Below are 72,089 nucleotides of genomic sequence, written 5' to 3' on the forward strand. Positions count from 1 at the left end.
TTATTCCAAACTTTTGGCCACCAGTGTGTTTGTGTATGTGTGTGTGTGTATATATATATAATATTACACATTGCATTTTCTCAGACTTTGAACCCTGCTGTAAAATGTACATGTAATATTTACTCTTTTTGCATACCAGTAGCCTATTCTTATTTATTTAAGCTAAAATGCAGTGCAGACCTGCTGGTTAATTTGCTGTTGATATTGTTAATCCCTATTGTTGGGTTCGAGTCCACTTTAGTCAAGTCCGAGTCGTTAAACAATCGAGTCTTGAGTCCAAAATGGTCCGAGTCGGACTTAAGACCCGAGTCCGAACTCGAGTACCCTAATTCTAGTAATTATTATTGTTAATTTGCTAGATTTTTTTTTTCTTTCTTTTAAAGAATTTCTCAATTTTTATTTAAAATGTTTTAAATTCACAAAACATATGTCCTGGATGACTAAGCATCTCCATAGCAATACATCCTGTAAGTGAGTAATGACATTTAAATCAGTCACCCACACCCTTAAATCAGTGCATTATGTAATCATTTCTACAGGATATGTGTGTGTTTTTTTTTTTTTTATTCTGTATCCACGGGGTGTCGCCACTGAGCAGTCATGGGTCTGAAAGTGTTTGGAAACTCCCTTTTAATTCTCACCTGAAACATCTCTTCAGGATTAGGCAGCGAAGAGGAACAACTGAGTCCCAGAGTAGTGCACAGTCTGTAAAGGCTGTTCTGGCTGGTCTCTGAATGTTCAGAATCCTGATCTATGTGGAGAAAGAGTTTTCCAAAAAAACTGGAATGTTGCGGAAATGCCTCACCTGAACTTTCCAGACGAGATTCAAACGGACTGTCCGATGTAAACGGATTTTACCGCGCCGAACAAGGAAACCGAGGGATCCAAAAGTTAAAGAGGTAACACCACTTACGGCATCTTTTTTTACTACTATACTTTTTATTTTTGAAAAATGGTGCAATGCATCTAAAAAAAAAAAAAAAAAAAAAAAAAAAAAAAAATCTATCTATCTATCTATCTTACATATATGGAAGTAAAGGGACGCGTTCTGGGGATATGTGCGTAGTTTTGGAGAGATTGGTGTCCTTTTCGCACAGGCGCAGAATAGACGCTTCACCTTGAGCGGGTTTGAACATTAACCTGAAACAAATAGGAGACCTGCAAGGTTTGGAGGAGGGGGAGTGAGGGGTTTGGAGACAGAACGACTCTTCCAGTGCTAATGTTCTTGATAATGGGTAACCTGTGGGAAAATGAGTGAGAGAGAAAGAAAGGGAGATTGTAAGTATTGTTGATTTATGGGTGTGTCGCTGTACCCGTCAGGCTGCCATGCATGGGCTTGTTTCTGTAGAGATTCCAGATCAGTTGCGCAAGTGTGCGCAGAATCAGGAGGTGTGTGTGTTCTTGAAGTAAAATAAGCCCTCTGCCCTATACTATAGGAAATAAAGTGATTGACTGATTTAAACGGGCGTTCATTTAGTTCCATTCATTAATTGGCATTTACATGGTCTAAATCCATAACACTGTTTTGATCCTCGTATGGTTTTTTTGCACAAATCTGAACAGCCACGTGGTCAAACGTGGTTGGCATGGTGATGAGTTGTTTATAAAAGGTGTGTGTCTCTAGATGTAAAAAAAAACCAATTAGAGTAAAAAAAAATTAAAAAAAAAAAAACATTTAATCGTTTACTCACCCTCATGTTCTTCCTAACCTCTATTACTTTCATGTAATGTTAGCCTCTCAGTCACAAATTCATTTTCATTGTATGGAAAAAGAGAGCAGCTGCAGCATTCTTTAAAATTTCTCTTTTTGTGTTCCACTGAAGAAAGAAATGTATACTGTTTTGGAACAATATGAGAGTAAATGACAGAATTGTATTTTTGGCTGAGCTAAACCAAGGTCCCACATTTGTATTTTTTCTTTTTTCTCCTGTCATTCACCTGTTGTACCTATAATACATACCAGTTCCCACATTTCACACTGTTCCCAGAATTGCTCAGAAATACTTGTAGGACACTTTGTTTTCACTCCATGTGAGTTTAAGGATTCATGTTGATTAGGAAGGTTTCCCATGCTGCAAAATGTTGTTTATTCTGTGGAAATTAAAACTGGTTTTATTTGGCAGTCAGTGTGAGGCAAAGTTACTGACAATGAGCTGGTTTTGCTCCAGGGCACCAGGGTTTTTAAAGTTATCCTCAGTAACCATGGTATACAAACCACTTGTTTATCAGCTGGCACCTCAGATCAATAACCACTGTGCTACCACCACCCAGCTGATTGATCAGTGTTTGATCAACAACTGGAAGTGTTTATTATGTTGGCGTGTGTTTTGTGGAAGATTAGATTAGCCCAGGGTTTAAGTAATTTTAATCTTTAATCTAAAACACATGATTAAATTATGTCTGGTACGGTCACAAAAACCTCACCATCCTGAACAACACTGTGGCAGCAATGGAATCATTCAGAAGAGGTTGTACTTCCTTCGCCAGCTGAGGAAGTAAAACCTGCCATAGGAGCTGTTGACACAGTTCTACTCGGCCGTCATTGAGTCTGTCCTGTGTACATCTATAACTGTCTGGTTTGGTTCAGACACCAAATCAGACAGAATGAAACTACAACAGACAGTCTGGACTGCTGAGAGGATTATTGGTGTCCCCCTGCCCACCCTCCAAGACCTGTACATCTCCAGAGCAGCCTGATCTCAAATAAAATTTGGCAAGTGTGTGCCGATTTATCTTTAGCCGAAATCGGTATACGCTGACAGAATTTGAAAACACTGCCTCCAGAATCTAAAGCGGTAAGTGTTTCAGAGCATATAAACAAGCGCGACATCCATTTATATCCAGGAGAGGTCGCCAGAAGCCAGTTGTAAAAATAATTGTTTTCAGCTGAACAGGGTGTAAAACTATGAAGAGAAATGCTTATTTTATTTAATCTACCCACCAACCTAAACCCAAATCTAACCCTAACCATTAGTAGAGACAAAATGCAATGTTAGGGATAAAAATACAACATTCTTGTCATGCTCGTGATTGTTTATACAATCGTGATTACTTCCTTGTTTGAATGGGGATTGAATTGTGGTCTCCCATGCAACTGACGCAACGTGCTACCAGTTTTGCCATGAGGGAAAGTAATTGTTGTTGAGACGTTCCAAATATGTCCCAAACACACCCTGCACTCCCTCTTTGAACTGTTGCCCTCTGGTAGGCGCTACAGAGCACTGAGCGCCAGGACATCCAGGCACAAGAACAGTTTTTACCCTCAGACCATTTTTTGACATGAATAATTAAACTGCCTTCAGGACTCCCCCATAGTGCAATAATGTAAATACATATCTCATGTACATATGTAAATTCACTCATATTTAATTCAGTAACTGTACATACCCCTACCGTGCACATACATTACCACTTGCACATGTACATACACCATTCTATGTTATATGTCCTATTATTTGTGTGTCTATTTATACTCTTACCTTGTTTTATATTCTTTGTCTCACTTTAATGATCTGTGTGCACTTGTTTCTCCTATCACCAAAAAAAATTCCTTGTGTACGTGAGAACGTTTGGCAATAAAGCTCATTCTGATTCTGATCCTGAGAACAGGCTGATCTGCCGTTATATCATTATATCTGCCATTGACAGTTATATAGTCAGTCCTGTGAACTGTAAGACTAATTGATAGTGTGACAGTTCCGGTGTGGATGGAGATAGTGTCATGAGACAGACAATGAAAGTGAGACATTCCAGAATTGTATGGTGAAGAAAGAGTGACACTGATCTGGAATATATGGAGATCAAACTTTGAGACAGTCCTGGATTGTAAACAGAAAATAGAGTTATATTTGGATTGTACGTAGGTAAGACATATCTGGATTATATGGAGATGATTTAGTGAGAACTCTGGATTGCATGCATGTGATAGTGTTAAACAGTTATGGAGATTACAATAAGAGACTGGATTGGATGGATAATATAGAGTGAGAAATTTCTGGATTGTTTCAAGGTGATAAAGTGAGACAGTTCTGGATCATACGAAGATGATGGAGTGAGTTGTAGATCGTGTGAAGTTTAAAAAGAGAGACCGTTATGGATCGTATGGAGGTGAAAAAGTGAGACAGAACTGGAGTATATGGACATTATAAAGTGTGACTTAAGGACTGAAATTGGCATGATAGAGTGAGACAGTTCTGGATCATCTGAAGATCAACGAATGAGACAGATCTGGATCATAATGGTATGATAGAGTAAAAATGTTATGGATCATTTGGAGATGATAGAGTGAAACAGTTCTGGACTGTATGGAGAGTATAGAGTAAGACAGTTATGGATACTTTGGAGGTAATGAAGTGAGCCAGAACTGGAGTATATGGAGATTATGTATTGGGTTGTATTATTGTTTACTACAATATGAGAGTAAATGACAGAATTGTATTTTTGGGTGAGCTAAACCAAGGTCCCACATTTGTATTTTTTCTTTTTTCTCCTGTCATTCACCTGTTGTACCTATAATACATACCGGTTCCCACATTTCACACTGTTCCCAGAATTGCTCAGAAATACTTTTAGGACTGGGTTGTGTGTTGGGTTGTATTGGGCATGATAGTGTGAGACAGATATGGAGTATGTGGAGATGATAGAGTGAGACTTGGGTTGTATTGGGCATGATAGAGCGAGACAGGTGTGAATCATTGAAGATGATTACGTGAGGCAGTTATAGATTCTATAAGCATGTAAGACAGTTCTGGAGTGTAGGGGATTCCAGGTTAATGAATAAGGTTCTAATGTAGGTGCTGGTGCTGTTCACTGTGAAATTCGTTGTGTTTGGCCCTGAGCAGCTTCATAAAAACCAAAACTTTAGTGATCTGAGGGAAGAACAGCCAAGGAAGGATGGAAAAAACAGAATGGAAGAAGAGGTGGAGCTGGGGGAGGAACCCAAAGATTTATACAATTATCAGTCTTTAGGAATGCCACTCCAGCTCTCAATAGGCTGCTGCAAAGCCCTGAAACACACACACGCAGGCATGGATTACATGAAAACGTCAGAGGCTATACTTTTCAAGGATGAAATAAGACTGCAATCTAATACGATAGTCAGCACACCTCTGAAGTTTGGAGATGAAATAATGATTATATTTCATCCTTATAAAATATTCAAATCTCTGTAGTAGATTTATTTCACATCACACGGATATCTAGTAAAACAATATACCTCAGGTGGTCTTCTCAGATTCGTATGTTTTTTTGTCTGTCAGTGTGTTGTGTGTTATTGTGCTAATGTACTGTAATAGTAGCTGTGAGGGAAGGCAGACTCTACCATACAGACACAGCTAATGTGCAGTTAGCATGTCAGCTATCAGCACATTTCCCCTCTGTCTCTCAAAAAGCTGATCCATAGCTTTGGGAGCAACTTAAATGACCCTCAGCAGTTCCCCTCAACACTTACAGAGGAATTTATAGGTATTCCTAAACCCGAAATTCCTTAGGTTTTGGCTTTGAAAGAGTGGAGTTAGTTCATCCAAAAATGAAAACCCTCTCATCATGTCGTTCCAAACCTGAGTGACTTCCTTTCTGGAGTTGTTTAAAAGAATCTTGGCGTTGCTCTCTTTTTCCATACACTTAAAGTGAATGGTGACTGAGGCTGTTTGTTCCTAACATTCTGCATAACATCTCCTTTTATGTTCCACAGAAGAAATAAATTCATAAATTCATAAATTAATTCACAACATGAGGGTGAGTAAATGATGAAAGAATTTTAATTTTTCTGTAAAATGCCCCTTTAAGTTCTCACAACTGTCTGCGTTTTAGAGACAAACATGGTCCTGTCTCACACAGCTGTGATGTTGCACATAATTGCCCATGTTATAGCTTTTGTGTAACTAACTCAAGATGTATCGCTCATTGTGAAATGTCTGATCTCTTAGACTGAAAAGCCCTTCTGCAGTGTGAGAGAATGTGAATTCCAGTCTGTGCCATCCACCTGGTGAGCACCATACCACTAGTATAATCAAACAAACTGCAGTCTAGCGATATGGCCACCATTGCTCAATTTTGTATGCGTGTGAGTGACCATAACCATAGTTTTCCTGGTTAACATCCCTCAGGCTCTTTTCCTCCCAGATTTACCTCCATTTCCTTTTACCCACATGAACACACACCTTCTGCTTGTTATCATCTCTGCTGTTGTGCGTGCTGGTGTGCTAAGCCAGGTTCTCTTGTGCTCACTTTACACAGTTAAAACAATAGTCCAAAAATGAAAATTGTATAATAACTTACTCACCCTCCAAACACATATGACGTTCCAAACCCATATGAACTTTGATAGACAGAAGGAAATAATTTAATGTATGCCCCATTGACTGAATTCAGTGCAATGGCAGCAAATAGTGACTCTTTTATTTTATGCTTAATAAAGCATTCAAAAGTTTCATCAAAGTAGTACATGTGACTCATGCATCCTTTAACAAATCTTCTGAAGGCATACAATCTATTTGTTGTAGTTATCCACTCTATTGATAAAGTATGTAAACGGCACTGAAATCAAATATGGTGACCAAACGTCATGTTGCCATATCGCAAATTTGCAGGTCAGAGTTTACTAAACTTAAACTTTGGTATGCAGCGAAAGACAAAACTTTGTCGCATGTGCGTGCGTTTCTGCTTTGCTGTGTGTACAAGTATGAATGGAAGGGATTACGTTTTAGTCACTGAGCGTCGCTAAGTTTGGAATGGAATACTAGCATGGAGCTTACTGCATACAGCGCAGTATACACTGAATGCTGCCTACTATTTTTTACTAACACTTTACAATAAGATTGTATTTGTTAACATTTGTAAATGCATTAGGTATCATGAACTAACAGTGTTAATTTATGTTTAAAAATACAATCATTCATGTTAGTTCATAATGCATTAACTAATGTTAACATATAAAACTTTTAATTTAAAAATGCATAATTTGTTAAAATTATCATTAACTAAGATTAATAAGTCCTTAAAAAGTATTGCTCTTTTTTTTTAATCATCTCATTGTACATTCTTAATCCAATTTTGTGTATAAAAAGCCTTAAAGGAATAGTTTACCCAAAAATGAAAAATCTCTCATCATTTACTCACCTTCATGCCATCCCAGATGTGTATGACTTTCTTTCTTCAATAGAACACATTTGAAGAAAAATATCTTGGCTCGGTAGGTCATTAAAATGCAAGTGGATGGTGATCTGACCTTTTGAATTTCCAAAAATCAGACAGTCAGGATAAACGTCATCCATACAACTCGACTTGTTCAATTAATGTCTTCTATCGCTTTTGGTTGGTAAAAGATCAATATTTAAGTACTTTTTAACTATAAATCATCGCTTCATGTCAGCAGCAGTATGCACATTCACGAGAGGGCGGAGTTCACGCGGTCTCCCACGTGACCTATTTGCGTTGCGGACGTAATCTCACATTTTTCTCTCGGTTGAGACATCCGGGATGAGCATACAAACGCACCATTGTGAGTAAACTAACAGATACAAATACAGATCTGAAACAAACTAAGAATTTGTACAGCGTTCCTCCTACTCAGTTGTAAACAGCGATGCTCTTCCGGGTGTGTCGCACATGCGTCTGTTCTTGCGTGAACATGCCAACGTGATTACGTCACGCGCGTACTGCTGCTGACCGGAAGCGATGATTTATAGTTAAAAAGTACTTAAATATTGATCTTTTTCACACCAAAAGTGATCGTTTAGCTTTAAAAGACATTAACCAGCGGAGTCGTATAGATGATGTTTATGCTGACTGTCTGTTCTTTTTGGAGCTTCAAAGGTCAGATCACCTTCCACTTGCATGTTAAGGACCTGCTAAGCTAAGATATTTTTTTGTTTTTCTTCAAATGTGTTGTGCTGAAGAAAGAAAGTCATACACACCTGGGATGGCTTGAGGGTGAGTAAATGATGAGAATTTTCATTTTTGGGTGAACTAACTCTTTAAATCTTGGCAGTTTGATCCAATAATAAACCAATATAAATTTAAAATGGGCAGCATATATTACTTCCGGTTCATTCATCACACTGGAAATGGAAAGTTAATTCAGGCACATTGCTTTGTGGGATATAGTATTCCTTGCAGTGTGCTCTGTTGCAAACAACACATTATAGCAAATGTAGTATGCCATCTGGGCATTCCATGCATAGAAAATGTGCATATTATGCACACATATACAGCACATTCTATATACTTAAGAAATAGTTGTATGAAAGTATGCGATTCTAAACACAGCCAGTGTGTGTTTCTCACCATAATTGGTGTTGGACAGTTGTTTTGTGTGTGTTTCATTATTTCTGTGTGGTTGTGCATGTGCTCATACACTTTTTGAATGGTTTCTGTGGAAACACTAATTGTTGCTATGTTTTTTTTTTTTTTGTGTTTTTTTTTTTTTTTTTTTGGGAGTACAACATTTGAATCCACCCTAAAACTGTTAATGCATGACACAAACACACCGACACACCTTTACACCTGTAGGAACAGCAGAACAGGCAGTGAGAGATTTGTGTGTGTGAGAGAATTACACCAGAGGTAAAACATCCAAAAAAACTCTGATCTGTGATGTCATGCAAATCCATTCCTAACATCTATTATTGCAGTTCTTAATATTATGTAACTAAATGCAAATGAATCATTTGCAACTTGCAGCGAACAGCAGTGCTGTCTGTACATGACAGTCTCTGTGTTTCTAACTTTAATCCTGGATTAGACTAATGTAATTATTGTGAGGAGTCTATGAATTTTGTTTTGCCAGCTCTGCATGTTGGTTCTACTCTGTTTGTTTCTGTGCATTTCCATGGTGAAGAAGTGAGTCAGTGTGCTGCGGTCTGATTGGTCCAGTGACCGGCTGAAGTACTAAATAGAGCTCTGACAAGTGCTGCAATGTGACAACCAGTGAGTCAATTCCCAATGTCGTGAATCAGTATATCGTGAACACGAATTCCAGCTCCTTGGTTTTCACGGTGCATTCTGGGAATTTTTAGGGAGCGAACGTTTCGGTGCACTGGAACGATTTTGCGATTGGGATAGCCCTAAAAATGGCTGGATTACTGAACTAGGGAGCTGATTGAGACACACCCAATGTATATAATCACAACATCAGCTGCAGTTTTCTTATTTTTAACGTTGTGCAAGTGTGAGAAAGAGCACGTGTATACAGTAGCGGTCTGATGCTTATTGTTTTTAATATTGCTTTAACACACCCTTTCTCAAACACTCATTTCTCTCTCTCTCTCTCTCTCTCTCTCTCTGTGTCTGTCTGTCTGTCTATCTGTGCATCGCTATATAGCTATTGGTCTTTTTATCATTACCTCAAATGAACCCAGCTGTTTATAATGTTAAACAGAATCATTTTCAAGTTGATGTTTAGTTTAGTCCTTTATTTTCATGTGAAGTTCGTCCTTTGTGAATGTGTGTGTCTCTGTTAATCGAGTGAAATGACCTCCCTGGGTAAATACATCTGCTGGGTGTGTTTATTCTTGATATTATGCCTGTGTTTAAATGTTTTACACATTATGAATGTGTGTTTGTGTGCGTTCTGTTAGGGTGTGTCTCTCTCTCTCTCTCTCTCTCTCTCTCTCTCTCTCTCTCTCTCTCTCTCTGTCTGTCTCTCTCTCTCTCTCTCTCTCTCTCTCTCTCTCTCTCTCTCTCTGTGTGTGTGTGTGTGTGTGTGTGTGTGTGTGTGTAAGGGTGGAGCTGATGACTAGGTGTTCAGGAATGAGAGGTGCCTGTAGCTCATTGAGAGTGTTTGAGATGCACACCATCAGGATCAGACCCTGATCTGTGTGGACCACCAATTCGTGATAGGGATTCAATGAGAAGGGAATTTCAATTTTGTTCACCAATGAAGAATAAACAATAGTCTTCATAACGACTGTTTTCCAAAAAGCTTTAGATTTTTATTTACAATGTATGCTATTTAATTTGTATTAACATTTCTTCTGTCTCATACCAATAATATAGGGGCTCCAAAAAGTATTTAGGCACTTAAGCCAATCTTAAAAAATGAATGTCATTGCATTTACTAACAAAAGATCACTTGATATCGGCAGACAAAGTGTGATTAGTCCTGCTGAAAAGACCAATTTAAAGGAAGATTCTGAGTTCAAGTTGCAAAGTTAAAGGTTTAGTTCATCTAAAAATGAAAATTCTTTCATTTACTCACCTTCATGCCATCTCAGATGTGTGACTTTTTTTTTCTTCTGCTGAGCACAAATGAAGATTTTTAGAAGAATATCTCAACTCTGTAGGTCCTTTCAGTGACAATATATATAGTGTCATCTAGCGCTCTGCGCATGCGTCGAGCCTTGGGAAATGTAATTGAGCTTGAAATCTTGAAAGAGACTGCAATGACAAGATGTACAGTGAAAAAGAAGTTACATTTTGGTCTGTTCTCACTGCTTAACTTGTATTGAAGCATACTGGTCTATGCCCGTTTATTTTACTTTAGTGCTTGTCTAGCTAGTGGACCAGCATAACCATGTTGCTCATGTGCAAAACACAAGTAGATGGTGAAGCTGAATGACCAGTCTTCTTGGCTAATGCTGGTTAACCAAGGCAATCTTGCTAGTTAAGCTAATCAAAAACTCTTGTTGAACACCAGCATGCTAACATCCCATGTTGTGGACCAGCATTTATAACACAACATATGCTGACGACCTGCTATGTTGGGTGGGGAAAAACCCTAACCTATAATACATGTGAGACAACTGACACAGTGATCAGGTGATCCATCAGAACTACAGTTGTGCTCAAAAGTTTGCATACCCTTGGAGAATTGGTAATATATGTACCATTTTTAAAGAAAACATGAGTGAGCAGGCAAAAAACATTTATTTTATTTCTTATGGGATTCATATTCAACTCTAGGTTATAACAGAATGGCACAATCATAAAACAAAACATGGCAACAAAGAAAAAAAATGAAATGACCCCTGTTCAAAAGTCTGCATACCCTTAGTTCTTAATACTGTGTATTGCCCCCTTTAGCATCAATGACAACATGCAGTCTTTTGTAATAGTTGTCTATGAGGCCCCAAATTCTTGCAGGTGGTAAAGCAGCCCATTCGTCTTGTTAAAATGCCTCCAGGTCATGCAAAGTCTTTGGTCATCTTGCATGAACTGCACGTTTGAGATCTCCCCAGAGTGGCTCGATGATATTAAGGTAAGGAGACTGTGATGGCCACTCCAGAACTTTCACCTTTTTCTGCTGTAACCACTGGAGAGTCAACTTGGCCTTGTGCTTAGTGTCATTGTCGTGCTGGAAAGTCCAAGAGCATCCCATGCGCAGGTTTCGTGCAGAAGAATGCAAATTGTCTGCCAGTATTTTCTGATATCATGCTGCATTCATCTTGCCATAAATTTTCACAAGATTTCCCGTGCCTTTAGAGCTCACACACCCCCAAAACATCGGTGAGCCACCACCATGCTTCACAGTGGGGGTGGTATTCTTTTCACTATAGGCCTTGTTGACCCCTCTCCAAACATAGTGCTTATGGTTGTGACCATAAAGCTCTATTTTGGTCTCGTCACTCCAAATTACAGTGTGCCAGAAACTGAGGCATGTCAAGGTGTTGTCGGGCATATTGTAACCGGGCTTTTTTGTGGCATTGGTGCAGTAAAGGCTTCTTTCTGGCAACTCGACCATGCAGCTCATTTTTGTTCAAGTATCGTCGTATTGTGCTCCTTGAAACAACCACACCATCTTTTTCCAGAGCAGCCTGTATTTCTCCTGAGGTTACCTGTGGGTTTTTCTTTGTATCCCGAACAATTCTTCTGGCAGTTGTGGCTGAAATCTTTCTTGGTCTACCTGACCTTGGCTTGGTATCAAAAGATCCCTGAATTTTCCATTTCTTAATAAGTGATTGAACAGTACTGCCTGGCATTTTCAAGGCTTTGGATATCTTTATATATCCTTTTCCATCTTTATAAAGTTCCATTACCTTGTTACACAGGTCTTTTGACAGTTCTTTTTTGCTCCCCATGGCTCAGTATCTAGCCTGCTCAGTGCATCCACGTGAGAGCTAACAAACTCATTGACTATTTATACACAGACACTAATTGCAATTTAAAAAGCCACAGGTGTGGGAAATTAACCTTTAATTGCCATTTAAACCTGTGTGTGTCACATTGTGTGTCTGTAACAAGGCCAAACATTCAAGGGTATGTAAACTTTTGATCAGGGCCATTTGGGTGATTTCTGTTATCATTATGATTTATAAAGGAGCCAAACAACTATGTGATAATAAATGGCTTCATATGATCACTATCCTTAAATAAAAGACACATGATCAGTCATATTTTCAAAATCAATGCCAAAATGTCACAATTTCTGCCAGGGTATGCAAACTTTTGAGCACAATTGTATATCCTATTGAGATCTAAGGTCCAATTTCCAGCGATGCCAACTGAGGTCTGGATAAATGTTTTATGGTTGAATGGTATGTAGATGAGCTGATCCATATTCTTTTCTGTAACATCTGATTTGCCATAGTGATGCAGCACCTGTCAGTCTCATAATTCTGAGTGAAATAGAATCATGGCACACCAACTACAAAGACTGCCTACTACAAGAATGGCCACTTAAAATAACCATGAGATGCTGTGACTCTCAATGCAATTTATACACCTAAGAAACATGACAAGAACCTAGAACTTGCTTGTCTGTGAACACTGATAATAAAAATGACATTTTTGGCAGAATGTTCCATTTCCAGTCTCTCTCCCTCAACTTTCCTGTCTCTCTACTGTCCTAAAATACAGGCAAAAAATTAAAAAATAAATTGACCATAATAGCCCATGAATGAAAAAAAGATACTCAGAAATTACTTCTGTTTTTGTGGCAGGTGCGTGATGTCATCTGGTCGTGGATCTGTGGGGGACCTGATTCCTCCAGATGTGCTGCAGGTGTTCAATGAGCGGCAGGGGGGAAGGGGCAAGCACGGAAGGCGACGGGCTGGATCCTTCAGCCGTGCGTTCAAGTGGTTAAAGAGGCAGCGCAGGAAAACCCGCCGACACACGACAGATATACGTGGAGACCTGCTTGCACCTGGATCACCTATAGAGTTACCAAAATCAACACTTAACACAGGTAATACTTTAAGAAACACCAGAAGGAGGGGGCCTGGGTAGCTCAGCGAGTATTGACGCTGACTATAACCCCTGGAGTCGTGAGTTCGAATCCAGGGTGTGCTGAGTGACTCCAGCAACCAAATTGGCCCGTTTGCTAGAGAGGGTAGAGTCACATGGGGTTAACCACCTCGTGGTCACGATTAGTGGTTCTCGCTCTCAGTGGGGCACGTGGTAAGTTGTGCGTGGAGAGTAGCATGAGCCTCCACATGAGGAGTCTCCGCGGTGTCATGCACAACGAGTCATGTCATAAGATGCGCAGATTGACAGTCTCAGAAGCGGAGGCAACTGAGACTTGTCCTCCGCCACCCGGATTAAGGTGAGTAACTGCGCCACCATGAGGACCTACTAAGTAGTGGGAATTGGGCATTCCAAATTGGGAGAAAAGGGGATAAAAAAACAAAACAAAATAAAGAAACACCAGAAGGGGTCAATCAAAGAGAACATGTCAATAACATGTGGTGGAAATACAGTAAAATAAAATAAAATATATATGACTAAAAATAGATAACATTCTTCTGATGATGTGGATTTGTTTACTGGTGGGCCTTTTTCTTTTCAAGGAAGGCTTTTATGTTTTGCATTGAACAGAACATACTGTAAACTGGTTCTGTATGCATACAATTGATAAGAAGAATGTCCTGTAAAATAAAGAAAGGGGAAGTGCAGCTTGGTTAATGAAAGGGATCTTGCATCCTGTATGTGTTGGGAATTAATGTAGAGGAGTGAGCATTAACATCAGTTTGAATAAGCCCAGCTACAGCCAGTGCTTGTAAAATGTGAATATATGCATAATGGTGAATGGTGGCTCAGTGGTTAAGGCCCTGGGTTACTGATCAGAAGGTCAGGGGTTCAAGCCCCAGCACTGCCAAGATGCCACTGTTGGACCCTTGAGCAAGGCCCTTGACCCTATCTGCTCCAGGGGCGCTGTATCATGGCTGACCCTGCACTCTGACCCCAGCTTAGCTGGGATATGTGAAAAAAAAAGAATTTCATGTGCAAATGTATAACGTGATAAATAAATACAATTATAAATTATAAACTACCGTTTTAATGCTTGCTCACTGTTAGGACATACTTTGCTGAATGAAAATACTTGCATTTGAATTTGTAACACTTGCAGATAAGAATATTACTGTAAAATACAGAGAGATTTGTCCCCATGTATATTAGATGTCTTTAACTACAATGTACTAACATTAAAATACATACAATACAATGTACTTATTGTGTAACTAAAAACTTTTGTACAAAATTCTCACAAGATTCACATTGTTGGTACTGAGGTTGAGGTAGGTTTAGGGTTTAGGGTAAAGGTTGGGGTAGGGTTAGGTTTAGGGGTAAGGTAAACAGTGTAACTACAGACATAATTAAATGCAGGTAAGTACAACGCAACAACGCATATGCACATAATAAGTACATTGTATCAAATGCTTAAGTACACAGTAGTTAAAAACACCTGATATGAAGTGGGTCCAAGAGATTCATGTGCAGTGACAGAATGTGACTTGGGTTTTCATGTTGTGAATTGCATGGCAATTTAATTGAAAAAGAACTGACAGGGGAAGTCACGTGACACCATGCGAGGATCGGACGTGTGAACGGCGAGCTCTGCGCACTTTGCTAGTTTTAATACCTTTTTTATGACATAAACCAGTGAGATTCGATTCACTCCGTTCCATAACTGTTCAAGGAGGACAATATGTAAAAGAATTCAAAATCCTTGGCCTCTGGAGACATTAAATGACACTTGCGTGCTCGAAGCAGGCCCCGAGCCTGGGAGTCGATTTAGTCGGAGAAATGTGGGAAATGCGACAAGATGCTGAACGTGTCGGCAATGCTGATGAAGGTCGTTGCTGACTTGGAGGATCTTGCTGTGATAAGTTGATCGCTCACTGTCATGGAGGTGAAATTTACTGATGTGGTTACAAAAGTGGGGGATGTCGAGAAACTGAACGATTATCTGGAGTCATCGGAGAGGGAATTATCTGCTAATCCGCTAGCGACCAAGGTGGATTTGGAGCATGTCTGGGAGAAGTTGGAGGACATGGAAAACCGTAGCCGGCTGAATAACGTCCATATCGTGGGAGTCCCGGATGGAGTGGAGGGACAGGATATGGTGGAATTCCTGGATGGGCTCTTTCCGAGTCTGCTCGGTATAGCAGTCTATAAGCTGGAAATCAAGCGAGCTCACAGGGTTTCGGCTCGCGATCCGCTGAGGGAGACAGGCCCCAATCAATTTTGGCCAAATTTCTGAGATCATCCGATAAAGATCTTGTGTTATGCGAGGCGAGGAGTAAAGGAAGGCTTTCTTGGAAGAACCACAACATTTTCTTGTTCCCAGATTTTGCGAACTCGACGAGAGAAATGTAATCGATTCAAGGAATGCAAGAAACTTTTACATCAACGGAAGGTCGCTTTTGCACAGATACAGTGCATCCGGAAATGATTCACAGCGCTTCACTTTTTCCACATTTTGTTGTTACAGCCTTATTCCAAAATGGATTAAATTCATTATTTTCCTCAAAATTCAACAAACAATACCCCATAATGACAACGTGAAAGAAGTTTGTTTGAAATCTTTGCAAATTTATTAACAACAAAAAAACGGAAAAAAAAATCACATGTACATAAGTATTCACAGCCTTTGCCATGACACTCAAAATTGAGCTCATTTGCATCCTGTTTCCACTGATCATCCTTGAGATGTTTCTACAACTTGATTGGAGTCCACCTGTGGTAAATTCAGTTGATTGGACATGATTTGGAAAGGCACACACCTGTCTATATAAGGTCCCACAGTTAACAGTGCATGTCAGAGCACAAACCAAGCCATAAAGTCCAAGGAATTGTCTGTAGACCTCCGAGACAGGATTGTATTGAGGCACAGATCTGGGGAAGGGTACAGAAAAATTTCTGCAGCATTGAAGGTCACAATAAGCACAGTAGCCTCCATCATCTGTAAATGGAAGAAGTTTGGAACCACCAGGACTCTTCCTAGAGCTGGCCGCCTGGCCAAACTGAGTGATCGAGGGAGAAGGGCTTTAGTCAGGGAGTTGACCAAGAACCCGATGGTCACTCTGACAGAGCTCCAGCATTTCTCTGTGGAGAGAGGAGAACCTTCCAGAAGAACAACCATTTCTGCAGCACTCCACCAATCAGGCCTGTATGGTAGAGTGGCCAGACGGAAGCCACTCCTCAGTAAAAGGCACATGACAGCCCGCCTGGAGTTTGCCAAAAGGCACCTGAAGGACTCTCAGACCATGAGAAACAAAGATTGAACTCTTTGCCCTGAATGGCAAGCATCATGTCTGGAGGAAACCAGGCACCGCTCATCACCTGGCCAATACCATCCCTACAGTGAAGCATGGTGGTGGCAGCATCAGGCTGTGGGGATGTTTTTCAGCGGCAGGAACTGGGAGACAAGTCAGGATTGAGGGAAAGATGAATGCAGCAATGTACAGAGACATCCTTGATGAAAACCTGCTCCAGAGCGCTCTGGACCTCAGACTGGGGCGAAGGTTCATCTTCCAATGGACAACGACCCTAAGCACACAGCCAAGGTAACAAAGGAGTGGCTACAGGACAACTCTGTGAATGTCCTTGAGTGGCCCAGCCAGAGCCCAGATTTGAACCCGATTGAACATCTCTGGAGAGATCTGAAAATGGCTGTGCACTGACGCTCCCCATCCAACCTGATGGAGCTTGAGAGGTCCTACAAAGAAGAATGGGAGAAACTGCCCAAAAATATGTGTGCCAAGCTTGTAGCATCATACTCAAAAAGACTTGAGGCTGTAATTGGTGCCAAAGGTGCTTCAACAAAGTATTGAGCAAAGGCTGTGAATACTTATGTACATGTGATTTATTTTTTTTTTAGTTTTTTTCGTTTTTTATTTAATAAATTTGCAAAGATTTCAAACAAACTTCTTGCACGTTGTGATTATGGGGTATTGTTTGTAGAATTTTGAGGAAAATAATGAATTTAATCCATTTTGGAATAAGGATGTAACATAACAAAATGTGGAAAAAGTGAAGCGCTGTGAATACTTTCCGGATGCACTGTATTCCCGGCCAAATTGAGAATAGATGCTAAGGATGGCCGTAAAACATTCACATGCCCACAGCAAACGATGTCCTTCATAAAGTCAATGGAGTGAGTCATTTTGTGGTACTCAAGTTGCAGCAGAGTGGACCGGCTCACTGAACATTCACTTGACTGTTTGAAGATTCTGCGCGCTGTTTTTGTGCTGGTTCCGCCTAGCGGATGGAGTTTATTTTGTAAAGCAACACACCTTTGGGATGGTTTTGTGGATGAATCTACACGCTTTTTGTGCTTATTCCGCCTATCGGCTGGAGTTTATTTTGTGGAGTATTTCTTGCAAAGTCACTGGAGTAAGTCATTTGCTTGCACTCATGTTGCAGCTGAGTGGACCGGCTCACTGAATATCCGCTTGACAGTTTGAGGAACCTGCATGTTTTTTTTTTGTGTGTGCTGGTGCCGCCTATCAGCTGGAGTTTATTTTGTGGAGTATTTCTTGCAAAGTCATTGGAGTAAGTCATTTGCTTTTACTCATTTGCTTTTACTCACTGAACGGCTCACTCGTTTGACTGTTTGAAGAATCTGCACGCTCTTTTTGTGCTGGTTCCGCCTAGCGGCTGGAGTTTATTTTGTAGAATAACACACCTTCAAGACAGTTTTATGGATGAAGCTACATGCTCTTTGTGTTTATTCTGCCTATTGGCTGGAGTGTGTTTTATAGATTATCTTTTGCTGTAATTCTGTCTCATAAAATGTGTATAGAAGCACCGGACTTGAGCAATCCGACGGCAAGGTTGTCACGGGGGCTCTCGGTGGCGTACATGGACTGAGTTTGGAGGGATCAACGCAGCACGTTTTTCTTTTTGTCTTTTTTTTTCTAGGGGACGTTCGGGGTTTGATTGTTGCACTAATGTTGGAATGTGGTCTTTATCTTGTGTTTTACACACAGTCTATTTTTTCTAATGTCAAAATGTCAAATGTTAATAAGGCTGGATTGTCTCTCTCCACGTGGAATGTGAATGGGTTGGGGCACCCCATAAAAAAGAAGGAAGGTGAAAATTTTGGAAAGATATGGGGTGGGCATTTTTCATGGGGTGGGCATAGTGCTGGCTCGAGTAAGAGCAGGGGAGTCATTACACTGATAAGTAAACATCTTCAATTCAAATGTCTCAGAGTAAAGATAAATCAGGAAGAGTCATTATTATTTTAACTGAAATTCAGGTACAAAATCTTATTTTGGCTAATATTTATGCACCTAACGTTGATGATGAGGGCTTTTTTATAGATCTTGAAGGGATGTTGCAAGTGACTGGCACCCCTCATGATATAATATTGGGAGGAGACTTTAATCTCTTGATCATAGTGAAGCAAAAGTGTGCAAGCCCCTTAGAGCAAAATTTACACTTCACAGGATGTGTAAAAATCTTGGTCTTACAGATGTTTGGAGACTTTTGAACCGATCTGATAGGGACTATAAATATTTTTCATCAGTCCATAAGATTTACTCTAGAATAGATTTTATTTATTTATTTATTTTTATTTTTATATCCAAGTTCCTCATTTCATCTGTCGTTGAATGCTCAATTGGAAACATTTTATTCTCACATCATGCCCTGGTGTGTTTAGAGGTGTTGCCACATATAAAGAAAAGGAAATCATATAGTTGCCGCTTTACTGTATCCCTCTTGCAAAATCCTGAATTCCAACAAATGCTAAAGGCTGAAATCAATGTCTGTATGGAGACCAACTGATCCTCAGTATCCTCTGTGGGCATGACTTGGGAGGCAATTAAGGCCGTTCTTAGGGGCCGGATTATACAGTGTGCCGCATTCACCAAAAAATCCAAAGCACAAGAACTCGTGGAATTGGAAGAGAATATTAAAAGTGCCGAGGCAGAGCTGAAGCACTGAATGTCGTCTAAAGGCCTCAGAGAATTGGCCCGATTGAAATACAGATATAATACTGTTTTGTCGCAGAAGGTGGAGTTTTAGCTATTCAGGGCAAGACAGTCATATTTTGAGTCGGGGGACAAAGCAGGGACGCTTCTGGCTAGATATATAAAACAGAGAGAGTCTTTTTCTACCATTCCCTCAGTGAAATCTGCTGGTGGTGAAATATTTACCTCGGCCATTGATATTAATAATGCTTTTAAAGAATTCTATCTTGATCTCCATAGTTCCACTTCTTCGTCTACTGATGAGGATATTAGAAACTTTGTGGAACCATTGGAACTTCCTAAACTGTCAGCTGAGCAAACAAATGATCTTGATTCTGAGATAACCTTGGAGGAGCTTTGTGAGGTAATTAAGGCCTTACGTACAGATAAGGCTCTGGGGCCAGACGGCTTTGCCGCTGAATTTTTTAGATCTTATGCTACAGAATTGGCTCTACTTTTACTAGAAGTTTGTACGGAAACATTCAAGAATGGAAAGCTTCCGCCAACCATGACACAAGCCCGGATCAGTCTGATTCTTAAAAAGGACAAAGATCCAAGCGAGTGTAAGAGTTACCATCCAATTTCCCTGATCCAGCTAGATGTTAAAATATTGTCAATTATTTTGGCTAACCGATTAAATTATGACATCTCTTATACATATAGATCAGGTGGGGTTTATTCAGGGCTGTAGCTCTTCTGATAACATTAGGCGTTTCATCAATATCATGTGGTCAGTGGCGAATGATCAGACTCCAGTCGCTGCCATCTCACTTGATGCCGAAAAGGCGTTTGATATGGTAGAATGGCATTATCTTTTTAAGATTTTGGAAATGTACGGGTTCGGGAATACTTTTATTGTATGGATTAAATTACTTTATAGACAACCGGTAGCGGTGGTACAAACAAATGGATTAATTTCAGATTATTTTACTCTGGATAGGGGCATTCGGCAGGGTTGCCCTCTTTCCCCATTATTGTTCTGTCTTGCCCTGGAACCATTAGCAGACGCGATAAGAAAGGAGGATGATTTTCCAGGGTTGATGTCGGGAGGTGTAGCGCATAAGCTTTTGCTTTATGCAGATTATATTTTATTATTCGTCTCCGACCCCACTAGATCTATGCCTCCACAGAATTATTCATTCCTTTTCTAAATTCTCAGGATACATAGTTAATTGGTCTAAATCCGAAGCTTTGGCTCTGACAGCGTACTGCCCGGTAACGGCTTTTCAGCTGGGCACCTTCCAGTGGCCCAAACAGGGCATTAAGTATTTGGGTATTTTATTCCCAGCAAATTTATGTAATTTAGTTAATTTTGACCCTTTAATAAAAAAGTTTTTCGAGCGATGTGGGCAGGTGGGCTTCATTACATTTATGTATGACTGGGAAGGTTAATGTTATTAAAATGAATTGTTTTCCAAAGTTCAACTACCTGCTACAATCTCTCCCTAGAAGTGTCCCCCTCTCTTATTTCAAGCAATTTGATAGCATAGCAAAGTCCTTCATTTGGAATGGTAAACGTCCCAGATTACATTTCAGTAAGTTGCATAGGCTGATTGACAAAGGTGGGCTAAGCCTACCCAAGATTTTGTTTTATTATTATGCATTCGGTCTCAGACATTTGCACATTGGTTGCTTCCACCTGAGAGAGCCCCTCCCTGGTTTTGTATTGAACAGGAAGTTCTTGCCCCTGTTTCGCCATTGCAAAGCCTATCAAACTAATCGGAGAAGTTAAGTTACACCCCGTTATCTCGCATTTGCACATTACGTGGTATGGTCAAAAGTGTCCAGAGTGTTTAATTCTGACATTTATTTAAATGTAGCCTCGAGCATATGGCTGAACCCAAAATTATGTATTAATAAGTCCCCTTTCTGCTGGACAGAGTGGATTGAGATGGAGTTTAGTACGCTTGGTGACCTATATGAGAGTGGAGTGTTGAGATCCAATGAAAATATGGTTCAGCATTTTGGGATTCCCAGATCTCAGTTCTTTAGGTTTTTACAGCTGCGCCACCTGCTCTGTACTATTTTTGGGAGTAGCATACACCCCCTTAAAGCACTCTGGGAGTGGTGATTACTGCTTTTGGAAAAGGTCATGAGGCATCAATGTATTACTCCCTGTTAATTCAGAGTCTGGGAGACGGAGCTTCAACTTCTCTCAAGAGATTATGGGAGAAAGAATTAAACTTGGTATTGGAGGAGGGAGTGTGGGCTAGGATTCTAAAAAATGTCAAGTCTACATCTAGAGATACAAGGGTCCGTCTTATGCAATTTAAGATTTTACATTGATTCTACTGGACCCCCTCTAGATTGTATAGGCTTGGTCTGAAAGACACACCCACCTCCTGGCGTTGCCAATCAGAAGATGGGGGGACAACCCATGTTTTTTGGTGGTGTTTTAAGATCGGAGAATTTTGGTTGAGGGTTCAGAGTTTTATGTGTGACATATTGGGCACTCAAATTTAATTTTGCCGTAGACTCTGTATTGTAGGCGATGGGGCGGTCATTAATATAGGGGATAAAAACATAAAAAATTGGGTCCTATCCAGTTTTATGATCAGCAGGCAGATTGTTCTTAGGGGATGGAAGTCGGCTGGAGCCCCCTTATTTCAAGAGTGGTGCACAGAGATGGGGAGGGTGGCGGCATTTGAGGAAATGTCATGTAGAAGGCTGGGAAACTTAGATTCATTTGATAGGAAATGGGGCAGCTATTTGGCCTTCTTGGAGGGCTCTCAGGAAGGGGCAGTGGAGAGAGAAGTATAGTTTTAAATGTGTGTGATTATTTATATATATATATATATATATATATTTATTTATTTTATTTTTTTTGTGTATACTCGTGTGACCACGGGGTTATTTGTTGAGGGTCAGGGTGGGGTTGGGGATTAGGAGGGGGGAAGGTAATAATGGGGGTTAAATGTTGATTCTGTGAATATATGTTTTGCTTTTCTTTGTCAATTGTGTGAATCAATATAACGTGTTAATTAGAAAAAGAACTGACAGTACAGGTTGTTTATTGGTTTTTGAAATAAATTCTTAAGTAGTGATTAATGTGATTACTGTTCAGACAGAGTAATTAGTAGAGCAATCATACTACAATGAGGAAAAGTAATTTATTTTCAGTCATTTGTTTTTAGAACTTGTCCATCAATTTTTTTTACTAACAGGTTACACAAGCAGTGCTGTTCGCTTTGGTAGCAACATAAATGAAAACACAGGATTAAGCAGATTTAATAATTATAAGTAAATAAGAATCATTTTAAATATCACGAAGGTTGCCGTCTTCATATATTTCTTAGTTGAAATAATTATCAAGCCTCACCCTTTGGCGATTATGCTTTTTTGGCAATTATACGATTTCACTTCTAACTATTCATTTGTGTGAATTATTGTCTTGTGTGTACTGAGCCAAAGAAGGCTTGCACATCAAATGACCCTTAACCTGCTTGATATATGTCTCTCAACCTCCTGAGACCCAAGCGTGACTGCTGTGTGGATTTTTCATTTCCCTTTTTGATTTGTAACTAGTGGCACCTAATAAAAATATATATATATTTTTAAGAGCAAATAGTTTTCCTAAAAATTGATTGCAACATAAGTGAACAGCGGGACTAATAATACCAAACTATAGAATGTCCTATATATATATAATATATATATAATTTATTTATTTATTTTTATCAAATTGTTTGTTTCCAGGAGTGTTGGTTATTCATGTTTTTGAGACGTTACAGACATTACATCATAAATTAGCACAATGAATTCTGAAAATGAAAATCTGATTCAAAATAATGGCTAGCATCATCCAATCACTGCCAACCATGTTAAAATAAAGTTATACATTATAAATTCTGATTCTGATTAATACTGATTACCATTGTCCCATGTCTGCCAAACATCATCTGCAGCCTAAATCGGAAAACATTTGGTCGGATTTTAGGAATGCACTTAGCTTCATAGGAAAGCTATAGGATGCTCTCTTGCTCCCTTGTTTCCGATTTAGTAAATGACTTAACCTCCAGTATGCTGCCTGTCTGCACTGGTCTCAGAACAGTTCGAAATGCACCTTATTTTCATCCTAACTCCAAATAAAGCCTCTGAAAGCAAAAATATTTATCCACAGTAAATATAGGATTTCTAAGGAAAAAAATGCGTACACATCAGGGTACATTTTGTTTAGCGGCGTGACATTTCGCAGTAAATCGCTCAAATTTACAAAATGGCATATCGGATGAAACTAGAGATTCTAATCTTTTGACTCAAACAGGTTCCAATGTAAAAACTTCATTAGGTTTCTTACCAGAAGTAGTTTTGTTGGCGTTTCTCCCAAAGACAAACTCTGCTGTGATCGACGCCATGTTGTTTTGTCACATGACTCTGTACTTCCAAAGTTTAACACTTACTGACAGCCCAGAGTCTTCTAAATGGAGATCAGTCTGTTTAAATTAATTTAAATTATGCATTGTGAAGCCAAAATACAATGTCCACACATGTGTATGGGGGGGGCGGGGTGTACGAGGTCAAATACCATATATTCTTGGATGTGAGAGCCAAGAGTAGTTTTGGAAGTGTTTACCTTAAGTATCACGTAGTCATGTGTTTTCCAAGCTTAAATTTAAACACATCATAAAGATAAAATTTGCCCTCTGCTGAGGTCACTTTAAGTGCTTGCTTTGAGTCTTAAGAGTTTATGTAAAGGTGTTTGTCTATTTCCTTCCGTAACAGTACATTTGTGGTGTAGTGTGGGATCAGAACCAGGATTGGATCCATGTGAATTGTTTCTTGTTTTGGGTTTGTGTATAATAATTGCTTTGTGAGCTGAATAAGTTGATGTATGTAAAGGTTCCACATGATCTGTTATAGCAGAGAGACCTTTGTGATATCACACCTCAACTCCACCCATTTTCGGAAGCATGAACCTACTGAAGCACACACTGTGCTGACAGAGTAGACCGCAGCCTTCGTAATGATCTATATGGTGCATAACCACAAAAAATAAACAGCTTTTATATGATACTCCTGAGGGAGTGGTCACTACCTGCTGCTCAAGACTTTGAGGAAATCTAGGACAAAAGCAGAAGGAGGGATTAATTTAGACACTTCACACATGTCCTTCTGTAGATAACACTGATTTTTGTAATATAATTTAATGGTATTTTTTATTAAAGGTGAAGTATGTCATTTTGACACCACCAGTATATAATTTCTGAAATACCATGTGCAGAAGTTGCACAACTGTTTAGTGAATTTGCTCCAGTGAAAAGAAAACAATGGTTCTGATCCTGTGTTGCATGCAGACTTTGCTTTATAAGTAAAACAGAGCTGCTTCCGAGTATGCCAAATGAAAAGCGTGCTGTCTTTATTAATCTAGCATGATTGTGTCATCATCTCATGCTTTGAGTGTGTGATGTGATCACTCTTACCCTCCGTGTTGATTTTGAAAATGGGTCACTTAAAGGAAAATCTTACAATGTGTTTGGTAATTTGATAAGATTATCTAGTGCTACTCCCTCCGATATGAAGACAGATGATGTTTAGTCTTAGGAAGAGTACTGATAAATTGATTAGATTAGTTTGTCTGAGTATATTGTAATAAAGGTATAAAATCATGAACACTCACATGAGATAAAGACTCCAGTAATTTCAGTAACCTTATAAAAGCTGTTTTATTCTACATTTACATTTATGCATTTGGCAGATGCTTTTATCCAAAGCGACTTACAGTGCCCTTATTACAGGGACAATCCCCCTGGAGCAACCTGGAGTTAAGTGCCTTGCTCAAGGACACAATGGTAGTGGCTGTGGGGATTGAACCAACTACCTTCTGCTTACCAGTTCAGTGCTTTAGTCCACTACGCCAACACCACTCTTCATTCTACATGAAGAGGGTCCCGTCATGGGGGGTTAGAATCATATGACCAGCTGAATACTACTCGCTTATTCTCATTAACCGCAATGTTGTTGGATACTTTCACTCATGGATTAAATTAATCATGTCTGACTGTGAATAGTGATTTTCTACAATGACATTGGCAACTGAAAACTATTGCATTAGAATGATGCTGCATCCACACCCCTAGGTGTCAGTGTAAGTCCAAGACGTAATATTAAAAAAATTACTGAGTGCACCTTTAAAACAAACCGTGAAGTTTGAGTCATTAGATGACTTTTATATATAACATATTAATAATATAGAAATAAAGCAATGAAATTAAAATAACTTTGCAAAATCATTGCTTTCTATCATCTTTCATGTTGACACTCCCCTTTCAACATAATCTAGAATTCATAGTTTCCCACTTGTAAATACTACTTTCCGACTCCACTTGAAGTATTGGTTGGATGTTTTTGCTCCTTTTCTTTTTTTAATCCTCCACCAGGTGGAAATTGTAAGTCTGATTGCTTTGAAAAGTAATAGAACACACTCCTCAACAAGTCGCAAGATTTGAGGTATCCTTAATGTATGTTGCACAGACAGTGCAGGACAAGTTACGCATTGAAGTTTATTCATAGTAATAGTGTTGCTTGCTCCACTAATAAGAAGGTCAAAGCTACTAAGAAAAAAACACACATAATATTGTGTTTTGTATCCTGTATCCCAGACTTTACGATGGGAAAGCTTCCTGTGTGATGTTGCCAGTTCAGTCGGAACAAAAAACTGTTACCTTAAACCTGCTTCCCATTAAATATTCCGCTGTGCCACTGACACGCACACGGCTCTTTCCAGCGTTTTTGACATCTCCTGTTGGAAGTTACACACTTGCCAAGGGTTAACCACAGTCATGACCTTTTGTCTGACTTGACTTTTCTACTCATCATGAGAAATGCCGGTCATTCCTTAACACCCTTTTTGAACAGTGTCTGACTGTGAGGTTTAGAGACGAAGACTGGTAGTAGTTTATGTGTGTTTATTGAAATGCGTGGGTGTGTTTGTGCAGAATTCCATACCTTCCTGAGTTTACATTGGAGATTTCGAGACAATGAACAGGTATAAAATTGGGAAACTGTTTTTCTGCTGGATTCATTTCTCTGTTTCCAGCTCATGTGATTTAGAACCCTAAACAGATATGTGCCAGAACTAGACTAATTCAGAATGACTGTTAATAATGTTCTTTTGACTCTAAAATTTTCTTGGCTCTAAAAGACATAAGCCTTCTGTAGCAGGGGTTTTTAAAACTTCTTGATGCCAAGGACCCCCAAATATGATGATCCCCTTGCAAGAGACCCCCTTTCTAAAATATGAAGCAAGGCGGCTATATATTTTTCATCTATAAAGACCCATTTATACTGTAAGAAAAAGCATAGAATACTAGTAAGTTTTAAATTATAAAGACAACATGTTGTTTTTCAAAATGAATTAGTTATTATTAGAGCTGTCACAATTAATGTGTTAACGCGTGCAATTAATTAAAATTTAACGTGTACATTTTTCTTAATCGCGATTAACACATTTACTATAAATGCAGCATAAACCAGCATAAACACTGGTTGGAAGGGCAGAACCTTTGCATTATGTCTGCCCAGAGTCATTACACTGGCACACACTTCACAACACACAAACACAACAGTACTTCCTTGTCAGTGATAAAGTGATGGGGAGAGGACCTCTTAACATTATTTGATGTACAAAACAAGCCCAGATGGGACTTGTTACATAAATCAATTATTTTTCAGCCTGTGTAAGGCGTATTTTAATTACCACAGAAGCACGTCAAGTCTTAACTATCACCAAAATGCAGAATGAGACGTTTTTGTCTGCAAGTGGAGTTCAAAGCGGCGCTTGACACTGACACCCTGACGCGAATCATGAACTCGGCTTCACGATTGCTGTAGCAAAGTTATGCTGTAAAAAATTATTATTGTGGAGGATGAGATTTTAAGAGATTAAATGCCCATTGCAATGAAAATATAAACCTATCTGGGGAAACTAGTTCTTTCAATTAGTCAACCTCGCAATTAGACTTTTGAGAAACGTTTAATGTTACTTGAATTTTTTCTATTTTAGTGCATTTTTGTGTAAGGCTTTGTTTGGAAAATGTTAATAAAGCCTTATGTTTTTACATATTGTTTTGTTTTCTTAAGATTAACTACAAAAAATGATGGGACTAATTGCGAATTAAATTTTTAATTGACTGACAGCACTAATAATTATTATTATTAGTCATCATTGTATCAAGGGCAAAAATGTTTTACATTTTTATTAAGTTGATCTTTTTTTTCTACTATTAGAGAAATGTTAGATGTATTGTATAAACCTGAACATAAACATTTTCAATTCAATTTAAATTTATTTGCATAGAACCTTTCAAATATTTTCACAAAACCTCAATTTGAAAACCCCTGTTTGTCCAACATCCATATTTAGCTTGGTGTGTGCATGTGGCTCCTTTCAGCTTGCCTGTTTTGTAGGCCAACTCTTTAAAAATAAAAACGAGATTTTAGGATACAAATACTCATGCAGCTGATGAAAGGTATAGCTGTAATGAACTGTAAGTTGGATGAAAGCCTCTGGCGAATGTGTAAATGCAAACTGAACGAAACTCTATATGATGAAACTGATTTAAATGAATGGTTAACCCAAAAATGATAATGATCTCATCATGATTTGAAGCTCAATTACATTTCCTCACGCTTGATGCACGCAACAAGTGCTGTACACGCACTTTGCAAATGGATTACCTTCATGATGCCTTTATGTCTGTTTTGGAGCTTGAAAGATTTGGATCCCACCAACTTGCATTGTATGAATATAAACCTGATATCTCCATCAAAATATCTTTATTTGTGTTCTGCAGAAGAAAGTCATACAAATTTACATAAATTAGTAAATGATGAGACAATTATCATTTTGGGGTGAATATCCCTTTTTAGGCTAAAGTGAACAATGAAAAGGTATTATAAATATTCTAAATAACTAATAATGTAATAATCTAAATTATAGTAACTGTTATAAATAATCATATTTTGTGAGTGATCTAAAGTGTTGGGACCAAACGTGTTTCTCCATCACCCTTTCGAAGGGTAAGTAAGAGCTAATATTATAAAATTATAAGAGCTAGAAGCTATAGTATAAGATTAGCAATATGAACACATGCCATTCACCGAGTAGGCTTTAATGCATCTGCAGCTCTGTGTTCATTGTGATACCAACTGAAGGATGGAAGTATTCTTTTAGCAGTTTTGTCCAAAGTTTTATTTTGTTGGCAATTTGTTTTTATTATTGATGGATTTCTGCTTCTTTCTACAGTGATTATATTTTTGTTGGAATCCTTGTTATTACACCAAAGTAGCAAATATTACCTTACCGTTATATGAAATAGGTGTGGCAGGCAGAAGCTTTTCTGCTCCCTTACTGAAAATCATCAAAAACTGAAAAGCAGGTTGTGTGGAATGCACAATAACGATAAACCGTTATTAGTCAACTTTCTTTTTAATGCTTTTGTAGAGACATTTGGCTCAAGTAACCTGTACCTACAATGTATAATGCCTCCAGGAAAAACTGTTTTCTCAGAGAGGTTAAGTACTGTTTTACAGATCTCGTGTCTGCATCACATAAGCAACGCGTTTTCAGTTCGGCAGCATTTTAAACATGGAGTGAACTACTCGCCAATTGTTCGACAAAAGTATCAGGCTTGATGCAACTATCAGGCAACAGTTGCAAGTTGGTACAGGTCAAAGACAAGGCATGCAAACACCACTTTATAGGCAATAAGTTTGACTTACTGAACACAAAAGATTTAACAGTTTATAGAATACAATTTGGGTTCTTAAATTATTAAACATTTTGTTGGAAAAGTCAGGGTGCGAATTATGTGGTGTTTGGTGAAGATCTGCTTGAATAGCTAATATGCATGTGTGTTCTCAAGTTGATTGACAGGCAGTGTCTGTATCTTAAAGGTGATTAGCTCTTTTACCTGTAAGGCGGAACTTCCTTTCTATATCCACTGACCGAATGCTGCCATTGGTCTTTCCAATTTCTCCCATTCGTTTGAATAAAAGTGGCCCATCTCTGCTAAATAGTCTCTGGTCATATGGGTTGCCTGAGCGGTTCAAGTAAATGCGCTAAAAACTTCTCATTCAAGGACACGCATTCATTCCGTGCATGGAAAGAGTGCAGAACATAACGTTAGTGTCTAAAATGTATGTACACTGTTCAGTTGAATGATAAAGTTTACCTTCTTTAACTTAATGTTGTTGAACCGAATATATGAAGCATGCTGTTTGGTGAAACAACCAAAAATTACATGACAGTTATGTAGAGGTGTGTTCTAAAATGTTCGGTATAAAATATTAAGAATTGTAAAGACAAAAAACATCAATTTATGGTTCTCTTTTACAGTTTTTCTTGATTGCTAAGACACATTTCATGAAACAATTCACCGTCTCAAAACTACATACCAATCAAATATTTCACTCCAAAATCAAATATTTCACTCAAAAATATATTATCTTCTGATAAAAATTTAAACATTGACTTCAAATGACACACAAACCCAACAAACACGAACTATTGCACTGCTCACAAAACATCAGTGGGATCAATTTAAAACACTGCTATAAAAACCTCTATCAACCAGGGAGAATTTTGCACGTGAATCTTTGTTTTGCAGTTATAGCACATAATGCATACAATATGGAAATATTCAAAAAGTGTATTGGAGAGTAAGCCTACATTAAAGTACTGTAAAGTGATGCTGGGCGAAAAGCACTGTCAAAAGGAAAATTCAGTGACTCATACATGAACAAATTGTTTCAATGTACAGAGAAATTAGCATGAATTAATTAATATAATATACTGTAAAACTGTAAGTAAGAGTTGGAACAAAAAAATCATACTACTCGGCATGGTAATTTGCTCCTAAGTTCTGCAGAAAAATAGCACATGATAGTAGAACACGTACTGTCAGGTTAGACAAAGTAGACATCTATTTTCACAAATTATCAGAGCAAGTGTCATCAACATGTAATACAGTACATGCACTATACAGTAAGTACATGACCTCTAAACTGAGTAATGTAGTATAGAAGCCCTGTAGATTACCAGCTTGTCTACAGCAAGTTTCAGTTACTGCAGTTACTGTAGCTACCTGTTGTCCTGTCTGAAGGTTTACAGTAAATGATGGATGTAACCATAATACGACTCAGATTTAGCGGGACTTGTTGCCAAGCATTGTTGTAACATGCAAAAGAACAGTCAATCAGAATACTGTAGAGCAGATATAATCAGGTACAACTGTTCTTCTGCCCCTTCATCTTCCTCTACCCCGTCATCGTTGTTGTCTCTCTACCTTCCATATCTTCAAGCATTGTTAGAATCCATTTTCCAAAGCACATAATCACCTGTGGCATTTTTATTTATCCTGAAATTTTGACTGGTGTGTGAACAATTTTGCTACTTTTTTTATTTTGTGTCAGACAAGCCTCTTGTTCATCGGAAAGGAGGAAGTGCGAACCGGGTTATCAACGAAAAATACTTTGAATACACAAAACTCGCTCTCGGTGGGGCAGGTGGTGAGTTGTGCGTGGATGCCGCGGAGAATAGCGTGAAGCCTCCACACGCGCTATGTCTCCGCTGTAATGCGCTAAACAAGCCACGTGATGAGACGCAGATTGACGGTCTCAGATGCGGAGGCAACTGAGATTCATCCTCCGCCACCCGGATTGAGGCAAGTCACTACGCCACCACGAGGACTTAGAGTGCATTGGGAATTGGGCATTCCAAATTGGAGAGGAAAGGGGGGAGAAAAAAAAAAAAAAAACTGGAACGTGTGAAAGCAGGTAAATTGTGTTCATAGTTTTGAGAAATGTGTCTGTTTCGAGAGTTTAAGTAATGCTCAGGGAATTTGGGCCAATAGAATCAGTTATTTTGTGTTAGTAATCGAGAAGAATTGCATATATTCTGACAGTGGTGTTGTAAGAAACAATCACAAATGCACTATGTTTGATCCATGAGAAAGTGTATTTAAATTAGGCCCTTTAATGATAGCGAATTATAGAAACATGGAGGGATATTTACACCAAATACCAGAACTTCTTATGCATTGAGATTTAAATCTCCAATAAAGACACCATGAGCCAAAGAAAGAGAACAAATAGGGAGGTTTTTTTACTATTAAGGCCTAAATCTTGACCTAATACTGGGCTTGGTGACTTTATACATTGAAAATGTACTCTTATTTATATATGACATGAAAACTACCCTACAATGTTTGGCCATCTTTAGAAGGCAGTTGCTGTTCAAGCTCAGCACAGCAGCCACTGTCGGGACAGAGCAATCTTGAGCTCCTGGCAGCACACACATTGCCTGGAATCCAGCTGCCAATGATGAGAACTACACAGCTGTTTATATTACCAGTGTCTATCATTCATTCTAGCACATTGTGTTCCACTTGCTCGCCCTTTCTTTCTCTCTCTCTTTCTTTGTCTAAAGGAATAGTTCACCCAAAAGTGAAAACAGTGTCATTATTTACTTACCCTATGTAATTCTAAACCCACATAGAACAAGTGTGATTTTCTTTTAGAGTTTCATTGACCATGATTTTGCTTTTGAAAAAGAGCAACAAGAACTGCAACAAATGAGGTAAAGATTTAGTCTGAAATTAAAGTTAAAGCTGCTTAGAGACTCTTTTTTTTTTTTTTTTTATGTGAGTTTTATTGCGGTTTGAGATTCCTTGCTGCTGCTCTGACATCTGCACTTGGCAAGTCCAGGCATGTCTCAGTCTTTCTTATTCTGTGCTGCTTTTATTTGGATTTCTCAGAATGTTACCAAGTTTTCAGAATGTTTCTGAATAGACTAATTAAAAAAAAAAATTATGCCAAAGATTAGGAAACATGTAATGATCAACACAATACTCCACATACTTGCGAACACACATCCAGCAAGAGTATTTACTGTAATTTTGGATCCATGTCACTATTGCAGTTTTATAAAACGGATATTACCCACTCTCTAATTGAATGAGCCATATTCAAAGCCATTGTAAATTGTTGATAATTGTACACCTGTGACCACACATTCTAGATTAATATGGCATTTATAATACACTAACTTGTAAATGTGGGCCGTCGTATGTTAATGTTTCAGGTTTTTGATGTCATATTCAATAAATGGTCTTTCTGGACTTTGGAGGAAGTTTTAAGGAAAGGAAAATTCCTATTGCATTGATTCCTTATGATATAACACCTTTAATAAATGTAACTATTCATTGAACTATTTAGTTGATGCATGTTAGATTGCTGTTGCTGAAATTATAAAATCATGAGATTCAAGCCTCCATGCTCATGAGAGGCTGTGTATTTGTGTCGTTCCAAAGAATGTACAGCCTCTCGTGGTTTATTGCTGTGTCATACAGTGTTTTGTTTTTTACTTGGGGCTGAGCAGATGACCACTGTGGTTGTTTAGCTATTTAAATTGTCCAAAAATGTTTCTAAGAACATTTTATCTGCGGCTTGACTGTCTCCGTCTAAAGACACACACACACACATCATTGGTGAGACACCAGATGATACTCAGGGCTTCAATCAGTGTGCAGTGTGTCATGGACATCCAGAAAGAATTTTCACTTTCATTTCCATCACTCTTTTGATTTAGTTGTTATTTTTATGGTTTTTAATCTTTAAGTTCACAAAGGAATTTTCACTGGGGCTCTCTGGCTGTAGAACGTGTCTGGCCTGGTTTAGCGATACTTTGAGATGAACTGAGGTCGGTTCATAGCATTCCACTGTAGCCACCATAGACCAGGTGTTAACTGGAAATCAGTTCAGTCCAACATTAAAGTGTGGGAAAGGTCAGGCCATGTGTTGGATTTAACTGTTCGAGGATATCTGCAAAGATCTGAAAAAATAAATAATAATAATTGTAAAAAATTATAATAATAATCTTAAAAGAATTACATTTAGCATTTGATGAAATCAAATAAAAGACAAATGACATACTTTTTGTTGATTGAGTTGAACATTGAAAACTGCCTTTGTTCTCAGGTTGAGCAACAAGTTTTGTTCACCTTAAACATACTGGTGACCTCAGACTTCCCTTGCTCTTAAACTCCCTCTTGTGGCAATAGTAAGTACACAGGTGGAAAACGGTCACACCTTTTTTTTTTTTTTTTTTTTTTTTTTTTTTTTTGGTGATCATTTACTCATCTCTGTCATTTTGCTTTTTATTTTCTTTCTTCAATTAAATTGAGACCTTAGCCAGAATGTCCAAACTTCTGTGAGTACTTAATTGATTCAGAATAATAAAAAAAAATAGACATTACTTATTAACAAAAAAATATATATATTTCCTCTACGTTTCTGCCATTCTAGATACTGTACTACTCGGTTCACTCTTTACATTCAGTATTGCAATACTGCCAGTATTGTTGGTTTCTGTATTGTAAATTGCTTGTGCTTTTTCTCATTTGTTAGTTGATTTATCTTCTGCTAAACAATAAAAAGTAAATGTAAATGCATGGCTATGAGCAGAACAGGCAGAACTATTCTTAAAATGAATCCTGGCATGGGTTATCCATTATATATAATGCTGTGTCAAAAAAAATAAATAAAATTAATATCAGAGGTAGAACAGATTTGTGTGTGTGTGTGTGTGTGTGTGTGTGTGTGTGTTACCATGAGCAGTGGAATTAAGCAGGTATGTAGAAGACTGTCACTCCTTTGGTTGGTGATTGGTCATTCTGCTTCAGTCTGCTTTTCTGTAGAGACTCCAGCTATACAAAAACAAAAACAAACCGAGGACATTTTCTTAATGTGTTATCAGATGGATCTATATTTATCTGGATCAGGATTACTCAAGACCTCAGAATAATGATAGTTAATTATGTGTGTTTCTGGAGCTCTACACTCTAAAATTAGTGTGTGCTGATCAAAGACTATTTAAAAAGGATTAAAACACTTTCTTAACTCTGTTCCTGTGGTAGTGCAAACATGGCGATCTTGCTGAATCAAACTGTCTGTTATATTCTGTCCATCTTTAAAAACAAAAGGTAAGTTTAGACAATGAAGTTTAATTCTGGGATGATATCAGTACAGTAAATAAAAAATAAAAAACGTGAATTTTTAATCCTGTTTAGAACTTTTTAAAATGCACAATGTCTTGTCATCTTTTGGAAATGAACGAACATAATTGATGTACTATGGATAGGCATGGTATGTTGCTCCTGCAGACAATTTTTAATCATGAGATAATTAAGAGTTTATTAGCAGGGTGAAGTCAGGCCACGTGGATGATTTAAGCATGGCATTTTGCACATTTAGAATTTAGGCTAACTGTGTTTGACGACATAACCAGGTTACAGAGCTGTCAGTCTCAATAGTGGTGGAATGACTTAATAGTATGCAACACTAAAACACAAAGGAAGCCCTGGTTAAAGGAATGAGATAATTGACTTGCATTAGCATTAGTTGTTACTGAAGCTAAGCAGCATAAAGTCAAGAACAGTTGATCAGTCACTATATTTTTCAGGACAGTTTGGGAGCATGCATGTTTCTATACTTTTAAAGCATTGATGGTTTCAAGCCCTCAAAATTAGGAAAACCTTATTCAATCTATTTGTCTGCCATTTGTGGATCTATTAGATATTAAAAATATTTTTATTTATTTCTCTCTGTAGGCCATAAAGAGGAAGCTATGGGCTCTGTTTCTCTCCAGGAGTTCCAGGAAAATGTGTTTGTTGAGGGGAATCGGCCTAAGCACCTGTTGGACCTGCATACAGAGGCCCAGCAGGGCCTGAAACTGCTCCAGCAGGAGGGTAAGAGCTCTAACTCCAAACCAGAGTCTGTAGTGGAAACAAAACGTCTCTGCATCGCAATTTTTTAATTTAGGGAATTTCTAAATAAAAGGAAAATCAAACACCCTCTGTGGAGCAAATACATCTCTTCAGCATAAAACTTGCAATATCATTATGATTTCTGTTTTCGTAGCTTATTTTTTTGGTTTAAAAGCTGATGTTTTGTTTATGTTCCAGATGATAAGAATGGGATAGACTACCCTGATGACCAAAGTATGATTGTAAGTACAAATGTATTTAGTTCTATTCCCACCTCATGACAAAATCTTGCATTGATCTTTGTGAATGCTGGGAAAAATCTAGATTTTGTTTATGCACTTAAAGCATAAATGTGTAATTTCACCAAAAAGGAATTTCTAAAGTAATAATGTCTTGACTTACTTATACTGTAATTGTCTATGCATATTAAGATGTGAATGGAGAAGGCATTTTATCATTAAAAAAATTACACACTTCAGCTTTAACCAGTTCCACAAGTGAAATATATTGTTGAATACTTTTAATTGCTAATGAAATATTATTAATTTGCAGTCAACAGTAACAGCTCAGACTGAAGACAGCATGAGTTTCAGTGAGCTGAGAGGATTAGAGTCTGAGAGCACAGCTGGCGACACTGTGTCGACACGCTCCTCCATCTCCACACGATCAACACGCTCTGGACTCAGACGCCAAGGTGGCTCTTCACACACCGAGATACACTCATTATTAGTGATATCTAGTTTTACCATAATTTAGCCAGGTTAAGATTATGTCCCATATATAGTGCTAAATTTAAGAATCTATATCTAAAATACAGTGTTAAAGCAACATTATTGTTTTGTGGTTTCCTTTCTCCAGCCTCTACGTTCAGTCCTCTGAAGCCAGATAAAACACAGGAGAAGCACAAGTCTCGTAGGAAACATGTGAGAACTATTGTGGGAATTCCGCGACACATCCAGAGAGAACTGGGTACAATTTAATGCATTTTTCTTTTACAGTGTACTGCACATCATTGATTTCTGTTTATTGGAAAGATGGGTTGTTAATGTTTAATCGATTGTCAATTATTTGCTGTTAATAATTAATCAAGAATAGTGATCAAACAAAAGAAATTGGAAAGATATAACTTTTATGTAACTAAGCTTGCACATACTGTACAAATACATGGCTTTTACTCAGTGTACTTTGGTTCTACTGGTTTAGACATTTTCAACGACATATAGCACAGCATGACTAGCTGATCTGTATTCTATTTTGATTGTATGTTTGAAATATATAGTGCACAGTAATTACATACTGAACAGTGTTCTGTTTTGTGTTTCATATCTAAAGGGTTGGACCGGGCAGCATGGATCACCACCCATTCTGTTGATGATCAGCTGTCCAACGAAGGTTTTAACCTACCCACCATCATTTCCACTGTGGATGGTGGATCCACCAGCTCTGAACAAGAGAGTGTACAAGGCCATCTTCAGGAAGCAGAGAACTTGCACACAGTTAAGAAAGAGAATGCAGAGCTCCCCACACTGGTCAAATCCAAAGCTGACATTGCACTCCAATGGCTCATGAACCACCCTACAGATCCGGACAGGCCTGGAGTAGGCCTATTAAGTGTTCCTTGGTTAACCACATCAGGGACTCCATCAGAGAACCCTTCCAGTGCAGTGATGTCCATCTCACCTCAGGCCACATACTTGTCTAAGATAATTCCAAATGCTGTACTTCCCCCATCTGTGGATGTTGTGGAACTCAGTCGCAACCATAGTCGCAGCAGTGTCCGAACCGTCAGTAAAAGCAGCCTGGTGTCAGCCAGCCCAGCATCTACCCGAGCTTCGTCCAGAGTCTCTTCAAATCGTTCCACAATCCGTTCAGACTACTCTGGCTGGAGCTGTTCGGGATCCTCAGAAACTTTAGTGTCAAATTCCTCCACCCTCTCCAGCAGTAGCACTCCCCGTGTGGCCAGCAGAGGAAGTGAGGTTGAAAACACAGATAGAGCTGCCAAGCTAAACATTCCGGACCACGGTTCCCATGTAGCCTTCAAAGCAACTCACATGAACGGGGACATTACAGATGAGGAAGACAGCAAAAAGACAGGATCTGCTGGGACTTTCTCACGTAGTCTGTCAGTGATGAAAAGGAGCAAGAGACCTCCAGCTCCACCCAGCAGGTCATATTCATTACACAATAAGAAACAGAGATCTAAGGGTCCTTACTTGCATGATGTCAGCACTCTGGATGGATCATCAAACTCTGGTGTCATTACCCCACCATATCCTATCAATGGAGAAAAGGCAATAGGTGCAGATGAGTCCAAATCCACTGACTCGAAGGCTGGCACATATAAATTGAATGGCCACCCATTTCTTCCATCAAAGGAGAACCAAATAACCAGCACAGACAGCAAGAAAACCTTGCTAGAAAAGCTTAAGATGAGAAATTACCAACAAATGTCTTCTGTCAGCTCAATGCATTCATACACAAATGGAACCAATAAGCTTGTTCAACTGTTTGACATTCCAGCCCATCCCAAAGTACTGGCTCCCCCAGCGCCCCCTCCAGAAACCTGGGCTCATAACCAGCGCACTTTTGAACTGCTGTGTGGGCCAGGACCTGTTAACTATGCACGTTGGGCCAAAAAGAGAGGTCTTAAAATTGTAGATGAACCAGACTATAGGGCCTCAGCAAACGCACATAACAAAATAAAAGTACCATTCATGCTACATCCAGTAGAGCTAAAAAGCAAAGTTGAATCCTTATCCAAAGCCTCTGTCCATGTCCCTTCTCCATCACCTCCTCCAGATCATCACCCACCAATACCAATCACAAGCCAAGCCAAGCCCGCTGCGCTCTCTCCAGATACTGTTCCTTCAGTCCCTGCACTGGCTGCCAAAGCCATAAAGCACCTGACTTCTTGGATCCCTCCGCCGCCTCTTTTTCCCGCTCCCGCTCCTCCAGTAGGCCCAGCTTCTACAACTTTTGTTGCTGTGCAAAATGATACTGGCTTCCCTTCACCACCCCCTCCATTCTCACCAAAGACTTTACAGACAATGCCTCAGTTACCACCAGATGTTCCACTGCCACCACCGCAAGACGTTCCACCTACACCACCACCACAAAAAGTTCCTACTCCACCACCAGAAGTAGTTCCACCACCACCACCTCCACAAGAAATTCCACCACCACCACCTCCACAAGAAATTCCACCACCACCACAAGAAGTTCCACCACCACCACCACCACAAGAAGTTCCAACTCCATCACTACAAGAAGTTCTACCTCCACCACTATTACCACAAAAAGTTCCACCACCACCAAGTCAAGAAGTTCCATCTTCACTATCACTAAAAGTTCCAACTCCACCACCACCAGAAGTCCCCCCTTCACCAACAAAGTCAGCACCACTTCCTGCAACACAGAAAATCCTACCCCCTCCACCAGAAGCCCAACCTCTGAAACAGAGCTTAACATCAGCTCTGACTTCTGATCAGCAACCATATGTTCCTCGACCTCCTCCGCTGCCCACTGATGTAAAGATAGAGGCCAAACTAACAATGACAGAAAAAGAGGTGAAACAGCCAAGCAGTCCCACTAAGGCAAAGGAGGAGACATCTGGTCCCGTGGTCACCCAGTCTCTCCTACAGATGGTTCGTCTCAGGTCAGTTAAGTCCAGTCAGAGCCAGGCTGTAGACCCTGAGAAACATTCACCCCCCAAACAAAAGTCAGGTGTTAGTCAAGATGCGCCTCCGAAGCCAATCAGGCGTTCTTTGATTCTTACTTCACTGCCCCCTGATGTGGAAGCTCTGTCTAGCACCGAGCCAAAAACTGAAGCTCTATCCCCCAAAACAAATCTAACCATTGCATCAAACACTCAGCAAGGATCAACTAAACCAAATACTCAATCAGTTATAATTGTTCAGAAAACGCCAACCACGAGCCTTGAGCCATCAGCTACATGTACACTCACTGATCCAAATAACAAGCCAGCTCCTGCTGAACCAACAACTAAACAACTCTGTGCTGAACCAGAGGGAAAACCCAATACCCTTGTGGAACAAATCCAACCTACAGCATCTGAACCTGCAACCCTGCCAAGCACAACAGAACCAAAGGACCAGTCAGTCATCAGTGAGCCAAATACCCAATCTAATGCACAAGAACCCTACAAAACCCCTGATAATTCAGAGAAGCAATCAAGCACCATTGAAATACCATCAAAGTCAGATGCCGATGAACCAAAAACCCATATACCAAGTACAAATCTTCCCGTTGTCTCTCCTGCACCCCCAATAGTTTTGGCACCAGCTAACCCCTCCATGCGTCTCCAGGACGCTATTCGTCTGAAGGCTGCAGCTATGTCTACAAAAGACAGCCAAGCCAAACGTTTTGGTTTGGGCTCCCCTCCCCCAGCTGTAGGCAGCAGCATTGTAACCGCCTCCCCTGCATCGGCCAGCTTCAGTTTCTCCAAGAGTACAAAGAAGTTTGTAATAGAGACACCGTCATCCTCAGAGGTTCAGGCTGACCTGAGAAAGACTCTGGTGGCAGAGGTAGCTTTTGTCTCTGATTCAGCTAAGTCTAGTGATTTAAACAAGATGATGACCAAAGTTCCTCCTCCTGTTGCTAAGAAACCCAAAGCAAATGTTGAAAGCGTCACTCAGAACTCTGCAGAGACCGAGTCTATAGCTGAGACTGGGCATATGCAAACAGAGACTGTACAAACTGCTGGACAGGAAGTACAGACAGAGACATCTGAGAGCACAGCAAATGAATAAGTCAATTAATGGTTGATTGATTGATTAACACTTGAGTTTTTTGCTTTTTTTGCAAACAAAACCAGGCTTTAGATATTAAGACCAAACTATTTAGCTGATTTTTCAAAAAAGTTAAGCAATTTTTAAATATAAAATACCAAAAAAGTCTTTATGTACAGATATGCATATTGCACTTTTTGTACACTGGTTTAGTGTAACTGATTCCCATTCATCATGGGAATACCACTGGTGTTTGAATGTCATTAGTTTTGGGCTTGGTATGACAGATATTCATGGAATGATAAATATTCATATTTTATTTTTGTGTCCTCAGTCCTAGAAAGAAGACATGCTATTGTCACTATTGACCATTAGGCAGTACTGTAAGAATCATAATGAGGCAGTAAGCAGGGATAATTTCAACCATGAGAAGTCAGTCACATTTTGTTGTGACCAATAAAACTCTATGGTTGAATTTTACAGAGGAAGCCAACCAGACATTTGTGTATGCATTAATATAAGAGCAGTATAAAATAAAATGAAATTAAGGTAAAGAATGTAAGTGAAAGGAAAGAAAGGCTAAACAAAAAGTGCAAGAAGCCATTTATTTTGGGCCGGAACAAAAATGTTGATTTGTATTACAAATTTATAGTCCATAATTATTTATAAGCCCAAGATTTATAGTGTCTTGCTATCTATATAGGAATGTTAAGGTAAATGTAAGAGAAAAAGAAGGATGAACGGAGCAGAGGCAGTGTTTTCACACATAATCGTTGAGTATGCAAGTAGTGCCGAGCAGGTGGTCAGAAAATCATAGAACAGCTATTGAGCTTAAGCAAAATGTTTGTCATATTTCTGTCATTAATGTTGGTCTAATTTGTTTTTATTTTCAGAAAGAAGTCAATGTACATTACTGTCAATGGACTGGACAAATAGAAAAAAAAATTATTGTTTGCTTTTAATATATGAAATTTTTCTTATATGCACTATTCTTACTTTCTTTTTAAATGTTCCTTTAATTTCATCTTTTGTCTTTGACTCTGATTATAATTTCTTACTACGGAGAAAAGTCTTATTTACTTATTGTTTCAAAACAGATTTTGTACAAAAGATTCAAGTTTATTCTTTGTAATGTTTCATCATGTGACAAGAGTAAACAAAGTTACTGAAATAGCTGCATGGCCACTCATTTCCTGATAAAAATCTTCAAAAGAATCTGATCAGGCACTGCAACATGTACTATTCCATAAATGTAAAACTATTACGGGTTAACAGTAACATAAAATATCAGAATGGTGATAGTTGTTAAAACTCTGGGCAGTATTGCAAATATTCAGCTTACAGTATAGATGTCATACAACAGTAAAGGTTTAGATTTGACCTGGTTGTCTTTCCACTGTTTAATTTTTATAGATAAAATGGGTATATAAATGATTCATCATGAACATGTAATGATCAGGAGTATAAACACTGAGGGAGAAAGACAAGTAAAAAGGGTGGTAGGCAATAAAGGAAACTAAAGAATGTTATTGGGTAGTGCAGTTGTCTCTGCAAAGCTCTCTGTAGTGATTGTGACGAATGGAAAAAAAAGTCATAACGTCACATGACAGTGACATACAAATGTTGTCTCTCATAGGCATGAAGTTCACTTTGCAGCTTATTCAGGCAAAGAACCATTACACAGGAAGAAACCATCTGAGTGACCACAATTAATTTTGTTTTTATGCATCGTGTAAATCTGAAATAGATGATACCACAACAATAGACCGGTGTGGGGGAAATAATTCAAATAAAGGTGCAGCAGTATCTGTCAACTGCTGTACAGACAGCATTAGCAGAAAATATGCATATACATTTATGGTCAAAATTATTTGCAATTCTGATAATTTTCAAGGTTCTTTTTCTATCCACTAGGGGGAGGCATTTTCTTCTTGGTTACGGAGTTCTTTAGTTCTCCAAAAAGCTCTAAAATTGAGCTCTACATATGCATATTTTATTAGAAAAGTTCTGCATCCTTGTCTATGAAAATGCTTTTTTCCCCCCTTTTTTTTTTTTTTTTTTTTTTTGCCAGTGCTGTCTTACATGCTTTAAAAAAAGTTGGCCCCACCTCATTGGTTTTCTTAGGGTTTTCATTCAAGCTGATTTTTATTTATAAATATAATTTTAAATTTACAGAATGATATTTGAAAACAGCACAAAATGAATAAATTTTTATTTTATTTTTTTATGTAAGTGTGAAATAAATTCTGCAATGGATGATTTTACATTTCCTGTACGCAAAACATTTCACACTTATCTCAGAACATGCTCCAATTTTCCTGGGAGCGATAGGATTATTTTGTGAACAGTTGTACAGAAAAGATTGGCAGAAAATATGCACTTTGACATGTGACTTTATATCCACTAGGGAGAGGCATTTTGTTGTGACATGTTTCTTCGCAGTTATTTAGTTCATCTGTTGGTTATTTTCCTGTGTATATAAATCAGTGTTTTCCCTTTTGTTGCTCTGTTTTCAGGTCTTTAGAGATTTTTGTCCTTATTGGTTTTGTTACTTTGTACTGCCTTTTAGAAAACGTATGCCTGCTTTCCTTTTCTTCTCTTTTTGTTTTTAATTAGGTTTATTCTGTGTGATACACTATAGTTTGTGAGAACGCAGACTATATTTTTTATTATTAATTTGATTAAACATTGCAACGAGTTTTTTTTTTTTTTTTTTTTTTTTAACATGAGTCAAGGTGGCAAACTTGTCATCAAGGCTTGATTGGTTTCTATGAAAAGCAAATAATGGCGCGATGGAACGTATGACGTTACAAATTATCACTGCAAATGAAAACAGTATTTGGAAAGTTTCTGTCATGTGCGAAAACTCTGAGCGCTAAAACATTACATTAAAATAATACATTATCCATATTTGTGCTAATTCGACTTATTCTGTGTTTTCAAAAATAATGCTAGCCTATATAACCACAAAACGTCATTTTACTGTTTCATTTATTTCAAATATGTTCTATAACTTAAAGATTACATTGGAAAAACTTTCAAAGGATTCGATTTCTGCTCGATATTGAAGGAACACATCCAGGTGCTTCTAAAATAATCAACCACTGCTCATCTCAGATCATGTTCCTATTTTTATAAAAACTTTCACATTATAGTGTGTGGTCAGGTATAATGCTATCGCAGTAATAGACCGTCGTGGAGAAAAAAAATAATTCAAGTAATGGTGCAGCAGTAGGCCTACCTGCAGAGATTTTCAATAATGAGATACCAATCTCCTTTTTTAATGCTTTATTGTAACAGTTCACATAACATAATAATTAAAAGGGGGAAAAGAAAAACATAAATAACTATATACAAAGGGGTATTAGAACATTCAAAAGCCATAGATACAGGGGTATCTAATATGGGTAAAAGTTCAAGGCTCTACAGCAGTCCAGAGTCTTTGTTGCCTTGGTGTTCCTTACACCCTCCAAAGTTTCAAGGTACTGCTAGAGCTCAAACTTAAATTGTCCAAAATGTGAGATTTTCTTTGACCATCTACATTTATGGATATAATATTTATCTAAAATAATAAATAGGTTAATGACATAACATATTTTCTTTTCTAAGGGTTTATCATAAAAAATAAAACATCTTTAACTTCCAAAATAATCTGAATCCCACTGATCTCCTTAAAGAAAAAAAAAGTTACATCAAAACAATTTAGTACAAATACAAAGAAAAGATGCACAATACTCTCAATGCTGAAGTTGCATAAAACACACGTCAAGTCAGTATCTTTTTTTAAATCTCCTTATGACCTGATTTACAGGGCAAATGCAATGAACAATCTTAAACAAAACATCACTTATTTTATTGGTGATATAATATCTCCTAAAGACCATGAAAACGTGCTCCCACTTAATATCTTAAAAACGTGAATTCCAAAAGCTTTGTGCTGGGGGTATCTTAACTGGCTGGAAAATCTCTCTAAGGAAACTATTGTTGCATTTATTATCAATAATACTCAAACCATTTAATATTAAATTAAAATCAACAGTAGGATTCAAATCCACAACTTCATCAAAACACAACAACTGAAGGAGTCTAGATGGAATTGCATCAAAAACAATTGTGTATTCCTTTGCAGATACTGGAAGTTTATATTTGTTTAAACATTCAGTGTATGGAAGTAGATAACCGTTGGGGTGGAACAACTGTGTCACAAATAAGATGTTATTTTTAAACCAATATTCAAAGAAAAGTGTTTTCTTTAATACTTGATATCCTTATTATTCCAAATCAAACATCTACGAGGACAGAAATTGTGTTTATACGCCATCAGCCATGATAACAGTGCTTGCCTATGAAAGATAGACAGTTTAATGGGAATTTTGATAATATCAAAGTTACAGTTGAGGAGGAATTTGATACCACCAACATTACTAAAAATCTAATTTGGGATACAGTACCACAATTTATTATTTGATTTAATGCAATTCTGAAAATATTTAATCTTAAAAATTTTATTAGATGTTTCAAAGTCAATAACATTTAAACCACCTTGATGAAAAGGATTACATAATATGCCTCTGTTTAGGTAACGTGGCTTATTCTTCCAAATAAAGTTATACATTTTCTTATTAACCTGTTTAATGATTGACTGTGGAACGTCCAAGATCATTGCAGCATAAACTAATCTTGACAACCCTTCAGTCTTTGACAGCAATATTCTACCACTCAATTAAATTTCTCTCCATTTGATTTTTATATATTTTAATCCCCAAGTATGAATCTTGATTTTTAATTGGAATGCCATGTAATTCTGTGAAATCCTCAGGTATATCTTTGAAAACAAACAGTACACACTTATTAATATTTATATTTAAACCTGATATTAAAGAGAAACTATTTAAACACTCAAGTGCTGTGGAAATTTCCATATCACTCCTCAAAAATAAAGTTGTATCATCAGCAAATTGAGAACATTTTATTTCTTTATCAAATAAACGAATGCCTTGAAACGGGCTCTTTTTAATATGAAGAAATTTCCACTTGCATAACTACTAAAAATAAGAAGGGAGCTGCGGTGTCTCCTTGTTTTACACCTCTAGAAATATTCAATCTGGGGCTTGTTCCAAAGGGTAGTTTAATAGAGCCATTGCAATCACTAAATAGTGTAAAGATAGCTTAATAAAATGACTACCAAAGCCAAACAATTAACAAAACAAGAGTATCCCTAAAAAAGCCTGACCAACAGAATCAAATGCTTTGTAATAATATATAAACAAAATATAGCTTTCATCATTAATTAAGTAATTTTAGTCAGTTAGTTCCAAAATTAAATGTAAATTCTTTCCAATAAATCTGCCACTCATAAATTCAGATTGGCAATGATCAGTGATTTCATCCAAACATACAGTAGAAATCAGAAGTTTACATACACCTCAGCCAAATACATTTAAACTCAGTTTTTCACAATTCCTGACATTTAATCATAGAAAACATTCCCTGTCTTAGGTCAGTTAGGATCACTACTTTATTTTAAGAATGTGAAATGTCAGAATAATAGTAGAGAGAATGATTTATTTCAGCTTTTATTCCTTTCATCACATTCCCAGTGTGTCAGAAGTTTACATACACTTTGTTTGTATTTGGTAGCATTGCCTTTAAATTGTTTAACTTGGGTCAATTGTTTTGGGTAGCCTTCCACAAGCTTCTCACAATAAATTGCTGGAATTTTGGCCCATTCATCCAGACAGAACTGGTGTAACTGAGTCAGGTTTGTAGGCCTCCTTGCTCGCACACGCTTTTTCAGTTCTGCCCACAAATTTTCTATCAGATTGAGGTCAGGCTTCCATTTGGAAGACCCATTTGTGATCGAGCTTTAACTTCCTGGCTGGTGTCTTGAGATGTTGCTTCAATATATCCACATAATTTTCCTTCCTCATGATGCCATCTATTTTGTGAAGTGCACCAGTCCCTCCTACAGCAAAGCACCCCCACAAAATGATGCTGCCACCCACATGCTTCACGATTGGGATGGTGTTCTTCGGATTGCAAGCCTCACCCTTTTTCCTCCAAAAATAATGATGGTCATTATGGCCAATGAGTTCAATTTTTGTTTCATCAGACCAGAGGACATTTCTCCAAAAAGTAAGATCTTTGTCCCCATGTGCACTTGCAAACTGTAGTCTGGGTTTTTTATGGTGGTTTTGGAGCATTGGCTTCTTCCTTGCTGAGCAGCCTTTCAGGTTATGTTGATATATGACTCGTTCTAATGTGGATATACAGGTGCTGGTCATATAATTAGAATATCATCAAAAAGTTGATTTATTTCACTAATTCCATTCAAAAAGTGAAACTTGTATATTATATTCATTCATTACACACAGACTGATATATTTCAAATGTTTATTTCTTTTAATTTTGATGATTATAACTGACAACTAAGGAAACCAGCACCTGTAGATACTTGTCTACCTCTTTCCTCCAGCATCTTTACAAGGTCCTTTGCTGTTGTTCTGGGATTGATTTGCACTTTTTGCACCAAACTACGTTCATCTCTAGGAGACAGAATGCATCTCCTTCCTGAGTGGTATGATGGCTGGGTGGTCCCATGGTGTTTATACTTGCATACTATTGTTTGTACAGATAAACATGGTACCTTCAGGCATTTGGAAATTGCTCCCAAGGATGAACCAGACTTGTGGAGGTCCACAATTTTTTTTTCTGAGGTCTTGGATGATTTCTTTTGATTCTCCCATGACGTCAAGCAAAGAGGCACTGAGTTTGAAGGTAGGCCTTAAAATACAGTGCATCCGGAAAGTATTCACAGCGCTTCACTTTTTCCACATTTTGTTATGTTACAGCCTTATTCCAAAATGGATTAAATTCATTATTTTCCTCAAAATTCTACAAACAATACCCCATAATGACAATGTGAAAGAAGTTTGTTTGAAATCTTTGCAAATGTATTAAAAATAAAAAATGAAAAAATAAAAAAAATCACATGTACATAAGTATTCACAGCCTTTGCTCAATACTTTGTTGAAGCACCTTTGGCACCAAATACAGCCTCAAGTCTTTTTGAGTATGATGCTACAATCTTGGCACACCTATTTTTGGGCAGTTTCTCCCATTCTTCTTTGCAGGACCTCTCAAGCTCCATCAGGTTGGATGGGGAGCGTCGGTGCACAGCCATTTTCAGATCTCTCCAGAGATATTCAATCGGGTTCAAGTCTGGTCTCTGGCTGGGCCACTCAAGGACATTCACAGAGTTGTCATGTTGCCACTCCTTTGTTATCTTGGCTGTGTGCTTAGGGTCGTTGTCCTGTTGGAAGATGAACCTTCGCCCCAGTCTGAGGTCCAGAGCACTCTGGAGTAGGTTTTCATCAAGGATGTCTCTGTACATTGCTGCATTCATTTTTCCCTCGATCCTGACTTGTCTCCCAGTTCCTGCCGCTGAAAAACATCCCCACAGCATGATGCTGCCACCACCATGCTTCACTGTAGGAATGGTATTGGCCAGGTGATGAGCGGTGCCTGGTTTCCTCCAGACATGACGCTTGCCATTCAGGCCAAAGAGTTCAATCTTTGTTTCATCAGACCAGAGAATTTTGTTTCTCATGGTCTGAGAGTCCTTCAGGTGCCTTTTACTGAGGAGTGGCTTCCGTCTGGCCACTCTACCATACAGGCCTGATTGGTGGAGTGCTGCAGAGATGGTTGTTCTTCTTGAAGGTTCTCCTCTCTCCACAGAGAAATGCTGGAGCTCCATTTTACATGCACATGTTACCAGGCACGATCATATTTTTTATCAACAAAATTCACATTGGATCATAATTTTTTTTTTCTAGTAAGACCTTTGATATTAGGGCAAAAATCATATTCTTGATAATTTTTGTATTGTTTTCCTGTACAAATATCTAAAAATCCTTAAAACAACACTGCATAAGATATTTAGGTTTTTCAGAGAATGTATTTTTAACATGTGCATTTTGTCTTACTGTACTGGCAGAGTTTTTATAGTCAAAACAAGTGAAAAAACCTACCAGTGCTGAAGAAGTAATCCAAAGTATTTAGAATACGTTACTGACCTTGAGTAATCTAACGGAATACATTAGTATTCTGTAATCTGTAGTGGAATACATTTCAAAAGTAACCCTCCCAACCCTGGAAATATATATACAGAAGCATTTGCCATTGATTTCATCCTCAGAGTTTACTGTAAGTATGTTTTGAAAAGTGTATCTCAGATTTATATATGCCTAATGATTACAAAAATATATTTCTCAAATGGGTTCTTACTTCTGGGATTGTAATTGAGCTGCATTTGTGTGTTCTATTGGCCTAAAAATGAAGGGAACTAGTGATGGGCGGATCGATCCTAAAGTATGGATACTTCCGATGCTGATGTTGTATCAAAACATTTTTTTTTTAAACTAGGGATATTATTTACGGTAGCTCTGAACAGCACAGTGGAAAAAAAAAATAAGAGTGAAAAAAAATACAAAATAGTGTCTCAGTTCCTTCCTGAGTCTTACATTTTTTTCTCTCTCTTCCTAAAAAAAATGTTTTCTCTCTTCAAAAAAATTTTTTTTTTCTCTCTTCAAAAAAAAAATTATTTCTCGCTTCAAAAATTTTTTTTCTCTCTTTAAAAAGAAATGCATGCGATACCAACTTTGGCCACCAGGTGCCACTATCAGTAAACATGTAATCTTATGCTTTTAATGCTTTCTCTGTTGCTATATCGCTGAATAATACATTTATTATTTATTTAAGGGTTTGCAAACCTTAAGACAAAATCAGGTCACATATGTTTGATATGGCATTCGTTGTCGTGTAACAACTGGAGTTATTTTTTTGTTTGAAATTGTTGGTCTTTCTAAACCACCTATGCCGTTTGCTCAGTGTTACATGGTGGAAGCGAAGGAATGTATTGAGGAAAACGGGAAACATGGGGAAATTATTATTATGTCTGTACTTTTGAAGTGTTAGGGGTACATCTGGTAATGTTAATATTGTTGTAAGTAATCTAATTTCTAAACGAAAAGATCATTTCAAAAGCACAGACAACTTGTTATATTAAAATATATTATTATAATTAAATTCCACCCTGAAAGTCTCCACATGACATCCCCGTTCAGTCGCGAGGATTTAATTTATAAATGATCTTTTCATTTAGAAATTAGATTATTGATGTATTATTTGTAGAGAGAAAAAAAAAAGATTTTTGAAGAGAGAAAAAAAAATCTTTGGAAGAGAGAAAAAAAAATTATTTTTTGAAGAGAGAATTTTTTATTTATTTTTTCAAGAGAGAGAAAAAAAAAAGGAAAAAAAAAAGGAAGAGAGAGAAAAAATTAAGACCTAGGCTCAGGAAGGAACTGAGACACTAAATTGTTTTTGGTTTTTTCCACTCTTAATTTTTTATTTTTTTTTCACGGTGCGGTTCAGAGCCTCCGTAATTATTTGGTTACCATGAACAAGAGCAATAATCTTCAAAGTGCTTCAAAGTGAATAAAAAAGGATTAGGTTATATTAGCAAATACTTGTGCAGGATGGGAACTATTTCTTCTTCCACTGATCTTAACATGCATACTGAAAAACACAGGCTGTGTCTCGTTTGGAAGGCTGCGTCCACCTTCTTTCACGGGAATTTGGAGGATGCATGAGGTGTATCCTTCGTGGGCTCTCACAACCCACAATTCTTTGCTTCAACGGAAATGTCTAAAAACGCCAATATGCCTGTAAATATGATGTTCAAACGCAATGAATGTTAATTCCCAAGTTGAAGTACCTCAGTAGATGAGTGCAGAGTATATAATATGTATAATTATGTTAATATGTAATTAAAATAAAGTATTAGACTTAAAGTACACCTGTAAAATCTACTTTATTTTCTCTTTACATCATTATAACTCTCCTAAATTGTACCTCATGCATTCCCTTCCAGAGGAACTTTGTTCCCTTCTCACTCAAAGCGCTCGCGCTTGTTAAAGAGTGGCATGCTGTCATAGCAACCATGTTACCTTCCGTTTCCGTTCGTCCTACGAAGGTCGTCTCGTTTTAACGAGACTTGTTTAAAGGAGGACACTCGGTATACTGCAGCCTTCAAAGAACGCGACCTCCGGAGGACGCATCCTTCCAAATGAGACACAACCACAATCAGACAAGCGCCTGAGACGTCCACAAGGCTCGTTCAAACATGATGGATCAGTGCCTTGTAGAGGTAATGATAGAAAATCAGAGAAACAGCTTCTGGAGTAAATTCACACGAGAATAAAAACATATCTAAAAGGTGACATTCCTTATAATGTGTTTGTGGGTAATTGCTGTTAATAAATAATTAAATAAAGGGGGCTTTATATTATGCGCACAAATGTAAAAATAAATATATATATATATAATAAAAATAATTATGACTTGGATTATGACTAAAAATTATATTTTAAATTACACATTTTATCCCAAGAAATCAGTTTAATATAAGTATCGTTATTGGTATCGATATCGACGATATTGGACTTGAAATAAAGGGAACCATTAAAGTGCATTATAAGGACTGTAAAATAATAATAATAATAATTAATAATAATAAGTTAATTAGGTATAGCAGTGGCATATTTTTGTCACGCACACCTAGCAACCCTGGCCGAACTCACCTAATGGCGCACTGTGACGCACCTTATGTTTGACGTAAACATTTCCACATGTAAAGTTGATCAACCGGTTGTCATAGCAACCAATCAATAATAACCGCCAAACAATCAATCATAATCGATCTGTTCGGCACCTATATACAATAATACATTACCGCTGCAAATTAAAACACAATATTTGGAAAGTTGCTGTTATTTGCAAAAAAACTGAGCGCTAAAACATTACTTTAAAAACAGAATGTATTATCCACGTTTTGTGCTTATTTGACTTATTCTGAAAATATGATGCCTAGCTATAGACACAAAACGTAATTTTACTGTTTCATCTTTTTCAAATATGTTAAATAACTTAAAGAAGATTAGGTAAAACCTTCGAGGTGTGTCCGCTGCCAGGTGTAGTGTTGCGATTGCCATTGAAAGAACAAGTTCAGCTGCTTCTAAAATAAAACCAGTCGCTGCTTATTATACCATGCTCATATTTCTCACATCAAAGTAGTTTGTGGTCAGGTTCTGTTTAGTACTTCAATAGAAACTCGTTTTGAGATAATAATCAGTTGTGTACTCAAAACCCAGCCCAACTTCATACGTCAGTCTGAGTCGTCGTCGTCGTTTGTATAAAGCTATGGTGGCTCGGAATGACATCTCAAAGTTCATCTGGTGTGATCTGTACAGGATTTCTTATGTTTATCTACATTCGCGGCTTCCCCAGCATTCCAGAAAGGATTTCCTTATTAACAGCGATCTTGAACCGTGGTATGAGCCTGAAACTTCGAGCTACGGTGTTCTGTCTCCTTCTGTTGGAAACGTCCTGTTTCAGTAAGTCAATTTTATAAATTAACAAATCTCAGCACTGCTTAAATTATAATGAAATTCTTAAATGATCTTTATGAAGCCTCTCAGATAGTAGAATGATGTTAGTATCACTGTCTAAGCAATTTTCACAAAGTTGTTATTGACGAACACAAAGGTCACAAAACTAATGCACAATTTACAAATTATTATATCAACTGATAGCCTATTATAAGAGATCATATATATACCACGGAGTATAAATGTTATCAACATAATTATACAACAACATAAACAAACATGACTTCTGAAAAAGAAAAGTGGCTCAACTTGTCAAAGGTAGTCTAATAAGGGATACGTTTTTGGGGTATTTTTCACCAGTTTTGTGAAGCTGACATAACTTTATCAGCACTCATGTTTATGGAAAAATAATTGGCCCCCACTTCATTGGTTTTTCAAGCAAGCCTGGAAATGTCTGTAGAATTACACCTTTAATCTACATCAAGCTAAATACATGTACCAACAAAATAATTGTAAAACTAACAAGTAATTGTGTGAAACTCAAATGTCGGTTATATTGGCAAACCCCATACAACAAATATTACAATTTCGCCACTTTGATGCAGGGGTACATAATTGTATCTAATAAAGCATTTTCCTTTTCCTCTGTAAATGAATACTGATATATTTTCTCTCCTTCACTCTCTAGCTGAGTTTGAGATTACTGTTCCCAGTGGCACTGTCATTGGCTCTTACAGCGAGGTGCTGATCCTACCTTGCACTTTCCATGTGGACAGTTCATGGGATCTGAGAAGCACCGTTATTACCTGGCAGCGTGGACTGGATGTCATTCACAGCTTCTACTACAACCAGGATCAGCTTGACCGCCAGAATCGGCATTATGTCAACCGTACCAGTCTGTTCATTCAGGAGATGGCACGAGGCAACGCATCACTCAAGCTGGACAAAGCCAATCTGCAGGATGCTGGTGTATACACCTGCTCTGTCAGCACAAACACTGGCAGCCAGAAGAAGAGTTTTGAGGTGAACATTGCAGGTAAGAGTTTCACAAAGCAACTGGGACTAATGTTCGGTAAACAGCTGCATAAAGCTATATTAAAGGTTTCACCACAAAAGGAAGATTATGTGATTATTTACTCTTCCTCATGTTGTTCCAAACACGTGGAACACAAAAGTTGAATTCTTTGAAGAATATCCTGGCCACTCCTTGAATATACGTTCATATGGACTGATTTTATGATACTTTAATAGTGCTTTTTGTCATTTTGGAGTTTGACAACCTCAGTCCTTATTCACTTTCATTGTATGGAAAAGAGTGGCTAGATAATTCATCAAAACCTCACCTTTTGTGTTCTACGGAAGAAAGTCATGTTGGTTTGGAACGACATGAGTGTGAGTAATAGATGACATAATTTTAATTTTTGGGTCAACTATCAGAATAAAATGGCAATTGTCTGGTGTTTGTAGTTAATCACTATGTCCCGTTCTGTTTCTCAGCTTTCTACTCGGAACCTCGCCTGCAGTTCTCTCTGCTAACCGATGGGGTCAACCTGCTAGTGACCTCAGAGCGGGGGTACCCCACTCCTACACTGAAGTGGCAGATAGAAAATTCAGTAGACATCACCAACCAGACACACACAGACCTCATGCAGGACACACAAACAGGACTTTACACTGTGTCTAGTTGGATAAATCTCACTGAAGTCACCAACTCTACTTTGACATTCATAATGCACAACAAGCCACTGGGACAAGACATCAGGAGAGAGATTCGGCTGTATTCAGGTAAGGACATTAAGATACTCAGAAAGAAACCTTTTAAAATGCTCTTTAATCATCAAACAAATTATCAGTTTTACACTACAGCTCTTATAAGTATACCTTGTTCTCAGCAAACTTGTAGATGTTTACAGGTGCTGTATGAAATGTGTTTTTATTTTTTTGGAATACCACATATAAAATGTCCCTTCTACTAGACAGATATCACTAAAATACATGTCCTCAGGAGTCAGGACAAACTCTTTGTTGCTTAAAGTGTATGCCATTTTCTAATGCTGTTAAAAATTTATTTCTTTTTACAGATAAGAGAAAGAGGCATAGAAAGCCAGCAGACAGATGTCATGTATTCTCCACTTTGATCCCAGCTATTCTGCTGCTGCTAGTCATGACGGGCCTATTGTTTAGGTTCATTAGAAGCAGAAGAGAAGAACAGACCAAACAAAACCAAACTGAGATGGGATTTTCGTCTGAAACCCATGTTCTCAATGGAAAATTTTAATATGTTCATAACAGTTCTGCTGATATCATTAACCAATGACAAATATCTATTTACAAATAAGGACTTTCTGTGATGTACATGAGACAATAATATAGGGATGACTATTATTTAGCTTTTATAATGCACTGACCCTTTAATGCTTATTGTACAATTTTTGTGTTTTAAATTATTTTTATATAGTCTTTATTTTTATATTTTAAATTATTTCTTGACAATAGCAGCTTTTTAAAATAGAACAATGTATTAGTGCTTTATGATGCACTATATTAGTTAACATTTCAATCCATCATTAAGTGATCTACAGTATAAAACACAGATGATAGTATTATTTATCTCCCACCTAAACAAACCAGATCTACTTCATGGTGCTTGCAAATTAATTTCTGCTTGGTCTCAAAACTGATTTCAATTGAAGGTTGTGGAGAATTATTTTGATATATTCTCAGCAATCACATCATTGCATCAGCCTTGCAGCTTTTGAGTGTTACAGTCAATAATAATGAGACCTAGCTCTAGTGCCATTCGCAAAGTAGACACAGTATGATATATTTATTGGTAATTTGTGCACTGAAATTCAATTGTCTCTGTGACATTTCTGTTAAATTGGACAAAATTGACCTTTTATATCTACCTGCTGGCAAGTTCCACAAAGTACATTTTAGTACTTAAAAGTTACAATATTTATTGGTTGAATTTATTATAAATGGCTTTTTGTTGTTACTGTAGGTGTTTTTACTTCATTAAACAGCATTGATTTAGAATTTGAATCAGTGTAAACTGTGTGTGGTTTTTATTTATTGTTCTTATCAGTAAGAATAAAAAAGATGATATTGTTCCACAATACACAAGTTGGAGTCTGCTGATTTTAGGGTTTAAGAACTCATTACTATGTTTGTTTCCAGGGATTATGACTGTACTTGACAGTCTGTACAGAGCATTTTAATTTTTTCCAAAATGACATCTGTTAGCTCTATCTGAACCCACATAATCTTAAAATCAGAAGAAACTTCCATGAATGAAAGCACTTAAGCTTATTCAAATGTAAAAACATTATACTTTTTCAGACCATTAAGAATAGGTAAATAGAAAGGCCTTATCTCTCACAGGAAGAGGTCAGGTCAGCATTGGTGGCACGCATTTCTGAAGAACACAATATGTCTTTTAAATTTACAAAACTGTGGTTTAGATATCAAAAAGAGCTTTGTGTAAGTGAAAATCTGCCTTCAATCTGAAACCTTGCAATGAGATAGTAAAGACTGCTAGATCAAACATGTACAAGACATTTCATTTTATAATAATATTAAACTTATTGAAAATGCTAAAAATGTAATAACTCCCTTCAGCAGCTTGCTTTTTATGAAGAATATACAGTTCTAGACATTTCTGGAATCACAAGTTTTAAGGAAATATAATAGATTATATCTTATAAATATCTAATAGCCTACATGGGGGGCCTTCAAATATTTTCTCCGACAATGGGGGTGTTTTGGAGTCAAAAAGGTTGAGAACCACTGCTATAAGGCATCTAAAAATATTTAAAACAGCATTTTTCTTTTATAACTACCATGCATGCATGTAGTTTCTTTTTCTTTTATTTTTTTATCATATCATGTCTGACGTCTGTGGTCATGAAATAATTTGAGAGACTGGTGTTGGCCCACCTGAAGAACATCACTGGACCCTTTCTAGATTCCCTTCAATTTGCTTATCGAGCAAACAGGTCTGTGGATGATGCAGTCAACATGGGATTGCATTATATCCTGCAACATCTGGACAGACCAGGGACATATGCAAGGATCCTTTTTGTGGACTTCAGTTCGGCTTTCAACACCATCATCCCAGCTATACTCCAGAATAAATTACACCAACTCTCTGTTCCCATGTCTATCTGTCAGTGGAATACCAGCTTTCTGACGGACAGGCAGCAGCTTGTGAGACAGGTGAAACTCCCTTCCAGCACCTGTACAATCAGCACTGGTGCCCCCCAGGGACGTGTGCTCTCCCCACTACTCTTCTCCCTCTACACCAATGACTGCATCACCAAGGACCCCTCTGTCAAGCTCCTGAAGTTTGCAGACGACACCACTGTCATCTGCCTCATCCGAGATGATGATGAGTCTGCTTACTGAAGGGAGGTTGAACAGCTGGCTGTCTGGTGCAGTCAAAACAACCTGGAGCTGAACACACTCAAAACGGTGGAGATGATTGTGGACTTTAGGAGGAACACCCCACACTGACCCCCCTCACCATTCTAAACAACACTGTGGCAGCAGTGGAGTCATTCAGGTTCCTGGGAACTACCATCTCACATGACCTGAAGTGGGAGACACACATTGACTCCATTGTGAAAAAGGCCCAGCAGAGGTTGTACTTCCTTCGCCAGCTGAGGAAGTTCAACCTGCCACAGGAGCTGCTGATACAGTTCTACTCAGCGGTCACTGAGTCTGTCTTCTGCACTTCAATAACTGTCTGGTTTGGTTCAGCTACGTAATCAGACATCAGAAGACTACAAAGGACAATTCAGACTGCTGAGAGGATTATTGGTTGCCCCCTGCCCCCTCCCCCCTCAAGAACTATTCACTTCCAGAGTGAGGAAAAAGGCTGGAAAAATCACCCTGGATCCCACTCACCCTGCCCACTACCTTTTTGAGCTGTTGCCTTCTGGCCGACGCTTCAGAGCTCTGAGCACCAGAACCATCAGGCACAGGAACAGTTTTTTCCCTCAGGCTATCCATCTCATGAACAGTTAAATGGCCCCATTGAGCAATAAATATGTGCAATACACAGTTTAGTCTTTTTTTATATTTATCCAACACATCCAACCTCTTCTGCCATTTCATTCCTCTGGAAAAAAAACAAAAAAAAAAACATTTGCACAGATAACAGATTTGTATTAGATTGCTACATATGTGTATGTGTGTATGTATGTATGTATGTGTGTGTCTGTGTGTATGTACGTATGTGCATAACTATTTTTTATTTTTTATTATTATCTATATCTTGCTGCTGTTTTTGTATTGTATTTGTATTGTTGTACACTGGAATCTCCTGTCACCAAGAAAAATTCCTTGTTTGTGTAAGCATACTTGGCAATAAAGCTGATTCTGATTCTGATATTAAGCAACTACATGAAATATTTATACTTTAAAAAAATATTTTGTCACAACATAGGACATTTCAATTTAACTAGTGGAGGCATAAAGGTGATAAAAAATACTTGGTGAAATATTTCAAAGAAACAATCACATCTCCTATAAATATTCATGTTAACTTTAACCTAATCTTCAAAAAAAGCTCATGGACATGTTGTGCATCAGCTACTCAACTGTTACAAAGGTCACTGAATCTCTCTCTCCTCAATAGAACGGAACAGGGCCTGCCACTTTTACAGCCTTCTAGGTAAATTTTTTTCATAGGAACCAAACCAACCAGCTCTGGGGTGAATCACATTACAAACTTTGGTTTGAAGCTTAAAAGTATTTGAAAATTAAAACAATCCAATGAATCATTGCGAATGACGTAACTGAAATAAAACCATGGAAACAATAAAACTATTGATTTAAAGTATACTGAAAAATAATCTGATATATACAAATATATAAGTAGTTTGAGAGTGTACAGCTCGGTTGCAACTCAGTTGCATTATTCGCACTGCTTCATGGAAATGGCGGTCAATGCTGGGCTCTTGTGCCGCAGTTTGTTTGCTGTGATTCTCTGATTGGTGGATTTCTCCCCATTAAATCATACATAGTGAAGCTCTTCACCTGGAATTCTAAAAAATTATTTAAGATAAAGTTGAAATAACACAGACTGATGGATTCTGCAGAAGCATTTACCGTTGATGAACAACCTCACGATAGCTGTCTTTAAAAGGTATCGTAAATAATTTCCCTTTAGAAAAAAATTCATGGGATTTTTACTTCCTGAACTAGACTCTTGTGCTCTATAAGTGCCTGAATTCCTTTATCAGTAAAGAATATGAATTTTCAGAAATATTTGCTTTAATTATTCAAAGTTACCTGGTTCTTTGGTATACTGTGATTAACATTTTTATTGATTCATCTATTAAAAAGGAACAGCAAAACATATATATATATAAACAGAATCTATATTTTACCCTAACTATCCCCCCAAGAGAACTCTTGAATCTTAACACATCCCCAAAAGACATGGGTTGTGTCTCCATCTTCTGACTGACATCGCCAGCAGGTGGGTGTGTCTTTAAGACCAAGTCTATGCAATCTAGAGGGGGTCCAATAGACTCTATGTAAAATCTTAAATTGCATAAGGCGAACCCTTGCATCTCTAGATGCAGATTTGACGTTTTTTAGAATCCTAGCCCACACTCCCTCCTCCAATACCAAGTTTAGATCTTTCTCCCATAATCTCTAAAGAGAAGCTGAAGTTCCGTCCCCCAGACTCTGAATTAACAGGGAGTAATACACCGATGCCTCATGTCTTTTTCAGAAAGCAGTAGTCACCACTCTCAGAGTATCTGCCGCTTTAGGAGGGTGTAAACCACTCCCAAAAACTGTACAAAGCAGGTGGCACAACTGTAAATACTTATAGAACTGAGATCTGGGAATCCCAAAAAGTTTAACCAAATTTTGAAAGGATCTCAGCACTCCACTCTCATATAGGTCACCGAGTGTAGTAACCCCCCTCCCAATCCATTCTGACCAGCAAAAAGGGGACTTGCTGATGCATAATTTGGGGTATTAAACACTCTGGACACTTTTGTCCATACCGAGTTCAAATGCGAGATAACGGGATGTAACTTAACTTCTCAGATTAATTTGATAGAAAGGCTCTACAATGGTGAAATAGGGGCAAGAACTTCCTGCTCTATACAGAACCAGGGAGGGGCTCTATCAGGTGAAAGCGACCAATGAGCCAAATGTCTGAGACCAAATGCATAATAATAAAATAAAATCTTGGATAGGTGTAGCCCACCTTTGTCAGCTGGCCTATGTAACTTATTGAAATGTAATTTGGGACGCTTACCATTCCAAATGAAGGACTTCGCTATACTATCAAATTGCTTGAAATAAGAGAGGGGGACATCTATAGGGAGAGACTGCAGCAAGTAATTAAATTTTGGAATACAATTCATTTTAATAACATTAACTTTCCTGATCATAGATAAATGAAATGAAGCCCACCTGCCCACATCGCTCAAAAACTATTTTATTAAGGGGTCAAAATTAACTCTAACTAAATCACACAATTTTGCTGGGAATAAAATGCCCAAATACTTAATGCCCTGTTTGGGCCACTGGAAAGCGCCCGGCTGGAAAGCCGTTGCTGGGCAGTATGCTGTCAATGCCAAAGCTTCGGATTTATACCAATTGACTTAGTATCCTGAAAACTTAGAAAATAAATTAATAATTCTGTGGAGGCAAGGCATAGATCTAGTAGGGTCAGAGACAAATAATAAAATATCATCTGTGTAAAGCAAAAGCTTATGTGCCACACTTCCCGCCACCACCCCTGGAAAATCCTCCTCCTTTCTTATCGCGGCTGCTAATGGCTCCAGGGCAAGACAGAACAATAATGGGGAAAGAGGGCAACCCTGCCGAGTGCCCCTATCCAGAGTAAAATAATCTGAAATTAATCCATTTGTTTGTACCGCCACTACAGTGTGTCTATAAAGTAACTTAATCCAACCAATAAATGTACTCCCGAACCCATATATTTCCAAAATCTTAAAAAGATAATCCCATTCTACCATATCAAACGCCTTTTCGGCATCAAGTGAGATGGCAGCGACCGGAGACTGATCATTCGCCACTGACCACATGATATTGATGAAACGCCTAATGTCGTCAGAAGAGCTGCAGCCCCTAATAAACCCCACCTGATCTATATGTATAAGAGATGTCATAACTTTACTTAATCGATTAGACAAAATTTTTGACAATATTTTTTACATCTATTTATACACACACACACAAACATATACTGTACATACATACATACACATACACCTATAATAAACATACAACTCTAAACTATACCTCTCTCTCCACAGACCCACTGTGAGAGCCCCCCAAAAACATAGCCCATTTCCCAATAAAAGAATCCCATATCCCCAGCCTTCTACATGTTACCTCTGCGAAGGCTGCCACCCTTCCCATCTCCTCGCACCACTCCCTAATTGAGGGTGCTCCCACTGACTTCCAACCCCCTAAAACAATCTGCCTGCCTATCATCGCACTGGTGAGGACCCAATTGTTTATGAATTTGTCACCATGTCGATGACCGCCCCATCACCCAAAACACAGAGTCTGGGGCAAAACGAAATCCGAATGCCCAACACATCACACAGAACACTCTGTACCTTCAACCAAAATTCCTGAATCTCAGCGCACCACCAAAAAACATGGGCCATGTCTCCATCCTCTGACTGGCATCGCCAGCAGGTGGTTGTGTCTTTAAGACCAAGCCTATACAATTGAGAGTGTGTCCAATAGAACCGATGTAAAATCTTGAATTGTATTAGGCGCACCCTTGCATCTCTCGATGCAGTTTTTATGTTTTTTAAAATCCTAGCCCATTCTCTCTCCTCCAATTCCAGGTTTAAATCTTTCTCCCATAATCTCTTGAGAGTGGTTGAGACTCCGTCCCCCAGACTCTGAATTAATAAGGAGTAATACACTGATGCCTCATAGCCCTTTCCAAAAGCAGAAATCACCTCTCCTAGAGTATCTGCTGCTTTAGGGGTGTGTATGCTATTCCCAAAAATAGTACAGAGCAAATGGAGTAACTGAAGTTACCTAAAAAACTGAGATCTGGGGATCCCAAAATATTGAACCAGATTTTCAAAGGATCTCATCACACCACTCACTCAAAGCTCACCGAGTTAATTAACCCCCCTCACAATCCACTCTGACCAACAAAAAACTTTCCATTCTTTAATGATTCCATATAAACTTCTAACAAAAGTGGAGCCAGTTCTGCAGCATAAGATCTAAAAAATTCAGTGGCAAAACCATCTGGCCTCGGAGTTTTGCCTGAAGGCAAGGCCTTAATTACTTCATCAAGCCCCTCCAAGTTGATCTCAGAATCAAGAGAAATGTTTTGCTCAGTCGTTAATTTAGGGAGTTCTAATGATTCCACAAATTTTCTAATATATTCATCAGTAAACAAAGATGTGGAACTATAGAGATCAAGATAGAACTCTTTAAATCATTATTAATATCAATGGCTGAGGTAACAATTTCACCACCAGCAGATTTCACTGAGGGAATGGTAGAAAAAGACTCTCTCTGTTTTATATATCTAGCCAGAAGCTTCCCTGCTTTGTCCCCCAACTCAAAGTATGACTGTCTTGCCCTGAATAACCAAAACTCCACTTTCTGTGACAAAATAGTATTTTATCTAATTTCAGTCGGGTCAATTCTCTGAGGCCATCAGACGACATTCGGAGCTTCAGCTCTGCCTCGGCACTTTTAATATTCTCTTCCAACTCTATGAGTTCTTGTGCTTTGGATTTTTTTGATGAATGAAGCATACTGTATGATCCGACCCCTAAGAACTGCTTTAAGTGCCTCCCAAGCCATGCCCACAGAGGATACAGAGGACCAGTTGGTCTCCGTATAAACATTGATTTCAGTCTTTAGCATTTGTTGGAAATCAGGATTTTGCAAGAGGGATAAATTAAAGTGGCAACTATATTATTTATTTTTCTCTGTATGTAGCAACATCTCTAAACTCACCAGGGCGTGATCTGAGACTAAGATATTTCCAATTGAGCAATCAATAACAGATGGATTGAGGGATTTATATATATATATATATATATATATATATATATATATATATATATAAATCTATTCTAGAATAAATCTTATGAACTGATGAAAAAAAATGTATAATCCCTACCAGATGGGTTCAAAAGTCGCCAGATATCTGCAAGACCAAGATTTGTACACATCCTGTGAAGTGTCACTGTTGCTCTAGGGGGCTTACACACTTTTGCTTCACTATTATCAAGGATTGAGTCCATCAATAAATTAAAGTCTCCTCCCAATATTATATCATGAGGGGTGCTAGCAGTTTGCAACATCCCTTCAAGATCTATAAAAAAGCCCTGATCATCAGTGTTAGGTGCGTAAATATTAGCCAAAATCAACCTTTGCCCCTGAATGTCTGCTAAAACAATAATGACTCTTTCTATTTGATCTTTAATCTGTTCAAGGAATTTGAATTGTAGATGTTTATTTATCAATATAATGACCCCCCTGCTCTTACTTGAGCCAGCACTAAAGAAAACATGTCCACCCCATATCTTCCCAAATTTTTCAGCTTCTTGTGGGGAAAGATGCATTTCTTGAAGAAACACTATATCATATTTCTTACACTTAAGGAAATAACCTTCCTTCTTTTTATGAGGTGCCCCAACCCATTCACATTCCATGTGGAGAGAGATAACCCATTCACATTAACATTTGACATATTGATATAATAAAAAAAAAAAAAATTGTGTCAAAAGCAAGATTATACAGACCACATTTTCCATTAATGCAACAATTAAACCCCGAAATTCCCCCCGAACAAAACAAACAGAAAAAAGAAAAACGTGTGCATTAACCGCGCCAACGACAGCACGACAGTGCCAACCAGCATTGATCCCTCTAAACTCAGAAGGTCCATGAACGCATGCAAGAACCCCTATGACAACTTTGCCATCGGATTGCTCAAGTCCGGTGCTTCTGCACAGGTTTTGTGAGGCAAAATTACAGACCCCAGCCAACAGGCAGAATAAACACAAAGAACATGTAGATTAATTCACAGAACTGTCTTGAAGGTGTGTTCCTCCACAGAACAAACTCCAGCTGATATAAAGTTGTTCAGTTTCCTCGTACAGACAAACAATTGTTCAGTGAGCCAGCTGTTATGAGTGCAGCAGATGACGTAATCATTCCAATGTCCCTTAAAAATACTCCACAAAACAAACTCCAGCCAACAAAGAACGATCAGATTCATCCACAGCTGACCCGAAGGAGTATTATTCAACTTAACAAACTCCAGCCGCTAGACGGATCCAGCACATAAAGAAACAAAACAGGCATCCCGGTTCCTCGGATGATCAAATTCACTCAGAGGCCGCATAAAAAAATACATCATGACTTACTCGGTCTGACAACTATATAAAAGACGCCCTTTATGTGAGCATGTAGATATTTTGCGGTCATCCACAGTGTCCATTCTCAATCTGGCCGGGAACTTCAGTGTAAATGCGATCTTCCGTCAATGCAAAAGTTTCTTGGAGTGTCATGCCACAAAACAAACTCCAGCCGCTAGGCGGCGCCAATGCAGAAAGAAACAAAAAATGCCGCCCGGCTTCCTCAGATAATCGAGACACTGAACAGCAAGTCAGTCCACTCACATAAGAAACGCCCAATGGTTTACTCACCCATAGTTTGTATGAAGGCCAGTGCCTTTTTGGGGCATAAAAATACTTTGCTGCCATCCTTGGTGTCTATTCTCAGTTTGGCCGAAAACATCAGTGCAAAAGCGATCTTCCGTTGATGTAAGAGTTTCTTACATTCCTTGAACCAATCACGTTTCTCTCTTGTCGAATTTGCCAATTCTGGGAACAAGAAAATATTGTGATTCTTCCAAGAAAGCTTTCCTTTGCTCCTCGCCTGGCGCAACACGATATCTTTATCAGATGATCTCAGAAATTTGGCCAGAATTGATCAGGGCCTGTCTCCCTCAGCAGATCTGCGAGCCGGGACTCTGTGAGCTCGCTCGATTTCCGGTTTATGGCCTGTTATGTCGAGCAGACTCAGGCAGAGCTCATCTAGGAATTTCACCATATCTCTGCCTTCTTCATGCTCAGGAATTCCAACAATTCGTATGTCATTCCTTCGGTTCATATTTTTGATATATTCATGTTTTTCCAAAATGTGTTCCAAGTCTGTTTTGGACGCGGGCAGATTAGCGGATAATTCCCTTTCCGAAGATTCCAGACAATCGATTCGTTTTTCAACTTCTGTCACTCGTGACCAACTCAGAGAATTTTGTTTCCATCGCCATAATTGATCGCCGTATTACAGCGAGATCCTCCAAGTCAGCAACAACCTTTGTCAGCATCACCGAGATGTTGGACAGTTGACGCTGGATTTCAACTGCCGACATGCCTACCAGATTGAGTCCCCGGCTCGCAGTCCTGTCAGAGGCCTCAGCTTCAACACGTAAGTGTCTTTTTTTTTTTTTTTTTTTTTTTGGATTTTTCCCCTTTTTCTCCCAATTTGGAATGCCCAATTCCCAATGCGCTCTAAGTTCTCGTGGTCGCATAGTGATTCGCCTCAGTCCGGGTGGCGGAGGACGAATCCCAGTTGCCTCCGCGTCTGAGACAGTCAACCCGCGCATCTTATCACGTGGCTTGTTGAGCGCATTGCCATGGAGACATAGCGCGTGTGGAGGCTTCACGCCATCCACCGCTGCAACCACGCTCAATTCACCATGCGCCCCACTGAGAACAAACCACATTATAGCGACCACGAGGAGGTTACCCCATGTGACTCTACCCTCCCTAGCAACCGGGCCAATTTGGTTGCTTAGGAGACCTGGCTGGAGTCACTCAGCACACCCTGGGATTCGAACTATCAAACTAGCGAACTCCAGGGGTGGTAGCCAGCGTATTTTACCACTGAGCTACCCAGGCCCCCCCACGTAAGTGTCTTTTAATGTCTCCAGAGTCTGAGGATTTTGACTTCTTTGCCATGTTTACCTCAAAGAATAAATATGTAACTGGGTGTATCAAATCTCATCGGTTATAACATGAAAATAATATTTTAAAAAAACAGCAAAGTGTGCAGAGCTAGCCGTTCACACGTCTGCTCCTCGCATGGCATCACGTGACCTCCGGTTCTTTGGTATATTAATCAAAACAAAAATACAGGCATGTCAGAATGTCAACAGTTTTGATTCACACCTCATTTTCTAAGGTCTAGTTTTCTCAAAACACCATGCTCCATTAGCTCATCCAATCCAACTAGAAACACTGACATTCCTTCAAACTCTCACAATGACATGACATCAAAACTTTCCTCTCCATTTCCTGAGAAGTTGTCATCTTCCTCTGAGATGAAGTATGAATGAAGCACATCCTGAAGTTCTGCATCACCCAGAGCTGATTCCTTTATGTTGGAACTTTCACTTATTGTTTCATTGAATATAATTGATGTCTTCATGGAAACATCACCCTTCTGGAGACCCTCGCCCACTCCCTGAACGTTTAATGGTCAGTAACTCTGCCCCTTAATCATATTCTGCATCTCCCTGTCTCTTGACCAACCCAAGAATGCAACTTTAGTCCCATGATGCTTCAATCCTTCTAACTGCTCCAACTCCTGCCCTTTCTCTTTGGATTTTAACCTTGTATTCACCTTAAGCATTTCAGACCCCACAAAGTTCTCACTGGTTGCAACCAGAATTTCCACATCTTCTTGTTTCTCTACCTCTTTTGCTTTCCTTTCATTTTCTACAAGTACTGTGCTGGTGTGAGACTCATACTGTCTCTTAGCATGGTCCTCAGAGGGTGCCAATGTAACAGAGGTGAGGAAGTCCTTGTGAGTGAGTGACCTCTGGGGCTCATTGTCCAACTTGGCATCAAACCAGATAACATCATCATGCTGAAGTGCCAAAAGAGATGAGTCCAAAGTTGAGGAAGCCAAAGTTGAGAGAGGAGATGTATTAGGGAAGCCTGATTGCTCACTGCTTATGAATCCTGACATAGAAGTCAAAAAAGAGAGTTCAAGACCTCAATTTCTCCTTCACCTTATATCTGTAGCTCAGAGAGTTGTGAGTACTAATTTATATATATATATATATATATATATATATATATATATATATATATATACATTTAAAAAAAGAATCGGTTTTAGAACTTCCTTCTTGCAGCTATAAAAGCTCATGGAAATGCTAAAAAATTTAAGTTACTTTAAGTTTGGGTAAGTTACTCAAAAAAACAAACAAATAAAAATTGACTGCAAATGACTAATTATTTCTCTGAAATTGTATACAGATTACTGACTTATTACAGGTCACTGATTACTTAATAGAAAAAGTAATCACATTACTCATTTATTTTCTAAAACACTTCCCAGAGGGTGTTATCGGCTTAACCGTAAGAGCAGATGGTTTCACAAATTTCTTCCCATTGTCTGAACTGCTTGTAGCGGGCAGCGGAGCAAAGTGGAGCACATGTGCATTTTAAACACTTCCGCTCTAGGTGAATATAGCGGAACAGGCTCTGATGTGTCACAAACACTGGACTATTTTTTCCTTTTTTGTATAGGACATGCCGGAATGCCATGCCAAGTTTCTGGAATGCCATGCTGAGGTGCTGGAACACCATTCCGCCACAATTTAACTCCTGCTTGCCGATTCAGAATGGTAGAGGGGTGACAGACATAATGACTCCCCCGACTCTTTCTCTCTCTGATTCGCCGTCATGAGAAGCTAGCGGAAAAGAAAACATGAGTCCAACTTGACCATAAGCAAATGTAAAAGAGTGATTTAGGATGCCTGAAATCACTGGAAAAATTGGCTAGTATGACGCTGGCTTTACAATGACTCGTTAGGGGACCAATGCCCTTCAACCTGTTACAGAAACGCAAACAGACCTCCATATGAAACAGGGTTTCTGTTAGCCGGTAATTATCGGTTTTTGACCATTAAAATGTCCTAATGTCCAACAAATTCAAACACGGTCGGACACCATGTCCAGTAAAAATATTGCAATAAAGTGATTTGATTTGATTTAGTTGATGTCACAAGTGCACAGCATGACACCATTCCAATGATAACAGCGCTACGCTGCCACAGAGATTTAAACTTTCCCGAAGCTTGCAGAGTCCTAATCCGTGACTACAGCGTGTTGTATCCCCGCACACTGGCAAAAGCAGCCGTTATTCCCATCACGCATGCCCGCCATGAGAAGCTTCTCACATCACATTTAAACAGCCTTGCTTTGCCGTCTACTGGATAAGCTTTTTGCCTATTTTTGGAGGAAAATAGTCATAAAAATAAAGAGCCAAGGAAATTAGTCAAAGTGAGAAATTATATGACAACTAGGGTTGGACGATATAACCAAAATCTTACATCACAAAATTAGTAATTTTATATTACAATAACGATATAGGCCTATATCACAATATAGTCATAAAAAAAATCCATACAAATTGGTTTATAGGCTACTGTATATTAATAAATATATTGTAATGCCTATTTTTGGATAATCTATTCAGTAAATTAAATATTTCCTCTTATATAATTTTCTCTTTATTTGGAACTTGACAATAATCAGAGTATTAAAAAAAAAAAAAAAATCATTTTTAAAATCAAGTTTTAAATCATTACCATAATGATACATTTCACTTTATGCCAAATTTCAGTCTAATATGTTGTTGACCATTACTATTATTATTAGGGGTTCAAGCGCTTAGCACTGAAACCCTATTGTAATTATTAAGATTTTTAGGGGTTCAAGCGCTTAGCGCTGAAACCCTATTGTAATTGTTACGATTTTTATTATTATTATTAGGTTGTCCAAGCACCGAAAGTGCAGGAACCCTATTTATTTGTTCCAATTTTTAGGGGTCCAAGCACCGAAGGTGCAGGAACCCTATTGTATTTGTTCCGATTTTCTTATTATTTTTATTAGGGGTTCAAGCCTGAAGGGCTGAAACCCTATTGTAATTGTAAGGATTTTTTAATTTGTATTATTATTCTGCCCTAAAACTGATCATGCAGACCAAACCATTAAGTCGCAGAGAGCTGAAACTTTGAGGGAAGGTAGCCCCCCAGAGTACTACAGTGTATCAAAGTTTCTATAGTGATCATGTTTACGTTTTGGCCCATAACTCCTAAACCGTTTGTCGCACACTCACATACATCGCATGTATCATTGGATTCCTTGGCTCAAGACGAACAAAACTCCGATTTCATTTCCATCAGAAATTTTTTGTGCTAATTTGCATAATTCGTAAAATCCTACTTTATCAAACTCCTCCTAGGCCGTATGTCCAATTCACACAAATCGGGACCAAAACAGTACCAAACGATTCTATGGAGTCTCAATATCAAAAGTTATCAAAAAACGTTTGAACTTTCGACTCGAGCTAGCTACGGTATGCGAAAACATCGGAAGTAGGAGTGGCCAATTTTATGTAAATGGCTATAACTCTTGAAGGAAATGAGATATCTTCACCAAACTTGGCATGCTTATGTAATCTTTGGTCGCCCTGAAAAGTTGGTGCGGTTTTGTCACATGGTGGCGCTTTAATAGCAAAATAACATGAACTTGGCTGTAACTATGAAACTGTTAATCCTATTGACTTCAAAATTTGCATACATTGTCTTTGTCCCAGCTGCCATCACTGTCTATGTGGACATTCACGTATGTTGAAAAACATGGCCTCCATCGGCCAATCAAATTTCAGCAGCTATTACACAAGGTTAACAATGACCGATTGGAACGAAACTTGGTGGACATATTTGACTCTTGGTCTGAGAGGGTTTTGCAAAGTTTTAAAAAACTCGGCCACTAGGTGGTGCTATCATGATTTTTGTAGGTGTTAATGGTTGTATATAATGCAGTGTTGTGAAAAAACACAAGTAATATATATCATCTGATAGCTCTTCTCATTCTAAACAACTTTGCCTCAAGAAGCATTGGTGTCTATCAAACCGTTCAGTAAATATTTCAGATAATGTTAAAAAACCTACTTTTGCGAACTAGTCCTAGGTTTTTTTGCCTGATCGGAAGCAAACCAGTGCAGAAATATACTCTGGAGTCTGATTATCGCTAATTATCAAAAAAAGTTGACATTTTGACTCACGGTCACTAAGGGGCGCCAAAACGTTCAAAAAGGGTGGGACATTTTTACTAAAATGGCTATAACGCCCAAACGAAATGAGATATTTTCACCAAACATGGTACACGTGTGTATGAGCTCAATCTGAGGTCACAGTCAAAAAAAAAACGAGTTTGGCCACTTGGTGGCGCTATAACAGGAAAAAAACATGAAAACAGCTCTAGCTACACAACCGTTAGTCTGATTGAGTTGAAAATTGGCATACAGTGTCTTTGTCCACGGTGCCATGACTGTCTATGAGGACATTGGCATATCTAAAAAAACATGGCCGCCATCGGCCAATTAAGTTTGAGTACCTATTAGACAAGGTTAACGGAGGCCGATCGGCACAAAACTCGGGGGGCCTGTTCGACTCCTGGCCCTAGAGGTCTGTGAGAAATTTGAAAGAAATCGGCCAATGGATGGCGCTAACAAGTTTTACGCCTCTGTAATCACGTGGTGTTTCACACATACACACAATGGCTGTGTCCCAATTCAAAGGCTGCATCCTTCGAAGGACTCAGACTTCAAAGGCCATGCCCTCGAAGGCCACGAAGGTCGGACTGAGCATTGTTAATTGGGACAGTCTAGCCTCCGGTGGACTGTGCTTGTCGCCTAACAACTGTGACAGCTGCCGAGTGACTGTAATGTTTGTACTGGACTTTTTTGAAAGTTATATTAAACTGTCTGAAAACAAAACAGGGTTAACAAACTGTCTAAATATTTTCACCATGGTCCATTTCTGTAAATATTAAAGAGTATAAACTATATATAATCACATCTTAGTAAGATATAAGTCAACATTTGAACCACTTTAAAGTTTTTTTTTTTTTTTTTACATTTGTATCATTAGATATTTGAGTAAGTTGAAACCCAATACGTACGTTTAAAAGTGTAATTCGGCAATTTCTCAAAAAAAAAAAAAAAACCTGTCATCACTGGCACGCAATGAATTCTGGGGTAGGCATGACCGCGAAGGGTCCATTTCAAGGGAAATTAAGGATGCATTTGGAGGCCACATTTGAAGGAGCCTTCGAATTGGGACAGCCTTTGTCACGCAGCAGTGATGCAATCGGACTTCGAATGCGACCTTTAAAGGATGCAGCCTCTGAATTGGGATGCAGCTATAATTAATATCATTTGTTAGATCTCCTCATACTGAACAACTTTGCCTCAAGAACCACTGCTGTCAATTAAATCGTCCATTAAATATTCACGATTATGTAAAAAACCTACTTTTGTGAACTAGTCCTAGGTTTTTCGCTCAACCTCAATAAAACCAATGCTGTAAAATTCTTTGGACCCTCTAGGTCAATAATTATCCAAAAAAAAAAAAAAAAAAAGAAAATTGAACTCTACCCTTTGGGTAGCTATAACAATGTCATTTAGAAAATGGCCATGGTCAAGTGTACAAATAAGCCCATAAGTCCTAAACAAAAACTCACAACTTCACGAAATTAGGTGAGCACATGCAACATATGACTCTAAACAAGCATGCAGACTTTTATGGAGATCGGATCATAGGTGGCGCTATGAGCTTTAAAAAGCTTTAAAAACCATGTATTGGTAAATTGCCTGTATTGGCTGTAAATGGTCTATTCCATCTATGATCTAGGTGGTTACATGCTTGCTAAATAAAACATAATACCTTTTTATGCATGTGCTTAAAGGCCTTAAACCGCTTGAACCCCGTTAATTGCTGCCCACAGCTATATTTTTTTTTTTTTTTTTTTTTGTAATTAATATTTTTATTGATTCATGTGCATGACAGTGAAAAAAACTCACATATATAATGAATCAACATTTTAGATTTAAACCCTACTAATACAATCCCACCCTGACCCCTAACGAACACCCGTGGTCCCACATAACACACACACAATCCAAAAAAATAAGTATATATATATATATATACACACATACATACATACACACACTTACATAAACTAAAATATACATATATGATATATATATATATATATATATATATATATATACACAAATAAATAAAATAATAAACATACATGATTAAACTACACTCTCCACATCCCCTCCCCGAGATTCCCCCCAAAAAACTAAATATTTGCCCCATTTTTTAGCAAATAAGTCCCTCAACCCCAGCCTTCTACTTACCGCCTCTTCAAATGCAGCTACCCTCCCCATTTCCACACACCACTCCGAAAAAGAGGATGCTCCATTTGACTTCCAACCCCTTAAAATTACTTGCCTGCCAATCATGAGACTGGTCATAACCCAATTTTTTATATGATTGTCCCCTAAATGCATGACCGCCCCATCACCCAAAATACAGAGTCTGGGACAAAGCAAAACCTGAGTGTTCAAAACGTCGCACAAAAACATCTGAACCCTCAACCAAAACTCCTGGATCTTAACACACCCCCAAAAGACATGGGTAGTGTCTCCAACTTCTGACTGGCATTGCCAGCAAGTGGGTGTGTCTTTAAGACCAAGCCTATATAATCTAGAGGGGGTCCAATTAAATCTATGTAAAATCTTAAATTGCATAAGGCGAACCCTTGCATCTCTAGATACAGACTTGACATTTCTAAGAATCTTAGTCCACACTCCATCCTCCAATACCAAATTCAAATCTTTTTCCCATACTCTCTTGAGAGAAGTCAAGGCTCCATCCCCCAGACTCTGAATTAGTAGGGAGTAATACACTGATGCTTCATGGCCTTTTCCAAAAGCAGCAATCACCTCTCCCAAAGCACCTGCCGCTTTAGGGGGGTGCGTGCCACTCCCAAACATAGTGCAGATTAGGTGGCGAAGCTGTAAATACTTATAAAACTGAGATCTGGGAATGCCAAAATGTTGAACCAAATTTTCAAAAGGTCTCAATACTCCACCTTCATATAGGTCACCAAGTGCATTAACCCCCCTCACAATCCAATCTGACCAACAAAAAGGGGACTTATTAATACATAGTTTAGGGTTCTGCCATATGCTCGAGACTGCGTTTAAATAAATATCCGAATTAAACACTCTGGACACTTTTGTCCATATCGAGTGCAAATGCAAAATAACGGGGTGCGACTTAACCTCTCCGGCTAGTTTAATCGAAAGGCTATGCAGTGACGAGATAGAGGCAAGAACTTCCTTTTCAATACAAAACCAGGGAGGGGCTCTCTCAGGTGGAAGCGACCAATGAGCCAAATGTCTAAGACCGAACGCATAATAATAAAACAAAATCTTGGGTAGGCCTAGCCCTCCTTTGTCAATTGGCCTATGTAACTTATTGAAATTTAACCTGGGCGCTTACCATTCCAAATGAAGGACTTCGCTATGCTATCAAATTGCTTGAAATAAGAGAGGGGGACATCTACAGGGAGAGACTGAAGCAGGTAGTTGAATTTTGGAATACAATTCATTTTAATAACATTAACCTTCCCAATCATCGATAAATGTAATGAAGCCCACCTGCCCAGATCGCTCGAAAACCTTTTAATTAAAGGGTCAAAATTAACTCTAACTAAATCAGACAAATTTGCTGGGAATAAAATCCCCAAATACTTAATGCCCTGTTTGGGCCACTGGAAGGCGCCCGGCTGGAAAGCCGTTTCTGGGCAGTACACTGTCAGCGCCAAAGCTTCGGATTTAGACCAATTGACTTTGTATCCTGAGAACTTGGAAAAGGAATTAATAATTCTGTGGAGGCAAGGCAAAGATCTAGTAGGTTCAGAGACAAATAATAAAATATTATCTGCATAAAGCAGAAGCTTATGCGCCACACCTCCCGCTGTCACCCCTGGAAAATCATCCTCCCCCCTTATCACGGCTGCTAATGGTTCCAGTGCAAGACAGAACAATAATGGGGAAAGT

The 72,089-nt window shown here is 38.4% G+C and overlaps 2 protein-coding genes across 2 annotated transcripts; both read left to right on the forward strand.

Moving 5' to 3' along the window:
• The first annotated feature begins 634 nt into the window (after nt 1-634).
• Nucleotides 635-42,361, forward strand: LOC127411631 (uncharacterized protein KIAA1522-like). The gene is made up of 7 exons (XM_051647327.1): nt 635-899; nt 12,879-13,123; nt 34,745-34,882; nt 35,099-35,142; nt 35,453-35,594; nt 35,759-35,869; nt 36,233-42,361. Exons 1-7 carry the CDS (start codon nt 754-756, stop codon nt 39,667-39,669), a joined length of 4,263 nt encoding a protein of 1,420 aa, XP_051503287.1. The 5' UTR covers nt 635-753; the 3' UTR covers nt 39,670-42,361.
• An 8,407-nt stretch (nt 42,362-50,768) lies between these two features.
• On the forward strand, nt 50,769-54,206 carry LOC127411662 (CD276 antigen-like). Its single transcript, XM_051647376.1, has 4 exons — nt 50,769-51,101; nt 51,784-52,131; nt 52,593-52,880; nt 53,177-54,206. The coding sequence occupies exons 1-4, from the start codon at nt 50,921-50,923 to the stop codon at nt 53,371-53,373; spliced, it is 1,014 nt and encodes a 337-aa protein (XP_051503336.1). The 5' UTR covers nt 50,769-50,920; the 3' UTR covers nt 53,374-54,206.
• The last annotated feature ends 17,883 nt before the right edge of the window (nt 54,207-72,089 follow it).

Source organism: Myxocyprinus asiaticus, chromosome 21, assembly GCF_019703515.2.
Source record: "Myxocyprinus asiaticus isolate MX2 ecotype Aquarium Trade chromosome 21, UBuf_Myxa_2, whole genome shotgun sequence".
NCBI lineage: Eukaryota > Metazoa > Chordata > Actinopteri > Cypriniformes > Catostomidae > Myxocyprinus > Myxocyprinus asiaticus.

Excerpts from the sequence above, each read along its gene's own strand:
- LOC127411631 (XM_051647327.1), top strand. The coding sequence starts at position 754 with ATGTGGAGAAAGAGTTTTCCAAAAAAACTGGAATGTTGCGGAAATGCC. Across the intron at positions 900-12,878 it reads GGGATCCAAAAGTTAAAGAG|GTGCGTGATGTCATCTGGTC; the intron begins GTAACACCACTT and ends TTTTTGTGGCAG. Across the intron at positions 13,124-34,744 it reads AAAATCAACACTTAACACAG|GCCATAAAGAGGAAGCTATG; the intron begins GTAATACTTTAA and ends TTCTCTCTGTAG.
- LOC127411662 (XM_051647376.1), top strand. The coding sequence starts at position 50,921 with ATGACATCTCAAAGTTCATCTGGTGTGATCTGTACAGGATTTCTTATG. Across the intron at positions 51,102-51,783 it reads GTTGGAAACGTCCTGTTTCA|CTGAGTTTGAGATTACTGTT; the intron begins GTAAGTCAATTT and ends TTCACTCTCTAG. Across the intron at positions 52,132-52,592 it reads TTTTGAGGTGAACATTGCAG|CTTTCTACTCGGAACCTCGC; the intron begins GTAAGAGTTTCA and ends TCTGTTTCTCAG.